General features: G+C 36.4%; 1 protein-coding gene and 1 long non-coding RNA gene across 2 annotated transcripts; one reads left to right on the top strand and one right to left on the bottom strand.

Annotated features, from left to right (window-relative positions):
• Nucleotides 1-6583: 6583 nt before the first annotated feature.
• Nucleotides 6584-11673, bottom strand: LOC132372975 (uncharacterized). The gene is made up of 3 exons (XR_009505302.1): nucleotides 11509-11673; nucleotides 10948-11077; nucleotides 6584-8863 (listed from the first exon to the last, which is right to left on the bottom strand). It is a non-coding gene; the product is annotated as an uncharacterized LOC132372975 (long non-coding RNA).
• A 198-nt stretch (nucleotides 11674-11871) lies between these two features.
• Nucleotides 11872-42652, top strand: NUF2 (NUF2 component of NDC80 kinetochore complex). Its single transcript, XM_059903141.1, has 15 exons — nucleotides 11872-11968; nucleotides 14636-14753; nucleotides 15404-15546; nucleotides 16744-16818; nucleotides 17804-17880; nucleotides 18393-18454; nucleotides 24979-25076; nucleotides 26281-26354; nucleotides 27703-27799; nucleotides 28689-28751; nucleotides 31522-31659; nucleotides 33982-34122; nucleotides 35123-35298; nucleotides 36261-36396; nucleotides 42347-42652. Exons 3-15 carry the CDS (start codon nucleotides 15424-15426, stop codon nucleotides 42479-42481), a joined length of 1395 nt encoding a protein of 464 aa, XP_059759124.1. The 5' UTR covers nucleotides 11872-11968; nucleotides 14636-14753; nucleotides 15404-15423; the 3' UTR covers nucleotides 42482-42652.
• Nucleotides 42653-72089: the final 29437 nt, after the last annotated feature.

Raw genomic sequence — 72089 nt, forward strand, 5'->3', positions numbered from 1 at the left:
TGTATTTAATTTTTGATAGTTTGATTAGTATGTGTCTTGGCGTGTTTTTCCTTGGATTTATCCTGTATGGGATTCTCTGCACTTCCTGGACTTATTTCCTTTCCCATATTAGGGAAGTTTTCAACTATAATCTCTTCAAATATTTTCTCAGTCCCTTTCTTTTTCTCTTCTTCTTCTGGGACCCCTATAATTCGAATGTTGGTGAGTTTAATTTTGTCCCAGAGGTCTCTGAGACTGTCCTCAATTCTTTTTATTCTTTTTTCTTTATTCTGCTCTGCGGTAGTTATTTCCACTATTTTATCTTCCAGGTCACTTATCCGTTCTTCTGCCTCAGTTATTCTGCCATTGATTCCTTCTAGAGAATTTTTAATTTCATTTATTGTGTTGCTCATCGTTTGTTTGCTCGTTAATTCTTCTAGGTCCTTGTTAAACGTTTCTTGTATTTTCTCCATTCTATTTCCAAGATTTTGGATCATCTTTACTATCATTACTCTGAATTCTTTTTCAGGTGGACTGCCTATTTTCTCTTCATTTGTTTGGTCTGGGGGGTTTTTACTTTGCTCCTTCATCTGTTGTGTATTTGTCTGTCTTCTCATTTTGCTTAACTTACTTTGTTTGGGGTCTCCTTTTCGCAGGCTGCAGGTTCATAGTTCCCATTGTTTTTGGTGTCTGCCCCCAGTGGTTCAGGTTGGTTTATTGGATTGTGGAGGCTTCCTGGTGGAGGGGACTGGTGCATGTGTTCTGGTGGCTAAGGCTGGATCTTGTCTTTCTGGTGGGTAGGACCGCGTCCAGTGGCGTGTTTGGGGGTGTCTGTGAACTTATTATGATTTTAGGTCTCTGCTAATGGGTGGGGTTGTGTTCCTGTCTTGCTAGTTGTTTGGCATGGGGTGTTCAGCACTGGAGCTTGCTGGTCATTGAGTGGAGCTGTGTCTTAGCATTGAGATGGAGATCTCTGGGAGAGCTCTTGCTGATTGATATTACATGGGACAGGTAGGTCTCTGGTTGTCCAATGTCCTGAACTCGGCTCTCCTACCTCAGAGGCTCAGGCCTGACACCCGGCCGGAGCACCAAGACCCTCTCAGCCACACAGCTTACGTGTAAATGGGTTAAATTCTCCAATCCAAAGGCCCAGCATGGTCGGCCGTCTGTGCTCTGCTCAGTCCTCCAGCTGGGCATTGTCCTCTGGCCCGGTTGATATGGATAGCCTGCTTTGGATCCAGGTCCAGCTGCATACCCTGGCATCTAGAAGAAGCAGCCGATGCCCCCATCCTCCCCTATCCCTGCTGCAAGTCAATACAATCCTGGAGTGCCCAGAGGGCATGTTTTAAAAAGTAGTAGAAGACAGAAACAGACTCAGACAAACAGAACAGACTTGTGGTTGCCAAGGGGGAGGCGGGATGGAGGAGGGATGGACTGGGAGTTTCGGGTTAGTAGATGCAAACTATTACATATAGAGTGGATGGACAACAAGGTCCTACTGTACAGCATAGATAACTATATTTGAAGTCTTGGGATAAACCATAATGGACAATAATATAAAAAAGAAAGTGTATATATATATATATATATATATATATATATATATATATATATATACACACACACACATACATATATATACACATATACATATATACACACATATACATATATATAACTGAGTCACTTTCCTGTACAGCAGAAATTAACATAACATTGTAAATCAATTATACTTCAACAAAAAAAAATGTAGTGGAAGATTAAGTTGGATAAGAAAAGTGGATTGGATGATGTGAGAAATAGACTAGTACCAGAATAAGGAGTCTAAATTTGAGCAGATAAAAGGGCATTGCAGTTTCTCACTGTGATATTGTGATATAATAGGGAATATATATTTGGTCTTAGTCCCTGGCTCCTGGCTAGAGCTACTAAAAAACCTACTAAAAAACTGATAAAGGTGCTAGGAGCATCCTCTGTTCTAATAATTGGTCTTTGACCCTAGTTCCTAACACAGAGCTCCTAAATACCTTGGGTAATAGGAGCATCTTTTGTTCTGAGGCAACTTTTGGTGAGCTCCTGGATAACTTCAGGATGAGGGCTGATCACCAGAAAGACCAAGCCATGATTAGAAGCTTGGAACTTTCAGCCCTGACCCCCATTCTCTGGAGAGAGGAAAGGGGAGAGGGGAGAGGCGCTGGAGACTGAGTTAATAATCAATCATGTCTATGGGATGTAACCTCCATAAAAATCCCTAAATATGGGGTTGTGAACACATCAATGTGCCAGGAGTATGGGGCACCCCAACTCCATGGATACACAAGCTCCTGTGCTCAGGACCCTTCCACACCTCACCCTATGTATCTCACATCTGGCTGTTCCTCTTTATCCTTTATTATATAACTAACCGGTAGACATAAGTGTTTTCCTGAGTTCTGTGAGCCATTCTAGCAAATTATTGAACCTGAGGAGGGGGCTGTGGGAACTCTAATTTTTAGTCCATCAGTCAGAAGTACAGGTGACAACCTGGGACTTGCAATTGGCCTCTGAAGTGGTGGCAGTCTTGTGGGACTGAGCCCTTAACTTGTGGGCTCTGACACTAACTCCAGCTATCAACAGATAGTGTCAGAACTGATGCTGGTATCAGAGAATTGGCCATACGGGAAAAAACCCACACATTTGGCGACCACAAGTGAAACAGTGTTGAGAGTAGAAACAGAGTTTTTCCCTTTTCACTCACCTAGAGAAGAATACAAAGTTAAAACGTTATTTTGCACTTGTAGCAAATCTGTCCTAATCTGTTTTTGGTTCTGAAAGTATAGTGTCTGACACATACAAATATTCAATGAACTCCTGTTGACAGTATCATGGCCGTTATCTTTATAGTTTATACAAAATCTTTGCAATCTTGTCAATTCTGATTAACCTAGGGGTTAGAATCTTAGTTTAAATTTCTATTCCCTACTAAGCTACCACCCTATGTGGTTTGCCACTCTGCTTTCTGTCTCCAAGCCTAAAATGAAAACATAACACAATGAAATAAAATGTCCTCACCCCACCCCGAACAACTACACCCCCACTGTGGTTAGGGGAGAAATAAAGTGATTTTAAGATAATTCATTGTCACTCGAGTTGGGAATGATCTCCTAGCATAATATAGTCTGGTTTATTCCTAAGAAATAAGTCAAAATTATGTTAATACTGTGATTATGAATTTCTCATATAGAGCAAATAGTGGTTTTCCTAAGGAAATTAATCCTTGGGGTGGAGTAAATGCATTAAATGTGTTGTTTTAGTTAATATTAGCTCCATGAAAAAACTTTTGGTGGAGCCCGCATCAATGAGCAGAACCAGAAGCAAATGACAACCAACAAATGGCTATAGCTGTGAAATTTCCTGTTAAGACAAAGGCAGAAACAGCGAGCCTGGAACTTTACTCTTTTTCTTTGGAATGATCATAGGTCCCAGGGAAATAAGGGCTGGGAGAGACGCTGGAAGCTGCCAAATTGTGGGAAAAGAGGGTTAGGAAGGTGAGAATACCTACACAGGACATCTCTGAAGGCCTGGAATGCCCTTGTGAGGCAGGCTGCCAGTCTACCCAAAAGCCTACAAGGGGGCATAATCCCTAGAACACAAGGGAAAAGTAGATCAAAGAATCCAGTCAACTAAATTCTTCCCCAAAGAACTGCTCAAGGCTTCATAGGTATTTTGTGAGTATTGTAGGGGGTTGGTAAAGGGTGGAAGGTATCTAGGGATACAATCTTTCCTAGAAGGACCCAAGGATACAACCTGAGGAACATAAAAAGAAGGGGTCTACTGCTCAGGTTACAAAAATTAACACTGTCCCTACCAGTTATAGGGTTCAAGATTAGGTAGCACAGTACAGCAGATAAAGACAGAGTTTCCCCCATTAGATTACATGGGTTCAAATTTTGGCTCCGTTTTTCTAGATATATGACTATAAGCAAATTGTTTAAGTTTTTTAAGTGAGTTAAGTTTTGGTTTTTCATCTGAAAAATGGGAATGGAAACTACTTCATGCAGTTGTGAGAATTAATGAAATAATACATGAAGAGGACCTAGCACCTAGAATATCTTCTATGAATGTGAATTATTATTTAAGTACTGTATGCAAAAGGTATATAAATGGAAATTGTCATAATGGGTTATCTTAGGAGCAATATTCAGGTATCAATTTTGAATTTATATGGTCAACCTGTTTATCAGGTTGCCTGCTTAATAAATAGTCAGTGAAAACTGAAGGGTAATTTTTTCAAATACTAACGATGAAATTAGATACTCTTACTTGGTACTTAATGTAGAAATGTTTTGATAAAACACTCAGATACAGTCTCCTTTCTGAGAGAAAACAGGATTCGGGGCTATGAAAAGATGTTGAGAACTCAGAAGTTATTTCCTTCTAAGGGTTCATTAAATAAAGTCCATACTAGAAGAATTACTCTAGATAATAGAAATCACTAGTAAAAAAGAATCTATAGGAATGACAAAGTGACACTAACACTCTGACAAAAAAAAAAAAACTAGTTATCTCCAGAGTTTTCTGATTTGTGATACTGTCATTATTGGTTCTGTTTTTTTTTAACTTCCTTTTCCAAAATTTGTTATGATTAATTTTAACATAAGCGTTCATTAATATTAACATTTTCCCCCTTGAGAATCTTTTAAACTCCTTTGAAATAACTGGAAACACCACAGAATATTATGATACCAAAATTGGAAATACCCAGAGAATAAAAATTGCATTTAAAAAAGTCACATTGGACAAATATTTTTATCAATATCCAATTTTTTGGACTATTAATTCCTAAGGCTCTCTATACTGTGTTAAAATAATATAGGTTGATGTGAAAGCTGGGGATAGGATACTAGGACGTTAGAATATAACATACCAAATTTTTGCTTCCTTAAATCTGCTTTAGAGTTCATCGCAAATTAACAGAAGACACATTTTATGGTTTCAAACTGAAAATTTCATCTGAATCCAAAACAAAGATACTGTTTACAGTACCTCAAATGTATAGCTCAGTTTCCAAATCTACTAACAAAGATGAACACAGCTGAGGAATGAAGTAGATTAACAGGTCTGGAATGATTAAAAGGTAATAAAAAGCAGACAGCTACTTTGAATTCAATGCTGCTTGTCTTCTTAAGCCTGAACTCTAAACATGTATCTTAAAGCCAATAAATTCAGAATCTAATTTTTTCCACCTAGAACATTGTGTTCAATGTTTACATTCTAATTCTATTTACTTATGTAAAAGAAAATGAAACAGAACTTCCAAATTGTGTAAGGTTAACATTAATACAATAGCGCCACCCAGTGAATATGCTGTGCAAATAAAAATGTTACTAGAATTTACCACTTTAAATATTAGTGCATCTTCAGTATACCTATAACCCCAACCTTTTAAATAAAATTATACACTAAAATGTCAATTCACAAATATATAAAAGCATTTTTACCTATTCATTCATAATTAACTACAGTTAGGACGTGTAAAGGATATTCCAACAGTTGTAGATAAGGGTTTTGTATATTAGATACTACTTGTAATGTTGGCAAGCAATAAATGGTAGCTGCCAGGTCAAAGAGGCACACTGTTTCCTCTCACATGAACTGTTAGGCAGATGTAAAACTATGATACTCATTTGCTTTAGTAGGTTTTACCTATACCTCACGATACATTGTTTCAAAGATTTTTTGATGCCCTTAATATAAAGTATGTGTTCATAATTTCACTTTAGCCTGCTATTCATGGTTAGTCATTATTTTTAAGACATGAATAAATATTATTTGTGTAAGTGAATTGAACAATGGCATCAATGATAGTCATCAAATTTGTAAACCAACTGATAATGTGATGTGGTCAAAAAATGCTAGTATGGGGCTTCCCTGGTGGCGCAGTGGTTGAGAATCTCTGCCAAGGCAGGGGACACGGGCTCGAGGCCTGGTCTGGGAAGATCCCACATGCCGCGGAGCAACTAGGCCCGTAAGGCACAATTACTGAGCCTGCGCATCTGGAGTCTGTGCTCCGCAACGGGAGAGGCCGCGACAGTGAGAGGCCCATGCATTGCGATGAAGAGTGGCCCCCGCTTGCCGCAACTAGAGAAAGCCCTCGCACAGAAACGAAGACCCAACACAGCCAAAAATAAATAAATAAAAAATTTAAAAAAAAAGCTAGTATGACCTCAGATATCATTACTATTCTACTCTATACCAATCAGATCATAGTTGGAGTACTGTTTTCAGTTTAAAGTTCATACAAATAGAACACTTCTTTCTCATCTTTTTATTTTTCATAGGAAATATAAGCACATGGGGGAAAAGTATAAAGAACCAAAGTATATTCAATAAAAAGAAAATCTTTTCACTCTGAGCCCCAGTCTCCCTCCTCAGAGGCTACTACTATTACTAATTTCTCCTGTTAGATGGACCATGTTTAAAAAGGAGTAGTTCACAATTCAACAACAAACACTGACTGGGTACCCAGTTTGTGCTAGACACAAACGTTAGGTGCTAGGGAATCAAGTCATTTAGAATCAGCCCTGTGCAATAGTGGAGACAGACACAAAACTGATCATTTCAATAAAGTATAAACTTTTATTTTTTTCAGTATACAAAGAATACACGTGAGATCTCTCCCAATTGCATTGTATCTATCATTTTCATGTGTATCTTCCACAGGCATCTTGAGCTAGACATGTCCAAAACTCAATCACCAGTCACCTCCCAAAATGAGTTCACCTCTATATTTCCTAAATCAGAGAATGGCATCCCATTTATCTAGGGGCTCAAGCCAGAAAACTCTCACTCAGCAGATATTTATCAAGCATCTACAATGTCTAATGACGTCTAGACCATGAACATATGATAGCAAATAGGGTCCTCACTAAAACTTGTTTATGGAACTCATTCTTGACTTCTCTCACCTCTGCCAGCCCCATTCAGTCATCAAGTCCTGCCACTTCTACTTCCTGAATTCCAGTGGGATCTATTTCCATCCATGCTGGCAATACCCTAGTATAGGCTGCCATCTTCTTTCCCCTGGATTACTACAATGAGGTCGTAACTGGTTTTCCTTCCTTCAGTCTTGCCACTCTTCAATTCTATTTTCTCACAGCAGCTAGTCATCACCTAAATACAAACCTAATCTTGTTGAAACCCTTTAAACGTCTTATTACTTTTAAGAAGAAGTCCAAACGCCTTAACATGACTAGTAATACTCTTCATGATCTGGTGCCTCTTTACCTCCCAGCCCTGTGTCTAGAATCTCTGTTCCTAGGCTGTGCTCTCCTCTCATGTCTGGGCCTTCACGGTTGTTACCTCTCTTGCCCTCCACCCTTTAACTTGGCCAATTTCTAGCTAGTCTCCTGCATGGAGCCACTCAGACTAAACCACAATTTTTTTTTTTTTTTTAATTACTTGTCTCCCTTCCCTATGAGAGTATAAGCTCTGTTAGGTCAATTATTAGATTATTATCACATATGCTTGTTCATTATTATACTTCCAGTACCTAGCTTAGTGTCTGGCATAAAATAAGAGGCTCAATAAATATTTTTTGAATGAATAAATCTATACCTAGAAAGTCAGAAGGAAAGTCAACTAGTTCAGACTGTGGATTAGGGAAAGGCTTCTTAGAAGACATCTGAAAAGTAAGTAAAGAAAGTAGGGATCAGGCAAAGAAAATCAAGACAGTCCAGACGGAGTCAACAAGAATAAGAAAAGGTCTCAAAGTATAAAACAGCCTCATGAATGGGCAGTGGGTGTGATGGGAGATGACAGTGGAAACATAAACAGTGGCAAGATCATGGAGGTCCCAGGGTGCAGGTTATGGAGTTGGACTTTGTCTTGGAGGTGATGGTGGGAGGGGTTGTAGAAGTTTAACCAGACCAGTGAAATAGTCAGATTTACATTTAAGACTGATCATTACGGCTGCTACTTAGAAGACAAAGTGGGGGATGCAGGTGAGGGTTGTAAGGCCCGAAGCAACAGTGAGATAGATTGGGCAGTTGAAAAAAAAGAAAGGGATAAATTAGAATTTGAATGGCTCATGAGCCCTCCCAAATGCATCTATCTAGGAGGCAAGGAAATAAAAATCTGAATCTCAAGGAAGAAGTCAGGGATAGCAGTAGTTTTTGGATCCTTAAGCAAATAGATTAAAACAATGAGAATGGATGATACTCTGAAGGAGAAGATTTATGCAAAAAAAAAGAAAAATCAAGGTTGAAACTTACACTGTATAAAGGGCAGGCAGAGAAAGAGCCCCCTAAGAAGCACGAGATAGGCAGAAGACACAGGAGAGAAGCAAAGGGACTTAGGTTTCAAGAAGGGTCTGATTAATGGTGTAAAATGTAGCAGAGAGGTCTAGAAAGAGGCACTGATTAATAGCACAGGAGGAGTAGGCACTATTCATCTTCTGAGATCAATAAGAGAGAGGCAGATAAATGCGGTGGTAAGGGAAATGGGTGGGCAGGAAGTTAAGGAATGTGCTGCATGATGGCTTGAATTTTCTCAATTAACTGGGAACAAGGTTGCTGGAAATGTCTGTGGCCCCTGGGAAATCTCTATATTCAAATAAGTGGGTGCTTGATGGCAAGGAGGGTGTAGGACCCAGTCTGAGTATTTCATCTGTTCATCCTCACTGACCCACTTAAAACAAAGCAAAAACAACAATTTGGAATTCCTGTCACTTAAAAAAGAGATTTTAAAAATTTTAACCAAAAGCACTAGCTACCACAGGACCACCACCTGAATTAAAGATAAAGTCCTAGTTGCAGGCTGCCATGGTCTCACTGAGCATCCCATCTTGTCAGTCAAAGGTCTGCTCAGTCCTTACAGGTCTGTCATTCAGGATCTAAAGTGCAATCTAGAAAAGGAACATGGAATTAAAATTAGAAAAGAAACTGGCATAAAAGTCGCAGATGCATGTGAATGTGTGTTAAGTGCTTGAAAAATATCTTTTACACTACTCTAGTCACCTTCAAATAAAAAGAGAAGTTGAACCTGAGGATGGCAAGGTAGTTATGAGAAATCACTGCAAGTTATAAGACAGGGAACTGACAAATGATAAAGGAGTGTCAAGAATTGGGGGTGAGCTGAAGCTGCAGACCAAGAACCTGTTGTACATCACTTTGTGTGATTTTCTCCAGGGTGCTCAGCTGGGGATTTATGGGACAGATTCAGGGTTAGGATTTTGACAGGCACTGGGGTCAGAGGCAAGGGATGCTGGGAGTTTGGATGTTGATAAACCATGCAGTCTAGGCTGGGAAGGGAGGTAATGGGAGGAGAGCTGACAGGGAAAATGAAATATAAGAGCAGATACAGAGCATGTGAAGGTATATAGGTCCAGGGGAAAAAAGATGCTACAGCCATAAAGAGTACTGGAGTCTAATTTTCTGCTGTAGTTAATGTCTTTATGGATAATGACAAAACTCTAGAAAGTTTAGGTTGGGATTTCTGGATTTCTGCCCTCTACTTCACAATGACCAGTAACAGACAACTGAATTTTGAAAAATCAGATCTACCCTTATAATCGAGACAATCTGAATAAATACCCATTCGTTTTTTTCTTAATTTTACTTCTAATATAACTATCAATTTGCCATATCTACAGTAAAATTATCCACCAAATAAACAATTATTTTATTGTAAATAGAGTCATCCTGCTCTTCCTTCACCTCATTTTTCTCTCTCCATATGGTCCATTCTATTCTTCATTTACATATAGGTCACTCTTTCCTTGTCTGGACTCTTAACAATGGTTCAGGCATTTGTCAAGCACTTACCATTTGCAAGATATTTTACTAGGACAATGTATAAATAATAATAGTCAAAATAACAGGTAATACTTATCGAGTGCTTACAATTCTGCCAGACACTTTACCTGAATGAATCCATTTAATCTTCATGACACCCTATAAAATATTATCGTTACTTTAAAGATGCATAAACCAGTTTACTTAGGTTGAACAACTTGCCTGAGTCCATACAGATTGTAAGCAGTGTGATGAGGGATTTTTTTTTTTTTTTTTTTTTTTTGGCTGCATTGGGTCTTCGTTGCTGCGTGCGGGCTTTCTCTAGTTGCAGTGAACAGGGGCTACTCTTCGTTGTGGTGCGCAGGCTTCTCATTGTGGTGGCTTCTCTTGTTGGGGAGCACAGGCTCTAAGTGCGCGGGCTTCAGTAGCTGTGGCACGCGGGCTCAGTAGTCATGGCTCGCGGGCTCTAGAGCGCAGGCTCAGTAGCTGTGGCGCACAGTCTTAGCTGCTCTGCGGCATGTGGGATCTTCCTGGACCAGGGCTCGAACCAGTGTCCCCTGGGTTGGCAGGCGGATTCTTAACCACTGCGCCACCAGGGAAGCCCCGTGATGAGGGATTTAAAACCAGCTCTTTCTGACTCAAGAGCTGAGCTCTCAGCCATTATGCTAACTATGGTCCTTTACCCTGCCTCTAAGAAGATACCGCCTAGTGGAGTATGTGCATGCACAAGTAATCAGTTTGATTTGGTAAGTGCCAATGAGAAAGGTCTTTTTTCTCTCCTCTCCTCACTCCAAGTATTTTTTAAAAAATCTATTTTCTAACTCACTTTTGAATTTTACTAGATTCTGACTCTTGAGAATTACATCAGTAAGTGGACATAGAAAAGGGAAAAGGAAGCCCTAAACTACTGAATATGAAATGTATTTTTATTTCAAATCGGTATAAATTTCTATATCAATAGGTATAGCCTCCACCACCCCCCTACAACAAAGCACCAGAATTTGTGTACTTTCAATACAGTCTTTCCAGTATTATTTTTCACTTGATTCAGTGCAGACTTCCCACCCAATACACCACCCTCACTAGATAATACTGTACGCTGCAGTCAGAAGCAAGTCCTATTACGGCTTCTAGAGCTCCAAGCCATAATAAAACTAAATGGTCCCCCCACCCCCGACAATTAGGCCAGTCGTACCTTCTGCTGCAAGACCCAGACTTGTGATCATGTATGAAGTGCCACGCATCATCTGAAGAATCCAACTCACTCCGGGACGTGCAAATTTGGGGAACAGTTCAATGTTGTTAGCACCGGGAGTGCCTGGCTCCTGTAGAGGGATGAATGAAGGGAGGGAGAACAAAGGACACGGGTTCTACACTAGATAGTGCCACTTACTATACAAGTGGAAACAAATCACTTCTGAGCCCCAGGTTTCTTGCCTGTAAATGTGAAAGGATTTGACCAGATGAACTGTTAAGACTGCTCCCACCTTTTGAAGTTAGGCTCACCAACGCAGAATCAGATGATCTGTGTCCAAATCCTGGTTATGCTACTTGTGAACTACTGCGCACAGCTTTGGGCTAGTTGCACAATATCCCTGATTTAATCCCTCATTTGATGATAGTATCTATTAGCCCCCTTTCCCTTTTTAATGAAGCCTAAATGAGATAATGCCTATAAGCATCCAACACAGAACCTGGCGTCTCAATCAACGCTCAAAAAATATCGGTGTTATTACTCTGAGACTCTATGACTTACCCTGCCCCACTGAGAGCCCCACGTCCTCCTTCCCTTGGCCCCTTGAGTTTAGCTCGTTTTCAGAAACCCTCTATTCACTTTCGCTCTTCACCTCGGACGCCAAAACTGTTCAAAGGTCTCGCGGAACTTCGTACCAGCCCCGGACTCCTCCCCCAAACCGCGGCGCTCCCATTTCCTGCGGAATTTAGGTCCGACTAGACGCCAACTCCGCGAAAAATAGTTCCGCTCGGAGCCCGACATCCTCTCTCGCAACTCCAGCACCAGCCGTCTCGTGTCTTTTGAGCCCAACCGGCACCCGGCGCGGCGGAGCGCAGGAAGTGGGCGGGGCGGAATGGGGCGGGACTTCCAGTAGGAGGCGGCAGGTTTGAAAAGAGACAACGGTCGGTGTTTGCTGATTTTTGAGTTCGCCTGTAGCTGCTCCGCGGACTCGCAGCCTTCCTGTGGGCGGCTGGTGCGGTAGGTGAGTGCAGACACTCTCGGACAGAGGACGCGAGACTGAGTGCGCCCTCTCGCTCCGGAGCAGCCAGCCGGAGCCTGGCAGTGTTTTCGTTACGCATAGAGCTGGGGAGGAGGCTGGAGAAGCCAGCCCCTGGGAGGTAGGGGAAAGCTCATAGGTCGTTTTTATTGGATTTTAGTCCCCCAAACAACCTGAGCCCAGTTCCTACGAAACGAATGGGTGTTTGCTAGTACAGCATAGACTACGGGAAAAGAAAATTGAGGTGCAGCTGGTCCGTTAAATCTTGTATTTGTATATTTTTAACCCAGTTATTTAGAAGGTTATGGGGTTGCAGATGCTGGTCCACTGTCTTTGTAGACAAGTCTCCGTTGCTCAAACATCGCTTAACCAAAGTCAAACCCAAAAATCAAAAGGCAAAAATATCATGCTTAATCCAAAAGTCAGAGGAAGAGAGCGGTGTATGCGTGGCGCTTTGCATGCGTGGCACGATCATTCTCCCTGAATGAGTTCAGGAAACTTTTTACTTAATTTTTTGAGGTTGGGAGTCTTTTCTCTTTGCTTTTGTTTAGCCTCTGCTTCCTGGGAGTTTGATTTCCACGATCTAGTTTATTTTAGAAAAATGAAGTGTCTGAAATTTAATCGGTATTCTTTCAATACCTACTGTGCACAGGATCGTGGTGTTGCAAATAAATGAGGAACGGAGGGGTAATTAGTAGTAAATGCCTGCTACTTGGTAGGCGATCTGAGGGTCACTTTACATATACTAGGTCATTTATATACTTTATCCCACCAGAGCTCAAACTGTATTGGAAGGCCTCTCTCCCCCTCTCTCCCCTCTGTCCTTTTCTCTCCCTCTCCTCTGTCCGGCTCTCCCTCCCTCTCTACACACACACATGAATGAATTGGAACTGAAGTTGTACTATCAAAGAAAGATAGAAATTGGATATGGGAGGTGGTTCCAAAAGGAAACATTGGAAATTTGGGAAACGTCTTGAAGGAGACTAACTTGTAACAGAAAATTCATGAGGTTATTTGATGTGGTGGGTAGGATGAGTAATTAAAGTATTTTTGTAAAGATGTTACATGATGCATTTGGTGTTCTATACAGATTCATCTGATAGCACAGTGTGCAAGACTTTAGAAGAGAGGGATGTGCGATAATAATTAATGAAGCTATTTTACACCTCTTTCTCTATTGAGACCATCTCTGATCCAGATATAGTTTGTTTTGGAAAGTTGACTTTTTCTGCAGTCTTTGGGCAATTGATGATTTTTAAATCTATGACTTAGGTGAAAATATAGAATGCATATTTATGTTGAAAAGGACATATAATATATGAGGTGTCAGAATCTGGATCCAAAAAGATTCTGGCTCTAGAAGGAAAGCTTGGAATTATGAAATTCAATAATAGGAAATAGGAATAATAGGACATTCAATAATAGGAAATGCAAATTACAAAGTTCAATAATAGGAAATAGGAATAATGGGAAATTCAATAATAGGAAATGCAAATCCTTGCTTAAGGTTCAAATAATCAATTATGTAAACAGAACATGGGGAAGTCCTGGCTTGTTGGCTACGAAGTCACGTAAGAAGTCATGGAGAAGCGGGCTATGTTGAAGAAGTTCTGGGAGTTTCAGTCAATCACACACACACACATATATATATTTGTCAATAGGTGTTATAGTAGCACAAGATCAGCAGTGACCATCATCAACTGTGTTGATATTCTGCTCTAAGCAGACCATATCTGGAGTATTGTGTTCAATTTGAGCATTACACTTTAAGAAGACATTGACAAAACAGTTTTAGAGGAAAGTGAGTAGAATGGTAAACTTTTAAAAACAAAGTCGTAAAAGGAGTGGCTATTCTTAAAGTATACTTACCTTAGACAAGACAGGGCTAAGCAGAGATATGATAGCTTTCTTCACGTTTTTGAAAGTGGAGTCATAAAAACAAGGATTAATATATTCTAAGTAGTTGCAATGACTAGAAGTAGGACCAGAAGGTAAGAGTTACAACAAACATATTTCTACACAGTATGAGAGAGAGTTATCTGATTATTAGAGACAGACTAAGGTAGAAAGTTTCCCTGAGACAGTGAATTCTGTGATGTTTGCAAGTGTTTAAGCAGAACTGAGAAGTTATTTGTTAATCATCTTTTAGAATGGCTTCCTGCATTTGTCAGTGGTTAAAGTTGCCAAAGCTGCCTTTTAACCCTAACATTCAGAGAAACATTAGTAGCCTAAAGAAATAGATTTCCAGAATTGTGGGTCATTTCAGTTTGTTTGCAAAAGTGAGTGTATTCACTTTGGATCTCTGGGCTCACACTGCTTCTCTAGAGAGTAGGAGATCCATAAGTAATGAACCAAGTATTGTTAACCGAGTGGCGGAGAAAGTGGCTTCTGTTGCTGCTGCTTCTACGACTACTGTTACTATTGCTATTCTGTTAGGCATAGCTAGAGATATGGAGAAAATGAAAGTGTCTTAGCTTACTGTTGCCTCACAATGCAGTGCCAGAGTTCTATAAACATTATCACAATACACTGTGGCAAGTATTATAACAGAGTTCAGTGCTAGCTGTAGGGTAGGGTTTCTTAACCTCAGCATTATTGACATTTTGAACTGAATAATTCTTTTCTGTTGATTGGCCCCCTTTTGCATTGCAGGATGTTTAGCAACATGCTGGGCCTGCTACCCACCAGATTCCAGTAGCGTCCGCACTCTAGTCCTGACAACCAAAAGTGTGTCCAAAGTTGTGAGAACTACTGCTCTAGGAGAACACAGGTGGGAATATTTTACTATCTAAGGACATTAGGGGAAGTGGTTTTTTGTTTTATTTTATTTTATTTTTCAAGTTCTCACTCTAGTGATTGGAATTCCTGCCAATTACAGTTGTTGTTTTTTTTTCTCTCTCTTCCTACTTACATCTCAAACCTTATTAATTAATCATCTCACTGTGTGTACATTGAATAGAATGTTAAATCAGAGTACAGTTTTATTATTTATGCTGTTTTGCTGTTGTTTGTGTATAGATTCTGTTGATAGTGTTGCCTATATATCTTGCTTTGAGGATTAATTCTCAGGATAGATCTTATTAAACTCTGTGCCCCCCAGATTTAAAGAAGTTTCTCATCTGTCTGTTCAACCTGTCTTCTTTCCCATATGAAAGAAAACAGCATTAGGAAAACTAGAAAATGACTGTGTTGCTTTAGAATAAAAGTTATTTTAGGAGATATATACATATATATATATATATATATATATTGTCTTTCATGTTATCTTACTAGGATGTTTGATGATTTGATGGTAGTTAACACTACTATCAATATAGTTCAACCTTGGGTTGTTAATTTTGTCCTTATATTTATCAGCTTCTACATAATGAAAACTGCCTGTTGTGCCATGTTTCTGATTTTTGTTTTCAATTCCTTCAGACTAACAGGAGACTCCCAAGATGGAAACTTTGTCTTTCCCCAGATATAATGTAGCTGAAATTGTGGTTCATATTCGAAACAAAATCTTAACAGGAGCTGATGGTAAAAACCTCTCCAAGAATGATCTTTCTCCAAATCCCAAGGTAAAATGTGATTGTGTTTGCATGTGGTTAATGTTATTTGAAAAGAAATTAAACTACTAGGTCTATAGAATGTGGAAAGGCATGTATATTACTGTTTGATATAGGCTAGTCATTTTAATCCAGAGAAACTCTCTCACCTAGTGTAATTTTAAAATAACATTAAGTTTATATGTGGGGCAACTTCTACATTCCCATTAGGAATTCAAATCTTTAATATGGTTGTTTTCTCCCCCGACCCTGAAAAAAAAGCTTCTAAACCATAGGCATATTAAAGTATATTAAACTTTTTATTATCGGAGTAGTGGTCTGAGGGTATCATTTATTGGTAAAGCTTGAAGGAACTTAACTCCAAGTGGTTTCCAATCAGAAAAAGTGCTTAGAAACAGTCTTCTTTGGAAGCTTACAGATTAATTTTCTTGCATTATGCCCCAAGGGGGAATTGACTTGTTTTGACAGACACTGTTCTTTATATCTTTAGTTATTAAATGCAAAAAAGAACTATTCATGTGTCACAGAAAATCCCAAAGTCTCCTTCCAGTTTCCTGTGTTCATCTTGAAGTGATAACATAATAAAACCTGGTTTAATGATGTAGAACTTAAACTTCTTGATATTGATGCCTCTTTAATTCTTTAAAATAGAACAAATAATCTCAGAATAAATGAACTTGTATATGGATGAGAACAGGTTCTATAGGCCAGCATTTGGGAACCACTGATTTAGAAGATAAAAGTTAAAAATCCCATACTATCCTATTAAATTTATACCTCCTCAATCATAGTAGTCACTTTAACAGCTAAGGCATCTTAACCTTAACATCTGAGGCACCAAACAAGGTTTCCCATGTTCTTTTTAAAAAAATACACCCTCATTATTTTTGTCATATGTCTGACAACCTGTTTTGAAAGACTAACCCATCTTCCATTCCCTAATGTGGATAGATTGCCTGGATTGGATTTGAATATACTTGCTGACATTCTGTATATAAGCTTAAACAACTGATCTTATTGACACTTATCACATGTGAGCAAACTGATAAGTATATAAGGTGTTTTAAAATTTGGAAAAATTAAGAAATATTTCAAGAGGATTGGAGTAATGTTATCACTCTTTTCTTCTTTGTATCCATTTACTGTAATATTGGACAGCAATGGGGATAGTGGTGCAACAGAGTATTAAAAGTTATTTTTCTATTGTAGCCTGAAGTCTTGCATATGATCTACATGAGAGCTTTACAGATAGTATATGGAATTCGACTGGAGCATTTTTACATGGTGGGTTTAAGATGAGGCAAAATTATGTTTTTTGCTGCATTTCTCATGTTTACATTGAGTACTGGTTTTCAGGATGGGAAGTTCTTGACTTTATTTTTAACAGAATCAAGGCTTATTTAAAATTAATGTCACTTACACGGGAATCTTAGGCATAATAATGGCCTATACTGATAGCTTTAGTAAGATGAAAACTATTACTAAAGACCTAAATGACACAAGTTATTGATGCTATGCAGTTATTGACAGATTTACAGTTTGTCTTCAGAGACTATAGTAAGCAACAACAAAGTCTTTACAGATACTGTTCTCTTCTCATGAAGGACTCCCAAATTAGAGTAGGAGATACGCACTAAGATTGAAAACAATTGAAATAAGGCAATTGAGCTTTTAGCAAATTAGGTATTTCTAGTAGGAAGATTATTTTTCTTAATCTTTTTTTGCTGTTGTTGTTAAATCATCAGGGCATCATCTGAAGATGTACAAAAATGTTATATCTGTAGAGTCTCACCAATATTATATATTATTTAAAAATCAAAGGGTTTGTCACTTATTTGCTACGAAACCTTGCTAAAGCTTAGTTTCTTTGTCTATAAAATAGGGTTAGTACTCTGTCCTACTGTGGTTATAAAAATTAAGAAAGAATATATTGAAAATACTTAGCATAGTACCTGATATTTTGTAAATGCTAACCATTACCCCTTTATTTATTTTTTTTTGACATCTTTATTTGAGTATAACCCCTTTATTTTTTAATTCATTTAAAAAGTCTTTATTGAGCACTGACTGTGAACCTAGCATTATTAATATTAATGACAACTCTAGTTTTGTGGCAGGATCTGTATTGTTTGCTTGTTTGTTTTAAATTAATGATAATAAGTTAATATATTTTGATTGTAATCTCTGATTAAGATTTCTTGAGGTTGAAGATTTTTCTCATTTTGTCTAATCAATGTGTAACTTAGATTTTCTGGTTTATTTCATTTAGATGCCAGTGAACTCTGAAGTCATGTATCCACATATAATGGAAGGCTTCTTACCAGTCAGCAATCTGTTTATTCATTTGTGAGTAAAGAGTCATTATTTTCTTAGTCCACATTCGTATGTACATTACATTCAGCTTTCTTAAAGACATTATTTTCTTTGGGAGGGAATTTCTACTATTTTTCTTTCCACTCCATCCCATAAATATCCAAAATTGTACACTTTCAGCAAACACAGCTAACTGCCTCCACCTGTGGCACCTTCAGTTCATTCAATTGATGTATTAAGATATTGTGAGTCTAAAATTGTTGGAGGGTTTTGCATTCTTGGAGAGTCCTAGTACCTCAAAGAGTGTGGGTTGTTTATTAGAATCTGTAACGATACCTTGGTATTACATGAATATTTGTGTAATATGCAGAAAAAGTAGATTTCAGTGCTGTAGGATTATATATTGTAGTAGACTTCTGACTTGGTCCTTTGACATTGAGAAATATATCCAGAAATCTTTTTGAAAATAAGATGTTTATGCCCTTTGGCTTAGTATGTAATTCACAGTACACTTTTCAATATGCTTGCTCCACTTTATCTTCAAGGGACTCATTTCTGCCCATCTGTCGGGTGAATGACTTCGAGATTGCTGATATTCTATATCCAAGTAAGTGAGAATTTAAAACAATTTTTAACGGTTGGCTTCAATCTAACATTTTACCTTTCCATCAATAAATGTGAAAAAAAAAAGAGAAAAGACTTCAGGGAACTTGGATTTAGAAAGTATATCTGATTCTCAAGGATGAATTTTTTCATATCCTATTATTGGAAATTTTTCCTTTGTAAAGCCACAGAAAAGCTGTTTTTCTGATTAGTTTTTCTTAACTCCTTACATTTGAAAAATGTCCTGTAAATTTGAGAATATGAATACAAATAATACGCAAGCTATGATGTTGCATAGTGGGTTAATTATACCAGTTTTATCAACTGTAGTAATTACTTTTTACCATGAAGAAAGTACCTTTTAACACTGATAATAGTCATGATATTATATTAAAATGTAAAATTCTCCTAACTTTGTGTCCGTTTATTCATTTGACCCTTTTGTATTTATATATCAGGTTATCTTATGTTGAAAGATATTTGGTGTGCTATTTAAAAATTTGTTTTTATCCTCTTTTGGATCTCCTCCTTTTTTTGTTGTTGTTTATTGACATATAATTTACACAAAAGTTCACCAATTTTAAATGCATAATTGAGTAAATCTTAACAAATATATACAGTTATATAACCAGTGCCACAATCATGACCCCCTCAAAGGTCCCTCACATTCCTCTGAAGTCAGTTTCCTTTGGTCACCCCCTTTTACCTGCAATCACTGATCTGCTTTTTATCACTATAATTTTTTGACTTTTCAGAACTTCATGTAAATGAAAGCATATAGTCTGTAGTCTTTTGTGTCTGGCTTCTTTAACTTAGCATAATGCTTTTGAGATTTGTCCATGTTATTGCATTTACTAGTACTTTGTTTCTTTTATTTTGGAATAGTAGTGTATCATAAGTATATACCACAATTTGTTTATCCATTGTCCAGTTGATAGACATTTGAATTGTTTCCAGCTTTTGGCCATTGTGAATAAAGTTGCTGTGAACATTAGTGTACAAATCTTTGTATGCACATGTTTTCATTTCTCTGGGTAAATACTAGAAGTAGAAATTCTGGTTCACGTCGTAAGTATATGCTATAGCTTTTTAAGAAACTGCCAAACTGTTCTTCAAAGTGGCTGTATCATGAAGCTAGTGCATTACCACTAGCAATATGTGATAGTTTCAATTGCTCCACATACTCCCTGGACTTGATATTGTAGGTTTTTAATTTGACATGCTAGAGGCTGTCTAGTTGTATCTCATGGTTTTAATTCACATCTCCCTGATGACTAGATAATAATGAGCATATTTTCATATGCTTATTTGCTATCCATATGTCTTTGGTGAAGTGTCTATTTGAATCATTTACCTACTTTTTAAAAATTAAATTGAGTTGGAAGGCTTCTTCAGGTATTTTGGAAACAAGTAGTTTATCAGGTATGTGTTATGAAAATATCTTCTCTTGGTCTGTTGCTTGCCTTTTTAATTTCATAACTGTGTCTTTTCAAAGCAAAATATATTTCAATTTAGGATATTCTAATTGATCATTGTTTTTCTTTTGTCATTCATAAAACTATTTTTTGTGTTCTACCAAGAAATCTTGGCCTTAAGGATTTATTTGGCTAAATTTTATCCTATATTTTGCTGTAAGCGTATTGTAGTTTCAGCTATTATTGTTTAATGCCTGAATTTTTGTATATCATCTGAGGCATAGGTCAAGGTTCATTTTTTTTCCTTTATGCATATGGTTATAAAATTATTCTAGCACCATTCATTGAAAAGATTATCCGTTCCCCATTGAATTACCCTGGCACTTTGGTCAAAAGTAATTGATTAACCACTGTACATCTGTTAGAATGGCAAAAATCTAAAACACTGACAATACCAAATGCTTATGAGGATATGGAGCAACAGGAACTCTCATTCACTGCTTGTGGGAATGCAAAATGGTATAGTGACCTTGGAAGACACTTTTCAGTTTCTTACAAGACTAAATGTATTCTTACTGTTTGATCCAGTAGTCATGCTCCTTGGTATTTACCCAAACGTGTTGAAAGCTCATGTCCACACAAAAACCTGCAAACAGATATTTGTTGCAGCTTTATTCATAATTGCCAAAATTTAGAAGCATCCAAGATGTCCTTCAGTAGATGAATGGATGAACTAGTACATCCAGACAGGGGAATATATTCAGTGCTATAAAGAAATGAGTTATCAAGCAATGAAAAGACATGCAGGAATCTTAAATGCATATTACTAAGTGTAAGAAATCAATCTACAAAGGCTGTTTACAGTACCATTCCAATTTTGACAATCTGGAAAAGGCAAAACTTATAAAGATAGTAAAAAGATCATTGTTTGCCAGGGACTAGAGGGAGGGAAGAATGGATAACCAGGGCACAGAGGATTTTTAGGGCAGTGAAACTATTGTGTATGATACTGTAATGGTGGATACGTGTCATTATACATTTGTCAAAACCCATAGAATGTGCAACTCCAAGAGTGAACTCTAATATGAACTATGGTCTTTGGCTGATAATGATGTGTCAGTGTAGGATCATCTTTTGTAACATATATACCACTCAGGTGTGGGATGTTGATAGTGGAGTAGGCTGTGCGTGTACAGGGACATAGCGTATATGGAAACTACTTTCTGCTCAATTTTTCTGTGAACTAAAGTGCTCTAAGAATTCTGTTTTAAAAAGTCAATGATCATATATATATATGAGTATATTTCTGGCTTCACTCTTTGCTCCATTGATCTATATGTCTGTCCTTACACCAACCATACTACCTTGATTACTTTAGCTCTATAGTAAGTCTTGAAATCAGGGAGTGGAAGTCGTGTAACTTTGTTCACTTTTTCAAAATTGTTTTAGTTATTCTGGTCTTTTGTGTTTCCATATAAATTTTAGAATCAGCCTGTCACTTTCAACCCCCCCTCCACTCCCCATAGCCTACTGGAATTTTGACTGAGATTACTTTGAATGTATAGTTCATTTGGGGGATAATTGACAACTTGATAATATTGGGTCTTCTAATCCATGTGTATATCCCTCCATTTATTTAGGTTGTCTTTAATTTTTCACAACAGTGTTTTATAATTTTCAGAGTACAGGTCATATACTTTTTGATAAATTTATCCCTAAGTACTTCAATTTTAAGTGATATTGTAAACTTCTTTTAGTTTAAATTTCTGATTGATTGGTTATTGCTAGTGTAGAGAAACAATTGATTTTTATATATTGACCTTATTTCTAGTAGATTCTTTAAAATAGATTCCTTAGGGTTTTCTACACGGACAATCATATTGTTTGAGAACAAAGACAGTTTTACTTCTTTTCCAGTCTAGATGTATTTTACTTATTTGTCTTTCCTTCTGCAGTGGCTAGGACTTCTAGCGTAATGTTGAATTAAAATGGTGAGAGCAGGCATCATTGTCTTGTTCCTGATCTTAAGGGGAAAGCATTTAGGCTTTCACCAGTAAGTATAACGTTAGTTTTAGGATTTTCTTAGATTGCCTTTATCAGGGTAAGCAACTTCTATTCCTAGTTTGTTTCGTGAATGGGTGTTGACTTGTTTTAAATTGCTTTTCTGCATCTAGTGAGAAAATCAAATGGTTTCTCTTTTTCAGTCTAGTGGATTACATTGTTTGATTTTTGAATGTTAAACCAACTTTGTATTCAGGATGAACCCCATTTGATTATGATACATTATGTTTTTTAATATATTGTTGGATTTGATTTGCTAATATTTTGTTGTGTTTTTGTGATGATGTTCATGAGGGCTATTGGTGTGTAATTTTTTTGTAATTTTACTGCAGTGACAGACTTTGGATATCAGGGTATTTCTGGCCTCTTAGGATAAGTTTAGAAAGATTCCCTCTTTCATTTCCAGGAATAGTTTTGTAAAATTTGTGTTATTTCTTCCTTAAATGTTTGGTAGAATTCACCAGTAAATCCATCTGGGACTGGAGTTTTCTCTGTGAGAAGGTTTTAAATTAATTAATAATTCAATTTTTTTTTTTTTTAATAAATAAAGGGCTACGCTGCTTGTTTATTCCCAAAGCTACTGAATGAGATTTTGTAGGCTACCTTTTTCAGCAAGTTTATCCATTTCATTTAAATGGGCAAATTTATTAACATAAAGTTGCTCCTAATTTTCCCGTATCATTTTACTAGTCTTTGGGGTTAGTAGTGATGTCCCGTCTCTCATTCTGACATTAGTAATCTGTTTTTGCACTCTTTTATTTTTCCCTGATCAGTCTGGCTAGAGGTTTATCAATTTTTTTGAGCTTTTAAAAGAACTAGATTTTTATCTCACTGATTTTTATGTATTTTATTTCTATTTTCTGTTTTATTGGTTTTTGTGCTATTGTTATTCCTTCTTTTTTCATGCTTGCTTTGGGTTTGCTCTTCTTTTTTTTTTTTTCTCCTAGTTTTTTAAAGGTTAGAAGCTGAGGCCATCAGTTTGAGATCTTTCTTCTTTCCTAATATAGGTGTTTAGTGCTAATAAATTTCCCTTTAGCCCTGCTTTAGCTGTGTCCCACAGACTGATTATAGATGGTTTCGTGTGTGTGTGCGCACGCACGTGTGTACACGTGCACATGCATTTTGGATTATAAATTTAAGCTCATCTTCAGCAGGATAGTCCTGTGCTTCTTTGGCTTCTGGGGTTGAGGCCATATCCCTCCTGAGATATCTTTTGCTTTTGGAAGTTATTCCAGGATTATCATAGGCTAAAGACCACTTTTTATCTTAATTCCTAATTTCGATAGTTCTTGGATCAAATATATAGTTTAATTTAAACCAAAAACCCATATGGCAATGGGCCCAAGGTTTAGAATTCTCAGAGGAGGCTATTTCCTTACTAGAGACAAGGCTGAGCCACTAGTAACTTTGTCATTTCCCTGCACTGTTATGAGAAATTTTTCTTTCCTGAATCTACCTTTTCTCTAAGGATGTAGCCTTTCTAGAGTCCCACATCTACTAGGGATCTCAGTTCCAGTTCCCTGTGTCATGTGAGTCCAAGGCATCATCAACTGTTTCTATATGAAAGTTAATAATCTAAACCACTTGCTTACTCAACCTGGAGTTATTCTCTCTTGGTTCTCCTCATTTCTGGCTGTTTTTTTTTTTAATAAATTTATTTATTTATTTAATTTTTGGCTGCATTGGGTCTTCGTTGCTGTGCGTGGGCTTTCTCAAGTTGCGGCGAGCGGGGGCTACTCTTCGTTGTGGTGCGTGGGATTCTCATTGTGGTGGCTTCTCTTGTTGTGGAGCACAGGCTCTAGGTGCTTGGGCTTCAGTAGTTGCAGCACACAGGCTCAGTAGTTGTGGCTCGCGGGCTCTAGAGCGCAGGCTCAGTAGTTGTGGCGCACAGGCTTAGTTGCTCCACGGCATGTGGGATCTTGCCGGACTAGGGCTCGAACCCGTGTCCCCAGCATTGGCAGGCGGATTATTAACCACTGCGCCACCAGGGAAGTCCCTGTCTGTCTGTTTTTAATAAGACTTTCTCTTTATCACACATTTTCAGCAATTTGATTATAATGTGCCTTTGGGGATTTTATTTTATTTTATTTTTTTACCCCCACTTAGATTTGCTCACTTCCTTGGATATGTTTATAGTTTCTATCAAATTTGGAAAATATTTAGCTATTTTATAAAAGATTTTTCTGCCGTTCCTTTTTGTAGGACTCCAATCACACATTTGTTATGCTGCTTGATATTGTCCCTCAGTTCATAAGTTCTCTATTCTTTTTTTTCTCTCTGGCCTTCATTTTAGATAGCTTTTATTGCTATGTCTTCAGTTTCACTAATCCTTTCATCTGTAGGTCTAATCCTATCTAGTGCATTTTTCATTTCAGGTATTTTATTTTTCAATTGTAAAATTTGATTCAGGTTTTCCCTTTCTCTCATAATGCTAATGCTTTTCTCTACCTTCCTGAACAAATGGAATATATTTATAGAATATATTCATAGGCTGAATGAATTCAAAGGCTGAATCAAGAAGATAGAGTTTTTATAAATTTTAGTTGCCTTGGCCTCTTCAGACTCTAAAAATTATAGTTGCTTTGTTCTCTCCAAACTCTAAACTCTATCTTCATGACTCAGCAAAACCATGAGTTCTGTTTATATTCTACCTCCCTGGGTTACAGCCTGAAAATTCCCTTCAGTGGTGGGCTAGTGCATTCATTAATAGGGTTCACCTCATTTTACTTCTCTTGTGGATTGCTGTCCTATAGTGCTCGTTGTTCAGTGTCTAAAATTTGTTGTTTTATATATTTTGTCTGGTTTTCTCGTTGTTTAAGATGGGATAGTAAATCTGGTCTCTGTTGTTCTTTCATGGTCAAAGTGCTTTTTTTTGGTTAAGATAATTCTGATCATCAAGTTAGAGCAGAAGTTCCTCACTTTGGTTAATTAGCATACACACATTTTTGTTCTGTAACTATGAGAGGAATATATGGTGGAAAAAGGATAAATTTTCACTTTTATATGATATTGTTTCAAAGATTTGTTTAAGGAGTCTTTCCTTCTGTTTTAGAGGCAAAACGGACAAGTCGGTTTTTAAGTGGCATTATCAACTTTATTCACTTCAGAGAAGCATGCCGTGAGACATACATGGAGTTTCTTTGGCAATATGTAAGATTTAAGTGTATTTTTTGGGTCACATACCAGATCAATAACATCATTTATGCACCACTAATCTGTTTTGAAATGGTTGTCACAGATACCTAATTGTTTTATGGCCATCAGAATTAAATTTACATATCAATATTATATTCATATGAAATTGCAGATTTTAGTAAGCTGATCTCAGAATGAGACTTTCTTCTATATTTGGTATCATTAGGGAGAAGCTGGGGTTTTTGTTTTAATTTTGTAGCTGAGACTCCTTTTCTCCTTTATTAGGAAATGTAAGGGAAGAGAATAGTGATAACCCATTCCTTTTCTTTGAAGTTTAATAGATAATGTAGTGTTCTTTAAATAACTGAGATATTTGACGTTTATATTTGCTTTCTAAATAATGGCCTAATTAGGTGTTTTGTTCTATTTATCATGCTTACTCAGCATTGCATTGTAAGATTCAGTTCAAGTAAATCACTTTAACTGATAGAAACTCATTTCATCAACAATTTAGGGAATTTGGAAAGATTATGGGTTATCTGTGTGATTTGTTCCCATCTGTCCTCAGTTTGAGGGTACCATACTTTTAGAAAAGCACCGGAGTAACACCAGAGAATTAGGCCTCTAGTGACTGAGCTACATTGATAAACATTCCCTTGTACAAATCATGTTCAGCTTATACCACCTAAACATCACATACTCTCCAAAGTGTACAGGTGTATGTGCCGACACATACAAACACACAACTTTGTTTGGCTAATTTCGCTTCATTTTTTTAAGACATGGCTCAGACAGCTATCATTTCTGTGAACCCTCTGCGATACACCTTCCCAGCCATTGCCCAAGTCGGATTGGATGTCATTATATTCAGTTCTGTGACAAGTTGTTTTGTAGTTTTATATTCGTTTTTCTGACTTGTCAAGGAGACTGAACTACTTACGTCAAGGAACTACAAGTTAGTCTTCTTGGAAATTATTCCTGGTACCTAGCACAGGGCCTGACTGTAGTAAGAACTCAGCATTTGTGTGTTGAATAAGTAAAGGAATTCCTAAGTCACTTGTCGTAAATGCCAAATTCTTTCTTAAATTTCTTAGTTCTCATGGTGAAAGTTGTGGAGTGAGGAAGCATTTTGTAGCCAGTACCGGTAGATACTTTTTTAAACATGTCTCTGATTTTGTTGAAAAACACTAATATGAAATTGTTAAAATTGCTTTAATAGAAATCTTCTGTGGACAAAATGCAGCAGTTAAATACTGCACACCAGGAGGCAATAATGAAATTGGAGAGACTTGAGTAAGTAGGAGATTTACAAATAAAATAAATGCAATTTCAAAATGCAAAATGAATGTAAGTAGTATTTTACAGTCTACAGTCTACTTCATCTCTTTTATCTTCCTTATTAAATAGCAGAGTGTTTAAGTTTACCTTTTTTGAAAAAGAAAAACTAGCTTTTCTTCTTTCTAACTTTTAGTGCATAATTTACTCTTTTACTTCTTTTTTGTTGTTAGTGCATCAGCCAGACATGTTTAAAGCCATTAACTTACTCTCCTAAATTATATCTAGTGGTATTTATCTTACATAGGTGAGCAGTTACTGACAGGATTCTCTTTTTTCCTTCAGATCAGTTAATTCTGTTAAAATTTTTATTCCTTCCACAGAGGTTTGCTGTTTTGTTTTTTGACTCAAAGGTCAGATAGGAGAAGGAATCATTCAAGGGTTATGATTTCTTGGCTTTATATATATTGATTTTGAACAAAAGGATTTTTTTATCCCTTCTAATATGTTGATGTCTTTGGATTTTTCTGTTTCAGGTGAGAGCTCTTTTTTAGCCTACCCTGGCATAAATTGCCTTTAGAGACAGCAGTAAGCTGAAAAGACTGGGAGTAGGAGGCAGATATTAAAATTTAACATGGTAAATTCACCATAAACCACGTCAAAAGAGAAATGACAAACTGGAAGAGAATATTTGCAACATATGCAGCAAAGCCTTACTATCTCTAATAACAAAGGCCATGTAATATTCTTAATCTACAAAGAACTCCTACAAACTGATAGGAAAAAAGATAATGGAAAAATGGGCAAAGGCTATAAACAGGGAATTTACAGAGGATTAAGTACAAATAGCTAATTAAAAATATGTAAAGATTGTTAAACTCAGTAGCAGTCAAGGAAATGAAAATTAAAGTAACAATTCTACACCATCTTTTAAAAACTAAAGTTGAGAACATTCATATGGAAGAGACTGAAACATGTGTAAGTGCTGTTAAGAAGGATTAGTAGAGCAAAAGAAATGGGTGATACAGGAGAGAGATGTGAGAAAATGAGAGCCAGAGCAGAGGTGGAGGAATCAACACTAAAATTAGGAGTGGAGTTAGAAAGGGTAGGTATGTATGCAGATGAGTCCACACAGAGATTTGGTGGCAGGAAGTTGAAGGAGCTCATCTAATTTTTATTTTCTCTTTGTAGTAGAGGCCAACCAGGTCATGGATTTTAAATTACTGTCATTTGGAAGAATGAGAACTCAAAAACATGAAAGCAGATAGTTTTTTTCATTTAAGTTATTGGAGGGCAGAGACTGTTCTTGGCCTTTCAAGGTTAAGAACTTGATATATGTTATTTTAATTTATTTTGCTGTGTTCAGTTCTGTTCCAGTTGAAGAGCAAGCAGAGTTCAAGCAGCTTTCAGATGATATTCAGGAGCTGCAGCAATCGCTGAATCAAGAGTTTCGTCAAAAAACGGTATCTGTTGTTGGACGCCTTAAACTTTTTTAAAGTTTTTTTGTAGATGTGAAGGAGCTAAGATCACATTGCTTTCAATTACTAAAGAAATGGGGTATATCGCTGTGTCCATTTGTGCACCTTATAACAGATAAATACTAATGTTGTCCAGGTCAAACCATGATTATTTATTGATGTTGTCAAAGGTATATGCTATCTTGTTGACTAGAATTTTTTAAGATTTTTCTGTGTCTAAACCTGATGTTTCCAAACTCTGTACTGAGGCATCCTGGATAGTGCAGCATACCCTCAAGGGTGCTTCAGGATATTTTAAATTTTAAAGGGAAACAACATTCAGCATCTGTCATACACTGCTTGAACTTTTCTAGCTCAAGGTAGTTCACAGTTTCAACATGAACTCACGTTACCTTCCTTTCGTATCTTTGTGAGCATGGGTTTTTGGCTTTTGCCATGATAAAAAGCAAGTGCTATGTGAAAATCATCATGCAACAGGAAATAAGAATTGTCTGTGTCCAATGATTATAAGATGTGTGAATTTGTGCAGTGCCCAATTTTTGCAGTACACACATCCAATTTGGAAGTAGTTGTGGCTGTTTAAGAATAAAATAAAAACAGTATTTTTCTTTCAATTTGTATGTATTACTTTTTCAAAGGGCTACTAAGTTATTAGGACATAAATACTTATTCAGTTATTAGGATTTAACTACTTAATAAAGGAACTGTTAGGTGTTTCATTTGTCCTTAAGGTCATAATGAACAGAAAGTTTGAGATTATCTGGTCTAATCCATTTAATTCTCTCCTTTCTTACTTTTATTTTATTAAAAAGCATTGACTAAATTTAAATCTGTTTTGAATCATTATAAAACAGTTGTTTGCTTCTTTCCCTAGTTAGTGCTGCAAGAGGGAAATTCACAAAAGAAATCAGATATTTCAGAGAAAACCAAGCGTTTGGTAAGCATCTTTTCATTTAACTAGCATTTAAGGTTTGAATCTTTTGTTTGGAGGAGTATTTTAACTGTGTGTTATTATTGTTAAATGTTTCTCTCTTTTTCCCTTAAAGTGAAACTAATTGAACTTCTTCCAATTTAAATATAATAGTTGACTATTGTTTTAAAAAATATGGAAACACAAAAATGTATGACAGAAGCGAAAATCACCTGAAAGCTCACCACGCAGATACATGTCATAGGTTACATTTCTCTGTGCAAATATACACATATATGTGTAATTCTACATAAACGGTATTACATTCGACATGTCTCAAACCTGCTTTTTTTTCATTTTACAGTACAGTGTGAGTAGTTATCACGTCAGTATACAGCCTCATTATTTTAATAACTGCATATAGTTGTGCATTCTATGTGTATACCTTAATGTAGATTGTTTTAGTGTCTTACTGATAGACATTCACATTGCTTCTAACTTTTTTGCTATTGAACAATAGCACATGTGTGTTACACACCTACCCATGTACCTGTATATTTGTGCACCAGGCTGCTTTTTATCATACAGTAGATTCCTAAATTTGGACTTCTGGGTTAAAGGGAATCACACTTAAATTTGGCCCACATTGCCAAACTGACTTCTAAAAAGATATCAATTTGCACTTCTACCAGTAGAATATGAGAGTATTCTTTTCCCTACATTGTTGTCAAAAGTGGATGTTTTTACTTTTCTTTTCTTTTTATCTTTGTCATTCTCATAGGGGAAAAAAAACACTTCATTTGAATTTTGATTTTTTTTTTTTTTTTTTTTTTAGTGATTTAGACCACCTTATTCAGTGATTTGTTGTTATTTCTTACTTTGTGAACTACCTGTTTATGTTCCTTGTTTATTTCATTTTTTTTTTTTTAAGTCCATGAATTAGGGGTATTAACTCTATTTGTCTTTCAAATTCATCATTTTTTCCTATTGACAGGTTTATGTATTTTTGTAGTAAAATTGATAGATACAGTGTTCTACATTTGGGTTTAACTCTATACAGAGAAAGGCCTATCTCATTCCTCATTTTTTTTAATCCCATATTTTCTCTTGTACTTTTATTATTTCCCTATTTTTTTTTGTTTTTTTAAATAAATTTATTTATTTTTGGCTGCATTGGGTCTTCGTTGCTGCATGTGGGCTTTTCTCTAGTGGCAGCGAGCGGGAGGCTACTCTTCGTTGCGGTGTGCAGACTTCTCATTGCAGTGGCTTCTCTTGTTGCAGAGCATGGGCTCTAGGCGTGCAGGCTTCAGTAGTTGTGGCTCGCGGGCTCTAGAGCACAGGCTCAGTAATTGTGGCTCACGGGCCCAGTTGCTCCACGGCATGTGGGATCTTCCCGGACCAGGGCTCGAACCCGTGTCCCCTGCGTTGGTAGGCAGATTCTTAACCACTGCGCCACCAGGGAAGCCCCCCTATTATTTTAATGTTTATACTTTATAGCTATCTGAAATTTACTTTGGTATAATATATTCCTTATTTTTCTGTCACTTTTTATTGGCAGATGTTTTCATCAGAGTAGTATTGACTATGGTTCAATTTTATTACTCATTTCTCTCTGTCCCATTTAAATCTATATTAAAACAAAATCACTTTGTAGTTAAAATAGCAAATTTAGGCTTTTTGTAAAGGGAAGAAAATTGATGAACGTCAATGCTAATGTAAGGAAAATGATCTCTAATTTTGTAGGGTGTTAAAAGAGTAGATAATGTGGTGCTGTGCTAAATTCTAAGAATAAAGTAAATAATATTGTTTCAAACATTCAGTTTTGGCCTCTGAGTTAGTTGATGAAAAGGTAAGAACTTTAAAAAATTTTTCAGTTAGAAATAATTTAGGCAAATTATATAAGCTGTATAGTAATACATTCCTATTGTAAAATACTCAGATAACACACATATGCATATATAAAGAGAGAGAGAGGGGAGAGAGAGAGAGACATGAAAGACCCTCTTCTCTCTGCCAACTGTACCTAGAGGTTACACTTTTCCAGTCCTTTTTCTGTGCCGTTACATGCACAGATGTAGGTGCATATAGTCATTTGTTGCTGTTTTGTTGTTCTGTTTTCATAGGAATGCATTTGTGTTATATAAGAGAATTCTCAGATACCCTTCATCTTAATTCCCCAAATGATTTGAAATTCAGGAGAAGGAAATTTGTTTTAGTTTAGTAACTGTGTACTGAGTACCTTCTCAGTGCTATTACTTTCACTGGGTTCTGGGAAAGCAAAGATAACTGTTCACAATCCCAGGTTGCTCAGTTAATTCAGAAACACATATTAAATACATAGTTATAGTATCACATGTACAATAACTGTTTATAGAAGGAATACAGAGGAAGTAGGAACAGGATTTTCAAGGATTAATAGAAACTCACTTGCAGTACAGGAATGGGATGATGGTACTCAGGAGGACTATACTATCAGAGAGAGATCACTTATAATTGTCCAGACATAAGACTGACTATATTACCAGATTGTAGAGTATAGTAGGAAGCTGGTGGAAGATGACACTGGAAAGGAGAGTAAGAGCTACATAATGAAAGATCTTGAATGGTGTGTTAAGGAGCCTGATCTTACCCTGCAGACAAATGTGAGCAATCAAGCAGGGGAGTGATGTGGTCAAAATTTAATTTAACCCCCACTACAACAAACACAGACCCATTTCTTTGTTCTTTTCCATTACTGTAGTGGCTAATCACCAGTTTTATTATTATATCTAACAATATAAAAATGTTTTCTCAACAGAATGAACTAAAATTGTCAGTGGTTTCTTTGAAAGAAGTACAAGAGAGTTTGAAAACAAAAATTGTGGATTCTCCAGAGAAGCTTAAGAATTATAAAGAAAAAATGAAAGATACAGTCCAGAAGCTTAAGAATTCCAGAGTGAGTTTCCTTTTAATTTTAATGCTTTTCTCTTTTTCTTTTTAGCAACTCTTGTTTAATTGTGTGTTAATTTTCTAATTTCCAGATTATCTATACATCTCTTCTTCTTAGGCTTTTTGCCCTTGTCTTTAATTTTTAGCTCTTCTCTAAAATGGATGTAGAAAAAGAAGTATAATTTCAAGATATTTGTTTAATTATGCAACAAATTTTTGAGGCTTTTGCCCTGGGTGATCAAAACAGAAATGACCTGTCCTCATGAGACTTAGTTACTTTATCTTAAGTGAGAAAGGTGTTAAACAATTTTAAAATTAGTTATATAATTATAAATTATAATATGTATTATGAAAAAGTATAGGGTGTGCATGTGTAGAGGCAGGAAGTATATGGGAACTCTCTGTACCTTCTGCTTAATTTTGCTGTGTACCTAAAACTGCTCTAAAAATAAAGTCTATTTTTAAAAAAGCACCAAAAAGAGAAACAAACAAATAAAAAATAGGATAGGGTACTCAAAATAACATAATGAGAGTAGCCTAGTTTAGTATTTTGGAAATCAAGAGGTGGAGGTGGGAAGGAATGGAACTTTATGTTGAGATCTGAAGGATGAACAGAGGTTATATTAATAAATTGATATTGGAAGAGCATTCAAGGCAGAGGGAACAGCATATGCAAATTCTATGAGTTAGTAGTAGAGAGTAAGTTATATTCAAGGAAGAAAGCATGATGTATAAGAAGGAGAATGGCATGAGATGATGATGGAAAAATGGGCAATGGGCAGATTATTCAGGGTGCTGGATTTTACCTTAAGAGCAAGGGCATACCACTGGCTAGTTTAAAAGGGGAGTGTTGGAACATGGTATGATTTAAGTTTAAAAAGATTATGGGTTACTCTGGGAGATGGATTGAGGTATGTGGGACAAAAGTAGAAGTGGGTAGACAATTTAGCATCCTTTATGAGGAAAGGTTTTTAACTATTAATTAAAAAGAACATTTCTGGGGCTTCCCTGGTGGTGCAGTGGTTGAGAATCTGCCTGCTGATGCAGGGGTGTCACGGGTTCGCGCCCTGGTCTGGGAAGATCCCACATGCCGCGGAGCGGCTGGGCCCGTGAGCCACAACTACTGAGCCTGCGCGTCTGGAGCCTGTGCTCCGCAACGGGAGAGGCCACGATAGTGAGAGTCCCGCGCACCGCGATGAGGAGTGGCCCCCGCTTGCCGCAACTAGAGAAAGTCCTAGCACAGAAACGAAGACCCAATATAGCAATCAATCAATCAGTAAAAAATCTTTAAAAAAAAAAAAAAAAAACATTTCTGGTTTATCTCTGAATTTGTTATTCAAGTCATTCCTGATAATTGAGAATTATCACACGGGAATAGACAAAAATTACTAGAACAGAAATGAGAGCTCAGAAATAGATCTGAGTATTTATGAGATCTATTTATTTAATAAGCAATTCTGATTCAATTGGCAGTTCATCTAGACGAAAAGCAAGTTGGATCTATACCTTGCACTATTTACAAAAATAATTTTTAATTGGATTGAAAGTTTAACAAGTTTACAGATTTTAGGAGAACACTTGTATTATCTTGCACTGGGATAGAATTTTTAAATTAAGATTGGAAACTCAAAAGCTATAGAGAAAAGTAGACGTGTGGAACATATATATAGTGCATATGACAGGTAAAGGGATTGTATCCATGATATGCAAAGACACAAGAGTATTTACAAATTAGTAGGAAAAAGACAACTTAATGGAAAAATGAGCTGAAATATGATTAAGCATTTCACTGAAGACAAAATGCAACTGGTTAATAAGGCGGGAGGAGGGAGAGACTAGTGGGGAAAGGAAAGAAGCCTTTGTATTGTTGCAGTGCTTGTGGTAAACATATGCTCATTTCCTAATTTTAGAAGATTAATCTTTTTGAAAGAATTAGCTGTAGTAATAGTTATTACACAAATGAATAGGAAGATTATAATTGGTAATATAATTGCCCAGGAATAATCAGGAGTAGTTTGAGTATTAGCAGAAATGAACTCTTTTAAAATCATTATGAATAACCTTTGGAAGGTACTTCAATGAGTGATTTAGTAAAATTATGGTAGTTTTTCTTTGTTCAAGGATATTTGGCAATTAGGAAGCATAATTATGTGTGCTTAGACACATGTCAGTAATAGTGCTTTGTTACTGACCTAGAAACTTAATTGTTCTCTGCTCTTAAGCTTTCAGTATTAAGTACAGAAATTATTTAAGAGCAAACAAATTGACATTACTGCAGTTTCATAAAGGAGAGTGTCAACCTGGTTTCTGTGTTTTTTTTCTTTCAAAGCAAGAAGTGATGGAAAAGTATGAAATCTATCGAGACTCTGTTGACTGCCTGCCTTCATGTCAGCTGGAGGTGCAGCTATATCAAAAGAAAATACAGGACCTTGCAGATAATAGGGAAAAATTAACCACTTTCTTAAAGGAGGTTTGTATTGTATGGAGTTTTTATGTCTTTATTATGTACTAGTTTACTGTAGTCCCTTGGATTTGCTTTTACTTTCTGTTGCTATTTTCCTACGGAAAAGCTGGGTCATTCTACATTATAATAGATGTGGCAATATGTGCTCAAGGATAAAACACTGTTGTTTTTAAACATAGCAATAGTAGACCCATTTTAACCTTCAGATGAAATGAATAATAAATTAATTAACATAGCATATTACCATGTATATTTTGGAAAAAAGTAATGGAATTTTAAACTTGTTCTGACAGTTGGAAATGATCTTCTAATCAGTAAGCATAAAGTCCCAACTTACTGCCTAACACTGTAGCTAGGATCTATAAATAGAATTAAAGTTTAAGACACGGACCCTGCCCTGAGTGAAGATGGACAGCTAAGGCCAACGTTTTTAAGTTTCTTAGGCTAGAAACTTGAAAATCCTTTTCACTTCATTGTCCTAATCCAGACTGTCCCCAGGATCACTGACATAGCGTTTGATGAAAGATTTCTTTCTTGAGGGAAAAAGGGGTTGAAGGGTGCGTAGCCTGAGATATTCTTTCCCAGCTACACACTTCCCTTATCTCCCATCAAGAGTCAGCACAAAAAAAGATTGAGATCCACTGCTTTTGTTTCTAGGGTCTACTCTTTCCTCTTTATTCCTACTACCTTAGTTCAGATGCTCACCCCCTCAACTTAGCTTGTTGGCTGATCTTATTAACGTGTTCCTCTATTCCAATCCTTGCTGATAAAATGACATGATAAATAACACCTCTCTAGGTGTCAGGTTCTTTCTCAGTATCCCTAGTGCCTTCCTGTTGTCTGTTTTGTTCAGTCTGTGTTCTTGTGCTGGGCTTTCAGTGTTTAAACAGTTTTATCACATTTAAAAATTGTATTTTATTACAGCTCATCCTAGAAAATAGTCCTTCATTTTATTTGTAAATCCTAATTGGTTGTATTGACTTTAAATACATCTCATAAAATACAGAGCCTGAACTTGGAGGACAAAATTGAGAGTGATGAGTCAGAACTGAAGAAATTGAAGGCTGAAGAAAATTCCTTTAAAAGACTGATGATTGTGAAGAAGGAAAAACTTGCCACAGCACAGTTCAGAATAAATAAGAAGCATGAGGATGTCAAGCAGTACAAACGCACCGTGATTGAGTATGAACTTATTTTAAATTTAATGCATTAGAAAGTAATTAGAAAAACCTAATTCACTTTTTCCCTAAGATTCCAAATCTCCTATAATTTCAAAAAGGTATTCCACCGTTAGGTGACTAAAACAGATGAGTTAATTATGAATCTCATAATGTTGCTATATCTAGATTTAGAGATGTTTTAGGTACTAGTTTTTTTTTTCTTTTCCTGATATCACAATTCCAAATCCTTTGCATAATTCTTCAAAAGGGTTCTGGTGCTACTGCTTATTTCAGTGTACTTTAGAGACAGTGGTCTAGAGTTGTATTAGAGTGAATCAACTGGTTCATTTTATTGTGCAGCTGGTCTGTAACATAGCATATTTTGAGAAAAAGTCTTATTTTTTTATTCATATACGAAGTAGTACTTTGCTAAGCATTTTGTCATGGCCGTCATCATCGTTGTTGTTGGCCAGTATGTTTGGGTGTTTCATTGGTAGAGTCTTCTTCCCATCCGTTCCAAAAATGTGTTTTTAGAATAAATGCCCCAGATATGTCTATGAGATGACACTATTTCAGCCTCTAAAAGGTGTATTAGGATGGTCTGAAGATTTCCTTTGCTCTTCCTCATGCAGATGAAGAAAAAGGGCAGAACCTGAAGGTTTTAATTTGTTGCCACATGCCTTGCAGGAAAGTTGTGCTGATTCGCACTCCTAACAACAGTACATGAGTGAGCACAACTGGGGAGATGTGACTTAAGATCTCCATGTTAAATAACAGCTTTGTGTGGAAGAGCTTCCTGTATGCCATGCCCTGAATATAGCGCCACCCTGCGATTCTCATCTGTTTGCTTTTGTATCTTGAGAAGAGTTTTAGGTGTGTCAGTCAAATACAGACAGTCTCTTTGGAATCAAAATTAGAGTTAAATGCTTGACTGTTTAGATTCTTAAGAAGAATTATAATTTAGCTGTCTCTATTTTCCTTTAGAGACTGCAATAAAGTTCAAGAAAAAAGAGGTGCTGTCTATGAGCGAGTAACCACAATTAATCAAGAAATCCAAAAAATTAAATTTGGAATTCAACAACTAAAAGATGCTGCTGAAAGGGAGAAACTGAAGTCTCAGGTGAGTATGTGTTCATAAGAAATTAATTTTAGATAATCTCACAAGTTTAAAATGTAAATTGTGTCTTCCTCATTTTGAAGATTTTGTCAGTTCTCCAGAGTAGAAATTGACCCCTCAGGTCTGTTGCTTTTATTTCCATTTATAGCACCTTTTCCATTACCCTGGGATAGTTTGCATGTATGTCTCCTCATACCTTTTTTTTCCTTGCCTTTTTTCCCTGTTAGCACCTAGAATCGTGCTTTGCAATATGAGTAGGTGCTCCATAAAGGTTCTGAATTTTTTTGATACATGAATTTAGATGGTGATTTAAAGTAATGTCTTCTAAAAAATTTTTGCAATTTTTCCTGATAAAAGGATCTCAAAAGTATTTCTTATCATCAGTGTTAAATGTATTTGAGTTTACCAGTATTTTGAGATTTTTTTTTTAATGATAACTTTATCATAATTACCTAAAGTTACTCTGCTTGTTTCAAGTGTATTTATTTTATTGTTTCATAAACAGTCTCAAGTTTAATGAGGACAGGCATCTTGTCTTCTACATTTTTATCTTCCAAAATGTCAGTATAATGCCAAACATGATATGTTTATTATGTTTATTTCTCTTTTTTTTGTTGACTGCCAAAGACCCAAAGAAGTAGTCTATTCCTGCTGCCTTTATCATATCTCATTCTATCCTTAGCCTTTAAAGTTTGTCCAGTGTCCTCAAGATTGTCCCAAACTGCTCTACCAGAAGTCACTAAAAACAGCCCTTTATCATGTAAAATCCCTTAGCCTCTTTTTTTTCTCATTCTTCATCTTGCCTACATTGATATCTTATCCTAAACCTCTGAAACCTGAAAGATATTTAAACATGCGTCATTACCTTTCACCATTCACATTTAATTTGCAAGGATTCTTAATACTAAAAGAACCACAGTAGGCAACCCCCTCTCTTGTTCTCAGGAACTTTTATCCTCTGAAATATTAGATTGTTAGCACGTGCACATGTAAGTGTATATATACGTAGTGAGGATTGTCTCACGGCTACTTTAAAAGGAAGGAAAAAAAGAAAGGAATGGAAGAAAGAAAAAGAAAATGGCTGGGTTTCCCCTCCCATGGTCTGCCCAGTACACTGTCCTGATTTTTTCTATTCTTCCTTTTCTTTCTACATTCAACTACTTTTTTTTTTTTTCTGCCCTTAACTGGATATCTACCAAGCCTTTGGCCCTTTGTTTCTCTCTAGAATGGGGGTTAGAAGGACCTTAGGAGATATTTAATCCTACTTCTTAACCAAATCAAATGAGCAGATATTTATTTGTTATCACATGGTCAGATACAATTAATGAACCAGTTACTAATGTAAGTACCTTTTGTCTACAGGTCATAAAAGGTGCCGTGCCTGCCTTAAATTCCTTTTAGTTTTGTGCATATATGTCTTGCCAATAACATTTTAAGTTTCTCAACAATAGCAATCTTATTTTTTACCTTAGTATGTCATGTCAAACCATGCCTAGAATGCTGCCTTATATGTAGTATGCCCTCCATAAATATTTGTAAAATTGGAAATCCATCTAGCATGCTGTTTCTTAAAATTAGCCATGTGGTAGAACTCAATGAGGAATTTAAAGATGAGCAACCCCCCACCAAAATATATTGAATTAGAATTACCAGCAGTGGGGCCCATGAGCCTAAATTTTTTAGCATGGCTCTTGAGAACCACTGATGTGTCCTGCTTCATTGTTTTCAATATTATAGAGCTCATCACTACCCAAGCTGTTCTACTAGGACAGCTATAGTTATTAAAATGTTACTTCTTATTTTGAGTTTAAAAATTTTCATTTCTGTACCCTAGCAAACCAAGATCACCTCTCTGGAACAAATCTGTGTCCTCTTCTACTGAATAAAACTGCACTTAAGACATTTGAGGGTAAAGATCATGGGTTCTTTCAGCCTTCTCATCCAGGTTAATTAGCCCTAGTTTTCCAGCCATTCTTTATATAGTTTAATTTTCAGATTCGTTATTCTGTTTACTGTCCTCTCTACTCTGTTTCCTGCTTTTTTTATTCCGTTTAAAATGTAGAACCCAGTGCTAAACATAGTCTTCCAAGTAATGGTGTGACCAGCCCCAGAGCACAAGGCTACTGTTAATGAAGCATAATATTGGGTTGGATTTTTAGCAGCAGCATCTTGCCCTTGGCTCATATTGTGCTTGTGATCAATTAAAGGACCTCTGTCTCTTTCATATGAGGTTCTGCCAACTTAAAATTTTTTCACCACACTTTAATGCAACTATTTCTTTGAAATTTTAATTCTGGATTTTACTGTTATTTATTTTAGGTTTCATGTTATTTATTTCCACCTAGGTTTCCAAAATTTCAAGGTCAGTTTAAATCTATGTATCATTCACATTAACTATTTCTCATGGCTTAGCATCACCTACAGATTTGACCAGCATGCCTTTTGCTCCAGGGGAGATAAATGTTGAGTAGAACTGGGCCCTTTGCTGTGTTGTATTTCTTCCTTCAGAATGGCATAGAACTATTGATCAAAACTTTGGATACAGCTGTTCAACTTGCTAAGTTGTTCTAACCGTACCTCTACCCAGACAACACTGTGATATCCACTTGTTCCAAAATAGCTTGGGAGAGTCTCTAAGTCCCCTGGTGAAATCAAGATATATTTTGTCAAAGAACCCTCTTTAGCTTACTTCATAATCATCTTTCATGAAAAGGAAAGAAGGATATGTTAAGATTGCCAGACTGTTCTTTGTGTAATTCTGTTGGATCCTAATGATCATCATATCCTTTTTTTTCACTAAATATTCTTTTCCATAGATATTTCATCTCTTCTAGTTTCAATCATCATCTTTATTTAGATAGCTTTCAAAAATCTGTTTCCTGTTCTGTCCACCTCAACTCTACTTCTTATTTTAGCTGCCTGATGGATGTTTTCAATGGATTAGCTTATCACAACAAAAATAAACAATTATTAAATTACATTCAACATCTTTAGTGTCTTTCCTCTTCCTCACTTTCTCCTTCCCCCTCTCTCTCTCTTTCCCCTTCCCTTTCCTTCTCTCTTTCACTTAGTTTCTTCATATTCTTCAGTGGCATCATCATTTTCAAAATATCACAAAGAATTGCAATTTTGGATTTTCTTTAGATAATCCTGATATCCAATCACCAAGATAATGTCATTGATACTGTTCATAACAAATCCTTTCTAATCATACTTCTATCACATAATTTTCTAATACTCATGAATTCCAGCAAACACTGGCTAAATTTCTTCTTTGACTTAAGATTCTCCTGCATCAAATCTGCCCTGAATCCTAAGTATTGCCAAATTTAACCTGCTAAAATATCACTCTTATTACTACATTTTCTCGTTTAAAACAGGAACTCCCTGTTTTCCTGTAGTTATTCATGCATTTAGTCAGTCATTCAACAAATGGTCTATGCACCTACTAGGTGCCAGCCTTTATATTTGATTCAGGGAGTAAGTATGAACAAGGAAGGCATGATCCCTACCTTCTAGGATTTTTAAAGTTTTGTATCTAAGTTAATCATTTTCATTGTTTAAGGTTTAATGGAAAGTGTATTCTCAATACAACTTTCTCTGGCTCCTTTCAGATATCTTTGATTTCTCTCCTTCTCAAATACTGTAGCATTTTTAGTCTATTCTGATCTGTGCTGTCCAATGGGGTAGCTACTAGCAACATGTGGCTATTTACATTTACTTTTAAATTAATTAAAATGAAATAAAATTTAAAGTTTAGTTCCTTGTTTATACTAGCTATATTTTAAGTGCTCAGTATCCAGTCTGGTCTGGATTGTATGTTTTTTTAGGGTAGAAAGCATAATTGCATGTTCCATTGTACTGTTGTACTATTTACAGTGCTACTTGTAGAAGGTACTCAGTAATATATTGGTTGATGAATGAATACATACTTGGTGGGTAAATGGCTACACTGGCCATAAAATTCCTTGGCTGTTATGTCATCTTGAATTTCTCTGATTTGAAAAGTGAGATAATTACCTAGACCAATGCTGTCCAAAGAACTTACTGCTAGGAATGTTCTGTACTGCTCAGTACGGTAGCCATTAGGTACATGTAGCTACTGAGCACTTGAAGTGTGGCCAGTGCAACTGAGGAACATGTAGCTGTTAAAATGTAAATTTAAATAATCACGTGTCCCTAGTGGTTGTCATGTTAGGCACTGTAGAACTAGAGTTTGAGTTTAAAAATATTTAACTTCAGCCAAGCTATCACAGTAAGACTTACTTATTATGTGAATGAATATGATAAAGTTCCACTTGGATACAGAACTTAATTGGAAATTGAAATATGTAGCTTTTGTGAGGGCTGTGATATATTGCTCTTAATATCCTGTGAGGGTTGGCTTAGAACTTCAATTGTTTGTTTGCTTCTGTGGATGTGCCAGTGGAATTGGGCTTTAATGTTTCATTCATTTATTGTGGCTCTACCTGTAGGATTTGGTTCCTCCTTGAGAATATAGTTGTTCTCAGGAGAAAATTGTTCCTCTGAGTGTGTTGAAATGGTTGGTTCAGATATTTACAGATTGTATATCTTTATTTAACCACACTTCATTTTAATAGTTTCTCATGAGTAATGTCTTTCTACCAAATTTATTCAGCTTTCTCTTTGGAATGAATAAATACATATCTCTGTAGAGCCAGGAAATTAAATTGATCTGTAGCTGCTGAATGTGCTGATTTTTTTTAAAAAATGGTGTTTACATAAGATAGCAATTCACCTTATTTTTCCTACAAGATTTAAGAAATAAAGGTATCAAAAACTTTTGATTTATTTTCCTAATGATTAGTATTCCATCATAGTTGTAGTAATTTGATGCCTGATTTAGATCTTGGGAATCTAATTACCCTCTTCTATTTTTGTATTAGGATTTAATAATGATCTATGTTTAGATTTTGGGGAAATGTTTAGCCTTAAGCATCTATTTATATTCGCTTAATCTAGAGCAGTAGTTCTCAAACTTGCATAGGTGGCAGTCTCTGGAAATAGTGTCGTCCTTTTTTGGAACATTTTGAATCCATACTATATTAAATTATAATCTATTTAATTTGCTCAAAATCAGACAGTATCTACACTAGAATTTAAACTAAGACAAATAGTAGCCAAACTATGGGTTTAAGAAAAGTTTAATGGGAGCAGCACTTAAAATTGAGAACATTTATACCCATTATACCCATTTATTGCTTTTTCCTTCCATTGGAAAAGGCCTGCTGTTTTATTTCAGTGGTGAAACACCTTTTATAATCTTCCAGAATACTACTTTTTCTTGTATCAAGGTTTGAGAATTGTTTTGTTTAAGAAAAATCAGTAATAAACGGATCAAAATTGGCATTTGATGAGTATGAGATAGAATAAAATGTATGCAAAGTGGTTCATTCATTATTTTATTCAGTCTATAGAAATTGTTTTGTAATTTTTGTCTTAATTCCTAACACATCCATATAGGTTTATATGAAAACTCAGTATTGCTTATAGTAGGACTGCCTGATCAGTTTGTTAAAACAATTCTAAAAGGTATTCCTATATTTCTCAGTCCTGTAGATTACTTATTAAATCTGTTTACATATCATTTAAATAATGATCAGGGTCAAGTGCAGAGTACAGTAATCTAGGTATTTGCCAAGTAAACATGAAAAGCTCCAAAGTAAAAATTTTTATCTGATGATTAAAAATATGTTCTTAATGTCTTAGAATTCAAGCCATTGTTAATGTTTCTGCTTTGTTCTTTCTAAGTAGCTGACTTTCTGATGCATCTGCACAGCTTAATAAGAGTAGGCATACGAGTGTGTACATGTGCATAAGGTACTTCAGGCTTTAAAATATTAATAAATATGAACGAGACGGTTGGAATTCTTGTAACTCAGTTTAGGTCGTTGCATGGAATCATTCTTATTATATTTCATTTTCTACTTAGGAAATATTTCTCAGCTTGAAAGCTGCTTTGGAGAAATACCATGAAGGCATTGAAAAGGCAACAGAGGACTGTCATACTAAAATAGATGAGAAAACAGCTGAACTGAAGAAAAAGATGTTCAGAATGTCAACCTGATTAACAAAATTACACATCTTTTTGTAAATAGCTTGCCAATTTTTAGTTTTATATTCGGAAAGGGAATAGTTAAGTTGAAGTTAATGGAAGTATCAAAAGTACCAAATAATGTTGGCTCAGTTATTTTTTATATACTCTCATAGGTTATTATTTTGTAAGATAATGCATTTAATGTAGACTTTTATGAACTTAAAATTAAAATGGCTTGTGCAGCCATTCATGTCTCTACTCTGCTCCTTGTTGTAAGTGGTGGTTGGAGTAAAACAGAAATAATTGCATTTGAAATATATAATTTTTCTCTGTTATTATCATGGCTGTTGCTGCTTTGTTTGTCGACATACAGAGGTATAGTATTATTGAGCCCTGACTTTGCACTAAGCATTGTGGGATCTCATTTGATCTTCACTCAAGCAACTCTAGGAAGACATTTTTATAACTACTTTATAGTTGGAGTAGCTATGAAGGTCCTGAGCCAAAATTTGAACTGTGCTCTGTATGAGACTGAGGTCTGGAATGTTTCTACTGTCCCACACTTTCTAATGTAATTATTTAAAAGAGAAAGTTTGAGTGTGGTAGTCTAATTCTTCACTGATGCCGTGGCATTTTTATGAGGAAAATAAGTTAAAATGTGCAAACTGCTTAGAACAGTGCCATGGTAGACATGTATATGTTTGGTAGACATATGTATATATTAAGTATTGGTATTTGGAGTTCCAGGTACTTTTCTCTTTGTCAGAAATACTAAAATACTACGGTAAGTAGAGAGTAGGCTTTCAGTGAGAGGAAAAGCCCTGGAATAGGAGGAGTGGAAAGAGCTAGGTGTCCAGGGAGGAAGAGTTGGGACACAAAATTGAGCTATTGCTCTATCCCTTTCTTGCTTTTTTAAAATAGAATTTTAATCCATAGAAAGGTCTGTTTAGGAGGCTAGGTAACGGGTGTAAACATGACCATGTCTCTCATTTTATATTTACAAAATTTTAACTCCCCTGGACCCATCTCCACCTTCAGCTCTTGCTCTTTTTTTTTTTTTCCACAACCAAATTTCTAGAAAACCTAATCTATACATGTGCTTCTACTTCATTCCCTGCCCATCATGGCATTGTTACTTCTCTCCATACTAATTCACTGAACTTTCTAAGATCACATTAATAGTTATCAAAATTCCCTGGACGTGTTTTAATCTTTATCGTCCTTACATTCTACCCGTCCAGTACCTTTTTCCCTTCGTCTCAGTAACACTGCTCTCTTGGTTCTCTTAATTCTCTGTCTGTTCCTTTTAAATGTTTTTCCACGAGGGCCTCATTCTCTGTTCTTCTCTGATGTGTTTGTGTTCTCTAGACTTCTGCCCTTGACCCTCCTTCTCTTCTCAACCTCTGTACCCCTCCTTGAAGACTTTTATCAACACCCACCACTTCAATCACGAATTAAACATCCATGCAACTTTTACTGCATTATATACACTTAGTTACACTTGTCCTATTTTTCCGGAATTTCAGACTTGGGTATCCAATAGCCAGTACAGTTTACCCTTGACAACCCTGCTTTGAACTGCAAGGGTCTACTTTTACGTGTATTTGTTTCAGTAGAACTACATGATCCACCGTTGGTTGAATCCGTGGATGCAGAGCCACAGATACAGAGGACCAGAGCATAAGTTGACAAAATCTGAGGTGGGTCCTGGGACCAGTCTCCAGCAGATACTGAGGGATGACTGTAAATGGTTTTAACCTTTTGGCATTCTGGTGAGGCCTAAATGGACCTTTTCAGAGTAATGTTTTTCATGCATGAAATAAAACACAGGATTGCAAGCGATTAGATTCAAATATGATTATCAAAATACTTAAAAACATGTTATGGAAAAGGAACTCACCCACTTTCCCTCTTATGCCACTACCCCTCACTCCTTTATATCCATTTAGTTAGCAAGAACTCCATTGATGTACCCAAGTCTCCTTCTCTCACATCTTTGCCCATGTTGCAGTTTACATCATCATCATTTCTCAGCTAGTGTGCTTGCAATAATCTTTTTTACCAGGCTTCCAGTCTCTAACCCACCTCTACAAAGGTATTAGGTTATTCTAAACATGCAAATTAGATTATGTCAGTAATTTTTACAAAGTTTTTTAGATTTTCAAATTGTGCTGCTCGGGTGCCATAGTGAACTCACAGAGAAACCATGCAATATTTAAATTTGCAAAGAAAGCAGAGTGATAGTTGCTATCTATTGGACACCAATGCAAACTACTAGCTCAAGGAAGTTCACAGTTTCAATGTTAGATCACACTACATTCCTTTCAATGATATATCTTTATGAAGCTGGGTTTCTGGCATTTGCTGTGATACAAATCACATATCACATGAAAATCATTATGGAATAAGAAATGAGGGTGGCAACATCCAATCTGATTTCAGGATCTGAGAATTTGTACAGTGCCGGATAGGCATGCACATTCAATTAATAATTGGCTATCTAAGAGTAGAATACAAATATTCTTTCAGTTTGTGTGTTTTTCTTTCTTAAATACACGTTGCTAGGGCATAAATACCTATTAAGTTGTTTGAACTTAGGTTCAACTTGATACTTGAAACTGCTTGATAATGGAACTGTTAAGTTTCTTGTGTTTTGATTTTTTTGGCCAAGGGGCACAGTAAAAGAATTTCTGATATACTAAGGGCTTCATGAACTGAGGAAGTCTTGGGACCTGTCACTTACAGGAGAAATTTGCATGAGTTTCAAGACCCTTCATACTCTAGACTCTCATGTCTTTTCTCTTGCCAGTTCTCATTTGAACTTTATCCTCAAGTAATACTGAACTGTTTTAGCTTCCTTAGCACCTCACACTTCTCTGTGTTTTCACATTTCTTCTCACAGTTTTTCTTTTGTATGTCCAAAATACGCATTTTTCAAGTCTCCACCCGAACTACAGCTGTAATACCTTTTTAAATGTCAGGTTTTCCTTTTCTTCTGTTATTATTTTCACTATAACTTGTATCATTATACTGTAATTTTTTACACATCCTCCACTGTGCTAGGCTTCATGTTTTTTGAGGCCAGTGACGTCTCTTTTTTTAGTACTAATAGTATAGCATAGTGCCAGGCACCTGATTGGCCACTTTGTTTACTTAAGGAATAGCCATTTTTCTCTCCTATGACCAGATAATATAGCCATTGAGGCCAAGTTATCTTAATCCAAGAAGAGATACTTATCTTTCATGCATTTTTTTTCACATCAAACATCAACAGACGTTCTAGTAGTTCAGTGTCTTCACTCTCATCTTTTTTTTGGCCCCAAACAGATAAAAGCCTTAATTAAGCAGCCCTCAGTATAATCCACATTAAAACCTATATTTGGCTGTTTTGATTGGAGAACAAATGACAAAATTTAGAACTTTTTTCTAACACCTTCTTGGAAATGACTATTTGGGCTATGTAACCTTTAAAAGTTTATTAATATAGGGAAATGAATGCTCTGAAAGAAGGCAGTGGCATCATGTATATGTGACATATGCTGAGGCCTGATCTTGAAGGAAATTCTGTGTCTATATAGACTTTAGTTATCTTTTATGAGTCCAGCTACTTATTAGCTTTATGTAGAGCAAATATTTAATTTCAGGTTCAACTGACATATTTCAAGGAGCTAATCCATTTTATGACAAAGCAAGGGAAATTGAAATATGCACCTTCATAAGGCTGAAGTTAATACATCTGATTTTAGTTTAACGGGGTGTTTCCTATTTTTAGTAAGACCAGAAAAGTTTTATATGAAATTCCATTTCAAGTTCAGGGCCTGCCACCTATTTCAATTAAGTTGGCCCTCTTTTGATTGAAATATGCTTCTCATCTTCCTATCCATATTGCCACCAGGGGGCATAACACAACTTGTATAACCAATGCTAGAATAACTCGAGTTTAATATTTGAAGCAGCAAAGCTGAAAAATTTTAAAGTGATAGTAACGCAAAAAATTGTCAAAAGGAACTTAAAGACAATCTATTGGATTGTTGAAATCTACAGAATTGAAATAAATTCTAAACAGTATCTTAAAATTATTTTAAAAGTTTGCTAAAAGGGTGATCCTTAGGCCAAAGCTCCAATCCTGACCCTATTTTATTATCTTTTTTAGATTATCTTGTCTAAGTTATCTTCCTAGTACTTGTTCAGGATTTCTAGCTCAGATTGCATGCAACTCTTAAAACTGAACTTTCCTGAGACAAGAATTTGAGATACTCATAAAACGATGAGCAAGTCACTTAGGGAATGAACCCTAGACCACCACCTGGCATTGATGTCTCAGTGTGACATGCTTTTTTTCTGATAAGATGATAAAGTCAGTCTCTACTACCACCATCCTCCTCTAATCCATTCATAACTGCCACTACATAGATCTCCCTAAAATACAAATTTAATCATCTCTTTGCCACCGCTTTACAAATCTTTGATGCTAACCTATTTCAGGGTAAGATCCATAATACTTTGAAGGCCAGTACTTTGATGGAGGCAGTGTGGTGTGGTATAGTAGTTCCCAAACTGTAGTGTGTGTAATATTTGCCTGGGGTACTTGTTAAACATGCCTTGATTTGGTGGGTCTCTGGGAATCTACACTTGAAACAAGTGCACTAAGTTCTTGTAACAATGATCTTTGGAGATCACTTTAAGAAGCTCTGCTCTGTGATTAAAAGCATACACTTCAGAATCAGTATTTACATTTCTTTTCTTATAAAATGAGGATAATAAATACATCTATAGTTCATAAGGATTGAGTGAGTTTTATAAAACAGCACACCGCCTGCTACGCAGCGAATACTCACATGGTAGCTGGTGCTGTTATAAACATAACTGGTAGTAGATTGCTCCAGGGACCAATCTGATATGTTTTCTATTTTCTGCACAACCTCTATCGGCAGTCCTTTACACCTACTTGGTGATGAATGAATAAATGTTTGCTGAATTAAAAACCCTAGTCTGCTTGACCAAAATGAATGCTGGATCCTAAAGCAAATAGTTTACAGGGAAAGAAATCAGCTTTATATTTTCAGTGCAAAAAACATAGATCATGACGGTTTTATCTTACCAGGGGAAAATAGCAGGTACACTCAGAAAACGTGCAAGCTTCCCTTGGTTCCACAGGGTGTCACTGCTGACTCCTCTTTCCAGGTTGAGCATAAGTGTGAGGACAGTACGGCGTTTGGAGGAGGGATCTCAAAGCTCAGGTTTCATCAGAATCACATGGAGGGCTAAGACAGATTGCTGCCCCAGAGCTTCTCATTCAAAAGGTCTGGGGTGGGATTCTAGAATGTTCATTTCAATCAAGTGCCCAGGTGAAGCGGACACTCCTGGTTCGGGGATCCCACTTAGAGAACCACTGCAGTAAAGAAATCCACCCACAGCTGGGGATAGGTTTTTTTTAATAGGTCTTCCACAGCAGTAGGGGCACATTGGTGTGCTTACAAGTCCCCTAGAGATCTTGTTAAAATACACATTCTCATTCAGCTGGTCTGGGTGGGACCCGAGATCCTGCATTTCTGAAAAGCTCCTGGGTGATACCGATGCTGCTGAACCACAGACCACACTTGGAATACGGAAGTCAATAGCCCTCCCTGTCTCTCCTCATTGATTCCACATTCATATCACCAAGTTCTTTGCCCTTCAAAAGAGATGGTATATGTAAAATGCTTGACACAGCACCCAGTGCATAGCCCAGCACTTTATATTGTGTTAGCAATTATTAAGATGAGGTATTTAGTGCAGTGGTGAAGAATGTGCGTTTTGGAGAGACTTTCAAATTCCATGTTTGCAACTTACCAGCTGTGTAAACTGGGTCATGTTACAGAATGGCATTGAGCCTTGGGTTCCTCATCTGTAAATTAGGGATTATAGTAGTCTTTATTTCACAAAGTTCTTGTAAGAATTAAATCAGAAAATAATTGTGAGCTACTTAGCACTCTTTGTAAATGGCTATTATTACTAGTGAAATCCAAGAAATAGATGAGACAAAAATGGCTGCAGCAGATGCTAGGTGAGATTTTACGATTTGAAAGAAATATAATCTAAACAGAAAAAAACACCAGATACTCATGATTATGACCTACCCACTAGTAATGTTTATTTATTGCTCTCGGGTATGTCACCAGGCATACCTCAGAAAGGATTCAGAAAACACTGAGATGCTTAAAACCATCTTTTAGACTAGACTTGAAGAAGAAAATGTTATAGAAATATTAATATCTTTTTAAAAGTTCTCAGAAATCAATTGCATTTTATCTCAGAGGCAAATTTGTCCTCATGTAATCAAGGCAATTTTATATCAGCGCTCTTTCAAGCCAGAGACTGTAATTTATCTTTTAATCTACAGAATTTAGCATACAATGGAAGCAAAATAATATTTGGTGAAGAAACGAATGAAGAAACCCCACTGTATTCAAAGGTGCTAAGGCTGTCCCTTGTTAAGTTCTCCTATTTATTTTCCATTTTTCTTAGAAGGGTTCCTTTAGTTCTCTCACTGTCCCAGTTTTAGCTCTGAATGCCCCACATTCCGGGAAACCGGCTTCTGAGCGAACCCAGATGGTTGGTCTCCTTAGACATATATATTACATGAAGCCCTATTTGCTCCCTTACTCGTATCCATGGTTGGGCTCCCTTTACTTTCACAGAATTTAGGTCTCATCTTCAATCAATATCTCAGTGGTCATTTACTAAGAGTCCGCTTTATACCAGATGCCATATGAGTATATACACTGGAAGAAGTCAAGTGAAAAAGATAATTCCTGCTCTCAAGAAGTGTCCGTGGACCTTGTCATCTCTTAAGGACCTTCTCTCCACCCAAATGTTGTTAGTCTTTTTTTGTCCAAATCCTTTATTAATTATCCATTGCTGTGTAACAAATTATGTTACCAGGCCCCAGACACTTCTGGAGAAATCTCTCCCATCCTCTACCAGTACAGAGAAGTCTGACTATTTTTTTTCTTTTTTTGCTTACCTTTTATGTTCAGGGTGAAGGAAACTACCAAACTTTCTGTAAGCGAAGATTATTTTTCCAACTGCTCAGAAAGGCAGGTGGGGAACAAAAGCCAGAGCTCCACATGCCGTACCCACCAGAGGTATGCCTCTGCAGGGCATCTGCCCAGAGGTATGCTTCCTTCCCTCACTCCCCAGCCATCTGCAGAAGCAAGGGGAAAAGCCCTTCTCCTTTCTACATACTTAGCCCCAAAGTCACACTTAGCCCTCCCCTTTTGTAGGTATATGAAAAGGAAAAACAAAGCAAACCATGGGGTTTGGGCTTGAGTTCCCCCAGTTGTGATGTAACAATGTATCAAGGAAATAGTTGATGTTCTAAGACCCTCTGTGACTGTACATTCTCTATATTTGCACTTAGAAATATTAAAGATTTATTTAGTTATTTAAGAAATTTGCTTCCAAATAGGATCTGATCTTCTTTGAACTTTTAATAAAAGCAAACTCATATTAGCCATATTTCTAGAATTTAGGAACCCATAGCCTGAACTCTACAAACCAGGTGAAATTCCAGAAATTTAGATCTGAAAACTTTGGGAAGCTCTGTTTGGCTCTTTAGCTGGGGTGCCTATATAAGAAACACAAATATGGTTTTGGGATGCCCAGTTTGATGCCTTCATAAGATACAAATATGGATCTTTTCCCACCCTTGTTTCTATTGTGGCAGTCTGGGATTACCATGTCCCATATATGTCTTGGTTGTCTGCATTTTTTCCTTGAGGACTCCAAACCAGCGTACCCTACACTAGTCCCAATGATTTGATAGCTACATAGCATGCCCCAAAGAGTGACTCCTCCCAAAGGTGATTGCAGAGTAAACTAGTTCCTCCAATGTAGTCCTGCTTTCATCAACCCCAGGAGACGTGTCCCTTCAAAGTCTTTAAAATAGGTCATCGCCATGCGAGGTTAGGTGGCACTGCTCTAGTGGAAGAAGACTAGTAATCATAGTCACTTTTGTAAGTATCCACTGAGAAGTTTTCCCTAACTCTTCCAGATAAAATTAGTTTTAATTTTCTATTTTCCCTAAGGTCAGCATCTTTTTTTTTTCCTGGTTAAAAGTGAATTTCTACTAAGAAATTATAATCATCTTACATGGGGCCCTAGCCCAGAAACACTGACACAACATCAATGAAGGCTCTGTTTTAATTCATACTCAACCAAATCACAGTCACCAGCACTATTCTCAATGTAATGAAAAATCTCTAATGTGCTTAATTTGTCATCAGCTAGCAGAATCTATTCTGGATATTCAGAATGTCAGGCAGACTCTTTAGTTTGTTTTTTTTTTAATTTGATTGTAACATTTAATAATCAAACTCTTTACGTAACGACTGAGCATAAAGATGTTTCTGTTTTCCTTTAAGAAAGGTATTATATTTCAGAAACATACAAGGCTACTACATTGTGAATAATAATGAACATCCATGGACCATCGCTCAACTTAAAAATGAAGATACTAGCAATACAATCGAAGCCCTTTCCATAGCCCTCCATGATGACAAACCCCAGTCACTGCTCTCAGGTAACTATTATCCTGAAATTGATATTTATTATTTCCATGAATTTCTTTATACTTTCACTGCCTAGATGAAGCATCCCTAACAATATGTAGGCATATTGTTGAATGGCATACTATATATTCTCCTGTAACTCACTCTTCACTTAATGGGAACAACTTGAGAGTGATGACTTTTTTTTCAATGCTGTTCATATTCATAGCACCTAGAACAGTGCCTGACACATAGGAAGCCTGCAAATATTCTTTGAATGAATAAGCATTCTATTTTTGAGCTATGTTCGTATTTATATGTATAGCTATTTTTGTTTCATTTTTCACTTCTGTATAATATTTCATTGCATGGCTATATCACATGCTCCTGTTGAGGGACAGGAGTTTGATAACTTCCTACCTTTTTTTTTTTTTTTTGGCTGTTGTAAATATGCTAAGCACTAAGAAAATCTGTCTACATATTTCTTTATGCACTCATGGTGAAATTTCTCTGGGATATATACCAAAGAGTAGAATTCCAGGGTCTCCAAAGTGGTTTGCCATTTTTCATGAGTACTAGCAGCATTTGCGTGTGCCAGAGATTTCATATCTTCATCACCACTTGGTATAATCAGACTTCTTAATGTTTGCCAATGAGATGAATGTGAAATGGCATTTCACTTTAGCATTCATTTTCCATTTTCCTGTTTACTAGTGAGGATAAACATCCTTTCATATATTTATTGGCCATTCAAGTTTCCTCTTTGGTGAACTACCTGTACATGTATTTTGGTCATTTTTCTATTTGGTTACTTATTTTTTTCCTTATTGCTTTCAAGGATACATATTCTTACATTCTGGATACTACATTTTGTCTGTTGTATGCTTTGCAAATGTCTTCCATTTGTGGCTGGTCTTTCATGTTCTTCTCCCCACAGCACTTTTTAAAAACTTTCACTGTTGTACTTGTTCCACTGAATTGTAATGTTTTAATCCACTACATCTATTAAATCCATTAAAAGTTTACTCCACTAGACTGTGAGATCCTTGAAGGCCAACTATTCATCATTTATGATTGAGGGCCTCGCACCATGCCTTGTACTTACTGGGACACAATCAATGCTTTTTGATTTTGAGTTTTGATTTTTGAAATGAATAAGGCTCTTTTTCCTCAGACAAGGTGAAAAGCAGCTGGTAGGGGTAGTGCTGGGTTTGGTAAACCAGAGCCCATGGGCCAAACCAGCCTGCTCCCTGCTTTTGTAAAGAAAGGTTTATTAGAACACAGCCAGGCTCATCGCTCACATATTGTCTATGGCTGCGATCATGTCAAGATAGCAGAGTGCAGTAGTTGTGACAGACACCATATGACCCACAGTTCCAAAAATATTTACTATTTGGCCCTTCACAGAGGAAGGCTGTGAGCTCGGTCTAGTAGATAAAGGTGGATGCACTGGGAAGCCTGCTTACATCACATATTTATGGCTTCCAAAGAAAAAGTACACCTCATCTCTTTGCTGTCACTTTCTTTACATTGCCAGACTATGTATGTTGCAACTTCTTACCTCACCCTACCTTAAAAGAATGAATAACAAATGATATAGAATAGTTTAAAATAATCTGAATTAATGTAGGTCCCAAATAATGCCATCAGCCCCCAAATAATGTCATCATTCTATCTCTAATCCATCAATACAGAAATGGATCTTATTTCATAAGAATGTTTACCAAAAATTGCCTCCTGGATCATCAACTACTCAAGGACAGAGGGAATGTCTTTGGATTCCTTTATAATCCACCTTCCCCCTGCCCTCCTCTCCTGGCACCTCATTCAGTGTTCTGGTCACTGAGGTCAATCCATAAATGTTGACTTGGGGCTGGTGATGTTACAGTGGGTTATTTACCTTGCTGTGCTTTGTAAGAAATAACTGTGGCAGACAGACAAGGTGTAGGATGGGTGTGGGGCAGGCAAAGCGACAGAGGGAAGCAATGGAGAAAGTTAGTCCTAAAAGCATTTGCTAATTTACAACTCCTGGGGCTGCTGAAACCACTTTCATATTTTGCAGCCTTTGACATTTTTGCAATTTTTCCATGTCTTTGCTGCTGTTCTAGTACCACAGATGAGAAACCCTCAAACCTTGCTCTGTTCTTGAATAATGAGATTGGAGAGAAAAGATCTTTTTCATCTTTTTAACATTAAAAAAAAAAACTAGTCAAAGCCCAGCAGTTCAACAAATATTACTCATGTCACGGCAAGAAGAAAAGGGGACTTTTGAATAAAAAAAAAAAATGGAAAAGACGAACACAAGAGGCATTGTTTGCATATCAGAAAAATTAATCTACATAGGAAAGTGTAAGAGCCTGCAATTCAGAAAGCAAAGAATTAGGACAGCCCAGCTGAGAATAATTTTCTAGCCAGTTAATTTAATTGCATAAATCATTCCTTTGTTAGCAATAAAGAGATATAATTAAAATGAGATTGCCTCTAGTTTCTATTCTCTAGAAACTAAAGGAATTGATTTTGGGCAAAGCATTCTTCCAAATACCAGATCGGCAAATTACATTTACCTTTTTAGAAAAGCTAAATTATTTTGCCGTAATATCATGGTGGGTTTAATTAATTATAGATCTGCCATATGATCTTAAAGAAATAATTTATTTAATGTCCTTATAACAGAAGTTTGCAATCATGTGTGTATCCCTTTGGTAGATGGTGTGCAGATTTTTACAAACAGGTCAGAAGTTTAACAGGCAGCTGTCAGGAGGAATTTGAGGCAGTATAACGATTGTTTGGGGTTTTGCTTTGCTGTCCTTGTTTAAAATAAAAAATGCCACTGCTTAGTATTGCATAATTTAACTGAACTCATTTAGATTGGCTTTATTCTAAAATTGCTACTGGTAATTATTTGCTGTCTCTGAACCTTTGGGATTTAAAGAGCCTATAATTGTCTATTAAATAGGGGGAAATCAGATCAAAGAGGATTGCAAAAAGTCTCCTACTATAAAGCCCAGGTCTGCTGATCAGTCAATTGAATGTCAGAGAGAATTGCAAGCTGTGACAGAGAAGAGGCTCATTTTTATGGTAATGAATTTGAATTTTTAAAAATGTACTAAACTACAGTTGCTTGCTCCAGATTTTTGAAATTCATTGGCATTACTTAGCAACAGGGATTTACACAGAGGTGGGAGGGGATCCCACCAGCCTTCAGAGGGCCTGGGCTCAGGGAAAACTATGCCCCTGCACTATGGCTGCTGTCAAGTTTTCATACCACATCCTACCCCCGCAGAGACCGGTGACCCTCTTTGCTGTTTCAAACTTTAATTTCATAGTAACGTTTACCTGAGAGCAATGGGGGACCTTGTCATCTTGGAGGGTTACAGAAAGGGTTTCAATTGTATTGCTAATGTTTTCTTTTAAGTTAGGCGTGGAACATGGGTGGTCATTATTATTCACTCCATAGGACGGTACAGATGAATCTGAACTCCCTCTGCTTTAAAAGTTGCAGAAGATTCCTGTCTCTGCTGGGCAATCTCTGTGTATGGACATCTTCTAGGTAGGTACTGCTAGAGCAGGTCCAGAACTTAGGTCCCAGATGCTTTGTAGACTTTTTACCTAATGCCACAACTTTCAGTCTCACGTTTCTTCTCTTGGCTCATTGCCTGACACCATGAAGATTGGCTGGTCCCTCATCAACCCTTTCAATGTGCTCAAAGCCGGCAATATCTCCTTGTCTTTGTGACTAAGACCATTGACTTGAGCAGGCTATTAGTGCAACTAATAACTAAAATGTAATGTTGAGGTTAATCAACAAATATCCTGATTTATTTGGAAAGTCTGGACTGGAAAATTCATCTGGAGGCACATTTAGTGTTGAAATGATGGCATCAGCCAGAATGGTTATGGAATTTAAATAATATTACAGTGTTAGCATTAGAAACAGCTCTTTACCCTCCAGTAGTTTCCAATTTATCACCTGATTCTGGATAATCTCTGTTAATTAATTTCAATTTTAGTCCTCCTTCTACATATTGTTTGTCTTAATCCACATCAATCAGATGAGGATTCTGACTTGCTCCACCAATAATGTGATTTTGGTTTTACTTTCTATTCAGTAAGTTCATTCATGGGTGGTTCAGATAATGTTGCTAATTAATTGGGTATATCAAGGGACATGCCAAGATGCAAAGCCTAGCCCCATGTACTTCAAATGTAATGCCTGTCCTGAAGATACATCTAAAAGACATATTAGTGTCACCAGGTGTAACAAGAATACTTAGGATATCTTGGGCCATCCCCTGAGTGCTTGGTCTGCTTCTGAGACATCATGACATTCATCCTCAAAACATTCAGAGTGTCACATGCCGTTAACTAGATTACTGACTGGGGACATTAGGGTCAGAGCAGCTTAATATCACACAGTTTAGCCCAGGTACAAGGAGCAAATTATCAGCAGTTCCTAGTAGCAGTCTCTGGCTTTCCTACATTAAAACTTAGACCCCATTCAGTCAGCTGTCCTGCACCAAGTAATGGTGAGCTGATATTTAACCAAATTATTTTGCATCAGTACCATATATGGCCCTCATTACTGTAGTGTTTGAGAATAGGTTCAAAATACCCTCCAGTACACAAGTGCTTTTTGAACTGTTAGGAGTTTTAAGGGCTTTATCTTTGCAAGTACTGATAAGGGTTAGTAAGATTGCTTGATATAACCTGTCCTAGGGTTAGGCATTTGGGCTGCAACCTAGGACCAAACTCACCACCTCCTCTCCATGGTGTTCCAGACCATTACTACCACTTCTCTCTTCTGTGTCCCACAATTCCTTTACCTACCTCTTCATGTCTCACAGTAGCTTATTATCATTTCCCTGTATGAATAACTTCACCACCATCTATGAGCTCTTGCACTTATTCACTGTTTAATCTCCAACATCCAGCACAGTGCCTGGCATAGAGACACTCGATTACTGTTTACTGTCATTATTAACCAATAGGGAATGGGGGGGGGGGTTCCACATCCTTGGCCTCCGTGGCATCCTATTCACGTCCTTGTCTTCCTATACACAGTTCTCACCAAGAGGTATGTTGAATGCATTATACCTATACCATGCCTAGCACAGGACCTTTCTCATGCTGGGTATTTAATAAATTTTGCAGAATGAAAGTCATCCTGCACCATGACAGGCCTTTTAACATCCACCAGGAGATATGTTTAGAGGTTGTCTAGAGTACGTAACATTGGACATGAAAAACCGTCATGCTCCTGAGTGGCCGCAGGCTGGCACTCCTCAGGGCTGCATCTGAGGCCCTCTTTTCATGCCCTGCACTTTCCCTAGGCTTTGTCTGCTCTTCTGATAACTCCCAATTCCACATGTCCAACCCAGACCTTTCTTCTGAGCCCCAGGCCCATGTATGCCAGTTCCTGCTGGGCACTTGGATGTCCTAGGGACCTCAATCCAACACATCTGAAATATAACTCATCATTTCCATCTCCCCTTCTTAGCAAGCAGTACCACCAGCAACCCAGTTGCACAAGACAAGGGAGAAAAAAGCCTTCCCTCATTCCTTTCTCTCCCTCATGCCCCACAACAAACCAATCAACAAACCAACCAACTCTCTTTTCCAACCCGATATTTTTTTCCCATCCCTTGGGCCCATCTGCCACATTCTGTCTTGCTCTTCTCCATTTCACATGCTACAGCAAAGCCAAAATAATCATTGTTTTTAAAAAAGTACTCATCTCCTTAAAACGCTCCAATGTTTTCCCATTGCCTTTGGGATAAAGCCTAAACTCCCAAACATGGCTTTCAGAGCCCTTGGTGATCTTCTTTGTCTCATGATCTTCTTGCCTTCCCCAAGCTTTAAACAGTGGTCGTTTCCTCTCAATGTGCAGATCTCAACGCAAATGTCATCTCCTCAAAGATATACTCCCTGACCACCCTGGCTAAAGCAGCCCTGCCCCTAACCCACTCAAACTCTGTCTCATTATTGTATTTTTTTTCCTTTGATGAACTTATCAGTACATGAGGTTATCTTATTAATGTTTCCCTGTTTGTTTTTTGTCTTCTACTAGGATTTAAGCTCCTCTTCAATGCCTATCATACTCAAAGCTGCACCTCTAGATTCTAGAACAGTGCCGGCACATAGTAGACACTTTATAAATATTTGTAGATTCTCTGAAGCCGGCTTTATGTTCTGGTTATTTTCATGACACATCATACTCTGTCTCTCTCATTAGGGGCCTTTACACATGCTATTTCGCCCCCCTACCCCATGCCTAACACCCATTTTTCTTTTAAGCTTGCTAACTGCATTATTTACAGTAAACAAGATATGGAAGTAACTTAAGAGAAGGTGTGGTATGTATATACAATGCGATATCACTCAGCCATAAAAAGAATGAAATCTTGCCATTTGCAACAACATGGATGGACCTAGAGGACATTATGGTAAGTGAAATAAGTCAGGAAGAGAAAGACAAATACTGTATGATGTCACTTATATGTGGAATCTAATGAACAAAACATGACAAAACAGAAATAGAGTTATAGATACAAACAGGAGGTTGCAGGGGGTAGAGGGAAAGGGGGAGATTAAGAGGTACAAACTTGTAGCTGCAAAATAAATGAGTCATGGGTATGAAATGTACAATGTGGGGAATAGAGTTAATCACTAAGTAATATCTTCGTATGGTGACCTATCATAAGTAGACTTATTGTGGTGATCATTTTGAAATGTACAGAAATACCAAATCACTATGTCATGTAACAGGAACTAACAGTGTTGTAGGTCAATTATATGTCAAAAACAAACAAACAAACAAACTCATAGAAGAAGAGATCAGATTTGTGGTTACCAGAGGCGGGGGCTGGGTGGAGGTGGAATTAGATAAAGGCAGTCAAAAGGTACAAACTTCCAGTTATATAAATAAGTACTAGGGATGTAATGTACAATATGATAAACATAGTGAACACTGCTGTATGTTATATATGAAAGTTATTCAGAGAGTAAATCCTAAGAGTTCTCATCACAAGGAAAATTCTTTTTCTGTTTATTTTTGTATCTATATGAGATGATGGATGTTCACTAAATGTGTTGTAATCATTGCATGATGTGTGTAAGTCAACTCACTATACTGTACACCTTAAGCTTATACAGTGCTGTATGGCAATTACATCTCAATAAAAGTGGAAGAAAAAATAAAGTAAAAACATTATTTCCTCTAGGAAGACTTTCCAAACCTAGGTAAGGCCCCCTGTGGCATCCTCACACATACTATACTTTTCCTATTGAAGACATTCAACACTATTGAAATAATTGAAGAATTAACTGCCTTCCACACTAGACTATAAGGGGCATATTTATGTTGTTCACAGTCATATTCCTAGAGCCTAGTATAGTACCTGGCACATAATAGGCGCTCAGTAATAACGAGAGTGGAAGAATACATGAATGAAATCTATGTTTCTACTCCGTGTTTTCAGATCAGATCCCAAAGAGAAAGCACTGCTTCCTTCCTCCCAGGAGGGTGGATAAATATTCTCCTGTCATCCCAGCATGCAGACAATCCAGTGGGCAGGATGCTGATTGCACAGGCAACTCAGATTAGAAAGCTGCAGCACCAAGCAGACAGCTAGAGAAGCTATTCCTAGGGTGGTGAGTAATTAGCATACACTTGGCAGGGTGTATTGGAAGGAGCAAACATCCTTAGCAGTACTCTTGGAAAACGCTCAGAACTTAAAGCTGCACGCAAACAATGACCAATTGCAGACAGATACTAAGAAAAATCTTCACATAGTAATAAGAGCCTTATTGTTTGGAGGCAGCATTCCAGAAAGACTAATAGGACAAGAACAGAGTATAATATAATATATGGCGGAATCTCCAAAATTAGAACTAGGCAGAAGAGGAGGAATCTGGCTGTCACTAGAACAGAGCTATTTTTCTTCTCTTGGCCACACCAAGCTAAATAATTTTTTTTTCTAATTCCTTAATGAGGAACAAATTGAAGAGGAGTGTTCCAATCCTATTTTATGATTGCTCTGGTTGATGTATAGAGAGTTCTTCCTAAATTGGTCATATTCCTTAAAGTGAATATTTTCATTTGCAGTTCATACTTTTTTTAAAAAATAACATCTTCATATTTTTTAAAAACTCCAATACCATTGTACATTTAGACCAGGTAGCTGCTACTGTGACACTACCAGTCAAAATGCTGGCTCTCAAGTGAGCAAATTAGGTAATTTGTAGTTTTGCTTAAACAAGCTTATTTCTCTCTGGGTAAGCTACATAAAATTCAGTGGAATCATTTGGTAGATAATGAAATTCATCAAATGACTTGCCCAACCAAAGCGTTCTAAGGTGTACTGATGAAAGAAAATGCAGCTGGGGCTGGAGAACAGGAATTCTGCCCTAACGGCATAATTCAGATACAACCTCTCACCTCCGTGTTCTCCTATGCCTATTAATAGTCCTGTATTTTCTCTAAAGAAGAGCCTTTGCCATCCCAGCAAAACCTTAAAATTAGGGTTGGCAGATAAAATATAGGGTGCCCAGTTAAATTTGAATTTCAGGTAAACAAGGAGTACTTTTTTAATATAGGTATGTTCCATATTTATATTTATTGTTTATCTGAAATTCAAATTTAACTGGGCATCCTCTCATTTTTATTTGCTAAATCTAGGAATCCTAATTAAAATTCATTCAACATTAAAAGGAAAATACCGTTCCTCTCAGTTCTTTCTACCCATAATCACATGAGACCACAGAAAGTTAGAGAAGGAAGTGAATAAAGGTTCTTTGAGCTCTTACTAAGTGCCTACTGCTGTCACATGAAGCACAAATGTTACATTACGTGGACTTCTTAGGAAGGGAGAAGAGTTAAGAATCTACTGAGGGAGGTGGCATTTGTGAAGCTGGTGACTGGATTTCCACACGTGGTTTTTCGTTGTTCGTATCTCTGTTGGCAAAGCAGGTTGGTGTGTTTTGTAGCATTTATCTCCTTTGATAAAAGCCACGTACTGATGAAGCTGTGAGCTCAATTTTCAAGAGTATAGGGTGACTCATTCTCTTAGTTTAGGGACCTCAGTTACATTACACTGGGAAAAAGAGGGGCCCTTTGATAAATTGTAAACAACCAGCTGATTGATTGGTCCCAGGAATTTAAATATCTAGGCATTCATTATAATTAAGCACTTCATTGGAAAACACATAACATAGACTATAGGCTCTAGAATTGTGACAGCTATATTGCAGTTTTATAACCCCAAATTTAATCAGCAGGTGCTGATTAATCCTGCTGTAAAACTCTTCCATAGCAAGGCAGTTGCCCAGATTCTCTGTGCTTCAAAAGGGGAAGCGGGGGTGGGTGGATGTGGGGTGCTCAGTGCTAAAAACATAGATGGTCATCCTTTTATTTTTGCTCCCTCGTTCTCTGGAAGTTTTGATCTCAGCTGAAGGCAAACTACCCTCTTTAGCACATGTGTTCATATAACCACCATTTAATATTTTTAAAGACTTAAAAAAGAGTCCCCTTTTAAAATTATCCAGCTTGGAGTTTATAAAGACTGGGTTCAAATTTTCATAGCTCACTTTCAATCAGTTAAATATAAGACCCTTCCTGGCACCACCTTCCCAGACTGATGTCCCTCTTAATTTCGGTGCTCTCTTCCCCCAAACTGCACAGGGCTTCTCCCCTTGACCCGTTCTCCTGCCTAGAATGCCCTCACTTTCCTTTGTTTAGCCAAGTGGTCTTTATACTTCTGTCAACCTCCAGCTCAGAGGCCACCCCCTCCTGAAGCCAGCACTACCTTCCCCCTCAGACTGTACCAAGTGCTCTTCCTCTGTGACCCCACAATTGCTTTGATGTGTCTGTATCACTAGATGCATGTACACTAGATTCACATTTTAAAATATTTATTTTTATCTGCTTCTAAAAGTAAAGTTTGCTTGTGGAAAATGGAAAAGTATAAAAAACTAAGAATCACCAGTAATTCTGCCATTCAGAAATAACAGCATTAGTATTTAGATGTATTACCTTTTGGACTCCTCTCCACGTACATTGTGATAGGTTAATTACAAACATTTCCCCAATTCTCCCCCCCGCATGCATTCTTGTCATTTGCAATGTGACTTTGAGGGTCCTTCTGTCAAGAGGTGAGGTCTATTTTCCCTCAGTTCTGTTTGGGTTGATCTCTTGACTTTATTTGGAAAATAGAATATGACAGAAGTGACGGTGTGCCAGTTCTGAGCCTTGTACACTTCCACTCTCTCTCGGAACCCTGATTCACCATGAGAACAACCCCAGGCTAGCCTGATGAAGGCTAAAAGAACATTTGGAGAGTAGATGAGTCATTCCAGCTGAGGCCATCCTACATCAGCCAGCTCCCAACTGACCAGCTAATCAAAGATGCCCAAACAAGCTTAGTTGAGATAAACCTAGATGAAAATCACCTAGGTGAGCCCAGCCTAAAAGTGGCTGCAGAATTATGAACTAAATAAATGGTTATTTTAAGCCACTAAGCTTGGAGAGTAGTTTGTTATGCAGCAATAGCTTACTAATGCATATATATGGACAGGGACCTATATATGCAACAGTAGTTTACTGATACATACATACATATGTATACATATATACATTTACATAGTAGAGAGTACAGCAATTACAACAAATTTGTATCCTGCTCTCCCTGAACATTTGAATTAAAACCATACCATTAAAAAAATCTTGCCAAGGATTATATTTATCACTGTATGATAGTCTATTTTTTGAATGCAGCATATAAAACCTTACATTTTTCTATTATTCTGTATTTATATATATATTTTTTTATAATAGAGAGCAGTTTAATGGACATCTTTAAGATAAAAGTAGAATTACTGGGCTAAAAGCCATATGAACATTTGGAAAGCCCTTGATACACATTGAGTAATTTTTTTCCAGAAAGATTACAACTATCTACACAGTCACTGGTGCTGCCAGAGATAGCTCATCTTACCATGATCTTGCCACAGTTAAATATTACTTTTAAATAAATTGTAAATTTGATGGCCAAGAAATGCATTAAATTATATTTAAAATAATTTTTTATACGTGAAGTTGGATTGATGTTCTTTTTTTTTAATTAGCTATTTGTATTTATTCTTTTGTGAGTGGTCTCTTCATGCACATTGTTCATTTTTCTTTTTTTTTTGTGGTTTTGTATTGATTTGTATGCTCCATATATTAATAGCATATATTACCAATAGCTACTATTTATTTCATGACTACAAAGAAGCAAACACCTCATATAAAGTATCTCATCTAAATTCTCACAAAAATCTTTTCAAGGTAAATTCTAGTATTTTCCTTTTTTACAGACGGGAAAAGTGAGACTGGAGAAATTTAGTATCTTGCCCAATATTATACATAGAAGATCCAGGTTCCAGAGTCTGGCTTTTACCTTTAGACACTGCTACTTCACTTTGTTCATCACAATTTTTTTTTTTTAATTTACTTATTTATTTACTTATTTTTGGCTGTGTTGGGTCTTCGTTTCTGTGTGAGGGCTTTCTCTAGTTGTGGCAAGCGGGGGTGTCACTCTTCATCGCGGTGCACGGGCCTCTCAATGTCGCGGCCTCTCTTGTTGCGGAGCACAGGCTCCAGACGCGCAGGCTCAGTAGTTGTGGCTCACGGGCCCAGCCGCTCCGCGGCATGTGGGATCTTCCCAGACCAGGGCTCAAACCCGTGTTCCCTGCATTAGCAGGCAGATTCTCAACCACTGCGCCACCAGGGAAGCCCTGTTCATCACAATTTTGCAAGAATTTTTTTTTTTTTTTGGTCCTAACTTGTCAGTTATGATATTACATAGAGATTATCTCTTTAGAAGTTCATCTGTCTTTCCCACTATACTGTAAACTTCTTGTGGTTGGAATCATATCTTTAAAGCCGCTGCACCTAACATGGTCCCTAGACATAATATACATTCCATAAATATTTGTTAAACTAAATGGTTTGCTCTCACATTGGCACTGATACTTGATGGCCAGAGTCTTTGTCTAATAGGCTATTAAATATATTAGAATTCCCTCTTCCACAACCAGATATTATAAAATTAGCAGGCTAATTACATTAGATCATTTTACTTAGTCAATTTATTTTTCCCAGAATCAGATAGCAAATGATGCCAGATCCACAGTCTATAATCATGATTGAAAGCAAATAACATTGGGTTTTAGCATTCCCCTAATGGCTACGATCCTGAATCACCTGAGGTAGAAAATCATTCACAATACTCCTCAATCCTCTTCCATATGACTGGAATTTGGTCAAAAGTACATTGGTGGTAACTTTACCCCTTCTCCTTAAAAATCGTTAGTGGCCAATCCGACTACTCCTTGAAAAATAGTTCTGGAAAAAACAAAACTTAGTTACTGCATACAAGATCTGTGCACAACTTTTATGGTCTTTTTCATATATCGGTCACTTTGAAAATAAGATCCAAAACTATGTTTAAGAAGATATTAAGCTAACATAATGATACACTGAACTGATGATTTGTTTTACAGTACCAACTTAAAAACTGTGCATGATTCCCCTGCTTTTAAATTTTAAATTCACCCTAAATTGGCCCAATTTTGGACTTTGTAACTTTTCTGAATGCCAGATTATAGCTGTTATTTCTGTGAAAGTTCTTCAAAATCCTTGGTCAAAATAGAAAAATTTCTGATCAGATTCATAAAAGAGAGCCTTTCCAATCTGCACGCATATTGTCTGTGGGTACAGTGAAATCTCCTTGGAAACAGGAAGGATGATGCCATATATATTTATACAATGAAATAGTTACTAGGTTAACAAATGAGTTCTCATAGGTGCTTACAAAAATTTGTGTGTATATGCTTTCTAAAGCAAATCAAAATTAAATAAGCAACACTCTTTTCTTTCCTGGTGGGACATTTAGCAACCTTGGGGATAGATTGACAGAACTGCTAGCTTCAGCCTAGGGAGGGGTTGGAATAGCCTGGAAATGCTGAGCTGTGCCTTTGTAGAAATGTTCAGCACCTGGCACTAGTATTTTAAAACCCCCTGGAGAGAGTCACCAGTTTTTTAAAAGCTGAGCAACAACTTGCTGGGCTCCAAACTAGGTCAGGGAACGTAGAAGATGGGAACTTTCTGTTAAGATCAACTTCTCATTATATTTAATAAGAGTTTCAAAAACAAGGTGGGGAGGGCATGCACATAGGATTTCTCAAATGGAAAAGACCACCTGGCTCCAAAATTCTGAAGTCTATTTAATGATACTCCAATCATTTTTTTTTTCTATGTTTTACAGCAGGGTTATTAACCAGTAGATTGGAATCCTTTAGCAAATACCTTTTTCTCTTAAAAATGAATATAATATCAGCTCAGAAATATGCAACTAGATCAGCTCAGTGGTATAGTATAAATAAATAGCTTAGAAGAGATATTGAAATACATATGAATTTATTAGATAATCAGTGTGATATTTCAAAATGATGGGCAATGGCTGGTGTAGATACCAGAGACTACTTATCTATTTTGAGGACACAAAAGCCAAATTCCTGTTTTGTACCTTGCATAAAAGTAAATGTCAAAAGAACAAAGCATTAAAAGTCAGAATTTAGAAAAAATTACAAATCTCGTGCTGTGTTCTTCATTAATCCTGCACATTGCCTTACATATTTATTTCTGGATACTTTATCCTTTTTCTGCTGATGGGATACCCTTTTCAATTATACTTTCCATCTGATTTTTAAAGATTTTTTTGATGTGGACCATTTTTAAAGTCTTTATTGAATTTGTTACAATATTGCTTCCTCTTTATGTTTTGGTTTTGGCGGTGAGTCACGTGGGATCTTAGCTCCACCACCAGGGATCGAACCCACACCCTCTGCATTGGAAGGTGAGTCTTAACCACTGGGCCACTGGAGAAGTCCCACCACCTGATTTGTTAATATCAAGGACAGCTGTTTAATGTTAATCTTATACCCAGCCACTTTCTAAATTCTCTTAGTTCTAATAGTTGTTTTTATTTTGGATGAATATATACATATGTCTTTTTATTTTGTTTATTTCATTAGCTATTAACTCCAAAATACTGTTTAACTGGTGAAGACAGTAGGCATTTCTCTCATTTTCGGCTTTAAGGAAATATATCCACAGTTTCACTATGTAATTTTACATTTGTTATTGATTTCTATTTCATGCTCTTTGTTGTTTTTAAAAATTTTCATTCTATTACTATTTTGCTTATGATTTTTTTATGAATTGATGTTTATTTTTATTAAATACATTTTTAACAGTCATTGTTCAATGGCTTTTTCTGTTAAATAACAAACATATTTAAAGTGAAAAACCACTGAACACTAAGATTTTTTAAAGCATTTAATAAAAATAACACAAGTAATATCATTTATTGCTACCTTTTGCTCTTACTGAAACTTCTCAGAATAAGTTCAACTTGGTCATGAATAATTTTTTAATGCATTGCAAGACTCATTGCTAATGTTTTATTTGGAATTTTTTGTATCTAAATTCATAAATGTTATTGGTCTATAATTTCTATTTTGTGTTTGCTTCCATCTTTTCTAATCTTTGATAATGTATACAATATCCTCTCTTATTACTGGTCTATTCAAATTTCTGTCTCACCTGAAATAAGTTTCGGGTAATTTATTTTCTTAGAAATATGTCTATGTCATATAGAGTTTTCAAATTAATTATTATACTTTATATTTTTAAATAATTATTTTATATTTAACTGTATTTGTAATTGTAACAACTTTGTTTTCTGAATTTGTATATTTTTGTTCCCCTCCTTTTTTTGTCTTTTATTTCCTCTTTGAAATGTGTTTATATATATTTTTCAAGTTGTTACAGCTTTGTCATTGTCTTTTTGTTATTTTCTAGTTTTATTGCATCATTCTTAAGAGAGTTTTGGAGTCTACTTTCTTTGTGTGCACAAATGTGTATTCTCCTTCAGTTAGATACAAATTTCTATATATCCATTAAAACAATGCATTATTTGTGTTAATCAAGTTATTTCCTTATTTATTGAGCATCTACCAAGTGTTGGGCACTGTATGAAGTTCCAGGTTCATAGTGGAAACCAAAATAGACATCCTCCCTGTTTCAGATTTTAATAATTTTAATGAGGTAAATTTTACATAAAATAAACTGTTCCCACTCAAAGCACACAATTACATGAGTTTTGTCAGGTGTGTATACTCGTGAAACCAAAACCACAGTCATCATACATGACATTTTCATCCTTCTCTAAGTTTTCTTGTGCCTCTTTGCAATCCATCTCATCCTCCTGGTCCCAGGCAACCAGTGATCGCTATTCTGTCACTATAGGTTATTTTGCATCTTTTAGAATTTTCTATAAATGGGCTCATACAGTATACACTGTTTTGTGTTGGGCTCCTTTCAAGCTGCATAATGATTTTTGAGATTTATCTAAGTTTCTGTATATGTCAATAGTTCATTCCTATTTAATGCTATATGATATTCTATTGTAAGGATATACCACAATTAGCTTATTGATTCACCTGTTAGTGGACATTTGGATTATTTACAGTTTTTTCTATGATAGATAAAGTTGCTATGAACTTCTGTGTACAAGTGTTTGTGTGGACATATGTTTTATTTCCTTTTGGGTAAATAATTAAGAGTGAAAGCCTGAATCCTAGGGTAGCTATATTAGATTAATCTTTATAGACAGCACAAACTTAGATTTTGGCTTTGGAACAATGTGTACGTTTTTCTTTATAACAATAGAATTTAATCCATATATATTTATGGGCCCAACTGAACTATATAGTCTCACTTATGTTATTTTGTTTTTATATGCTTTCTTTTCATTTTTCTAGTTAAATGTTTTCCCTGATAATTTTTTTCTTTCTGGTGTAACATTTCCCAAAAATGTACTGTAGAATAAATAGTCCTATTGAGAAGCTTTACAAAAAGTAGTTTTCATAATCAAATAAACTGAGGAAATGCTTCTTCTTAAATATTTACAATTCATATTAGTATTTTTTTAACTTATTATTTATTTATTTATTTTTGGCTGCATTGGGTCTTTGTTGTTGCGCATGGGCTTTCTCAAGTTGCGGCGAGCGGGGGCTACTCTTCGTTGCGGTGTGTGGGCTTCTCATTGTGGTGGCTTCTCTTGTCACGGAGCATGCGCTCTAGGCACGAAGGCATCAGTAGTTGTGGCACGTGGGCTTCAGTAGTTGCGGCCTGTGGGCTCAGTAGTTGTGGCTCATGGGCTCTAGAGCACAGGCTCAGTAGTTGTGGCGCACGGGCTTAGTTGCTCCGTGGCATGTGGGATCTTCCTGGAACAGGGATTATAAGCACTGAGGATTCAGCAAAGTTTCTGTGCCCATGTCGTTTACCTTTTGGTGGGGGCAGCCAGCCAATAAATGTCTAAAAGTAAACAATATGTCAAGTGGTAATGAGTGTGTGAAGAAAAAGAATGGAGCAGGATAAGAGGATAAGGTATGGTACTTTGATTTATAAAGGTGGGCAGAGAAGACATCTTCCATAAGGTGACATTTGAATGAAGACCCAAGATGAGTAAGCAGTGCTGCTATCTGGGGAAGAGAATTCCTGAGAGCAAACAGCAAGGGCTAAGTCCCTGGGGTGAGAACTCATTTGGCAAAGAATTGAGTATAGTGATAGCAAGAGGACTGCCAGGGAAAATGGTGGGTGATGAGGTCAGAGAAGGTGGGAGGAGGGGTGTGATGTTGTGCAGGACCTTGAAGGTTCTGCTGAGAGCTTTGAATTTAACTCTGAGGGAGATGTGAAGTTATTGAGCAGAGCAGGGATACGATGTGATTTATTTTAGAAAGGTCACTGGTTCTTGTGTGGAGAATATCATAGGAGGAAGGAAGATTGTTAGAAGTCTTTTGTAAAAATATAGATGCAAGACATAACTAGGTAATGGCAAAAATAGTGGGAAATGGCAGGATTCTAGATATATTCAATATAGAGACACCAGGATTTGCTAATGGATTAGGTTTGGGGTGTCAGAGAAATACAAGAGTCAGCCATCACTTGTGGGGTTTTTGGCTTAAGCAACAGTTCAAATGGTGTTGTCACTTATTGAGAATGTAGATAGTGAATAAGGAGACCTGAGTTTGGTTTGATCTTGCTATGTTTGAGATGCCTACTAGAAATCCAAGTGGAGATGTAGATTAGGTAATGGCATATATGAGTCTAAAGTCAGGGAAGAGATCAGGGCTAGAGATATAAATTTGGAAGTCAGCAATACATTGATATTTTTTAAAAACTACTGGACTGGATAAGATCACCAAAGAAATAAGAATAGATCAAAAAGAAAAGGAGTCCAAAGACTAAACCTTTGGTTCTTTAATGTTATATCACTCATGGTAGTTAAAATTGACAACCTCGCTATCTAAGAAAATAAAATTGCCATAAAAAGCTTTTCTCCTTGTTGCCAAAAAAAAATTTTTTTTTATTGTATGAGAAAAATTTCTCTTCTCCTTTCTTTTTGAAAACATATTTTTAATAACCATTTAGATCAGTATATGCTCACAGCTTTCTTGTCTTTTTTCATTTTATGTTGATTCATTCCTCAATTAATAGCACATATATATGTATATGTATAACTTATTCACTTTGCTGTACAGCAGAAACTAATACAACATTGTAAATCAACTGTACTCCAATAAAAATTAATTTAAAAAATAGCAAATGACTTACACATTTTCAGGATCGGTACATAAATGATATCTTTTCTTAGTCCTCATATATTTGAGAGCAACTTTTTCTTAACACAGGTATTACAACTTCACTGAATATGGAATCCTTGAATTATAGCTATTTCCTTTGTACGCAGCAGTTGCTGATCTCTTGTCTTCTAGTCTTCTGGCATTTACTCTCAGAAGGAGAGATCCTGTGTTTGTTGGCTTTTCTTTACTTTTATTGTTGTGGTTATAGGTGTTTGCCTTTTTTTCCCCTGACTGGATATTCATGGGGTTATTTCTTCATTAAATTCAAAAAGTTACCACAATATATTGAGGTCTTGATTTCTGTAATTTTTTTTCAGATTTTAGTATTAAAGTTATACTTTCTCCATAATATAAATTACAGAACTTCCCCAATTTTTTTATGGTTTAAAACAGTTTAAACAATACCAAATATAAATGATAGAATTTTAATTATTTTCCAAATTCTTCTATGGTATCTGGGCCTTTTCAAATTTTCTATTTCTTCACAGGTCATTTTTATTCATTTATATTTTATTAGTAAATTATACATTTTCTCTAGGTTTTCAAACATGGCTCCACAGAGGTGCATGCTATATTCTATTCCAAGTTTCAAAATTTTTTCCTCATTTCTTTTTCTTTTTTTAAGTTTTATATTTTTACTCATTTTTTCTTTTCCCCTTAAACAAGATTGTGTGGAGTTTTTAAAAAAATTGTTCGTTCAAACAGCTTTTGGAGTTATTAATATTCTTTAACATTTTGGGGTTTAATTGTGGCATTTATCTTTACTAATTCTCTACTACTACTTTCTTTTGAACCCATTTGTTTCTTTATAAAGTTCTTAAATTGTGTACTAAGCTCCTTTGTGACTATTACCTATTTAAAAATGAACATTTTATTTTTAATAAATTTTAAATAAATATTTAAGTAACATTTACTGAAATTTTCCTTTGAGTAGTAATTTAGCTATTTCTCATAAGTTACAATATGGCACTCTTTCTTTCTAGAGATTGTAATTTCAATTTTTACTTCCTTTTGGATCAATGGCTTTGTATCAATAGAACTACTTTTATTAATTTCTAATGAGTTAAAATTTTTATGCCATCTTTATTTCTATTTGTATTGAAATAGATTATAAAAATCTGTTCTCTGAGAATTGTTAAAGTTTGTTTTATGGTAGTTACATAGAGTGATATTTATGTCAGGCTGGGGAAGACAGGAGGGTAGGATAGGGAAGGGATGATATGGTTAGATGTATATTCTGGTTGCTTTCTTACCAGTTATTTTAGGTAGGGTTTCTCAGGTGTTTGTAACATAATTAAAAATAATGAACAAACCATTCAACTAACTAAATAAAAGTAAGCTATGAATGGACCAATGGTGATGAGAATATATCATGAACTAGGAATTATGAATAATCCACTTTTGTGAGCCCAAGTTCCAATAAAAATAATAAACTGGGCTTTTAAAACATCAACATACAGCTTCCCTCTTTGATTTGTTAATTAACTTTAAACAGTACCCCACCTGATATTAATCTTGATACTAACTTGTTTTGTTTGTTTGCATTTTTCTGGTACCTCTTTGCCTAACTCTCTATTTTCAATGTCCTTTTATAAAATTGTTTTAAACATGTGTCTTGTAACATAATATTTCTCAAACTTTAATGTGCATGTGAATTACATGGAGATTCTTTTTGAACTACAGCTTTTGTTCAGTGGGTCTGGGGTGGGACCTGGGATTTTGCATTTTTAGTCCAGGCGATGTTGATGTTGCTGGTTTTACACACTTGGGGTAACAAGGTTGTTACAACTGAGCTTTGTTTTTTTGTTGTTGTATTTTTCCTTTGAGCTTCTTTTTTTTAACCAAGAAAACCTCAGTCTCTGTATTTTAACAAGGGACGTCAGCATATTCACATTTAACAAAAACAAGGAATATATTTGGTTTTAACCTTTCCATTCTACTTTATTTAGTGTAATTTAGCATTTTATTTTTTATGTTAGTTGAATCAAGTTACTATTTATTCACTTATTCTCTTGTTTGGAAGTTCTAAAATAATTTTCTGTTCAACTCATGGTGTTTTTCTCTTTCTCAACACCTGCAATTTATTATTTCATCAAATATTAATAAATGCCTACAATTAGTTGTTGAGTGTATTTCTTTACTATTCTTTGAAAATAAAATGCCAACTCTTTCCTCCTTCCATACAGGATTCATCCACTGATTCTCCCACCCCAATAAAATTAGACCTTCAGACTATTTTCTTCCTCTCTTTCCCAACGAGGGAATATCTTTATAATTCATTCAACCCATCCCCCTAGTCTATAACCCACAGGTATTGCTGAAGTAGTGTTATACCTTTAAGTTCAAGCTATATTTAGGTTTTTCCTTTCAGCATGTACCTTTTATTCTAAGAATTTTAGCTTCACAGTGATGCTGCTCATTATCATCACTCTGTCATTATTCTTTTAGATTCAATTATACACATTGCAAGTTTCATCCCTCACTTCTTTTTCCTCTCCTTTTTGTCTTCCCCCGACTTAACTTCTTTCTTGGGATTCATTCATTGTTTAAAGTCCCTTTCATCTATGTTTCTCTCAGGGAGGGTATGTGAGTGGTCTATTTTCTAAATTCTTATATATCTTTCTCTTATTCTGATAGATAGATGATTGCTATCTTGGCTGGATATAGAATTCTTGGGTTGCATCTACTAACTTTTAAAATTCAGAACTTACATTTCAAGTTCTAGGAAGTGTCTGCTTTAATTTACTTTCCTTAAGTGTTCATAGTATTATTATTACCATTATTTTCAAATTATGTTCAAATTGCCATCTCTCACCTCCAAGAGTTCTTCTTCACTAGGAAGGAGTTTGTGTGGGTGCTTGGCTTGTTATTCTTCTCTTTGAATATTTGTTTTTATCCCTTTTCCTTTTATGTCATTGCTCTTTTAGATCTTGGGGCTCAGGTTCAGCCACTATGCACTCTCCACGGGGTCAGTGTTGGTCATGAAGTTAAAATAGTGATGCCTATCCCTATGGACCAGGACCAGGAGTACAATGGCCAGCAAGTCACCTCTCCATCTCTCAACTCCAAAGGCTAGTGCTCTTTAAATTTAGATGTCAGATACTTCTGCAGTTTTTCAGGAGCTGGGGAGACCAGATGGTCCCAACACCACTTGTTCATGTTCACTCTGTTCTTTCCCTTGCGGGTTCATTCTACAGGAAGACTAAGCTCCCTAAAGACAGAGTAATCTGGCAGTTCTTCTCCTATGATCATTCACCTCCACATTATCATCAACACCAGGATCCCTACTACAATGATTTTCAATCCAGAGATTGTTTCCAAGATCCAGATGGCATGAGTAATTGTCTAATCGGACCGGG

The sequence above is a fragment of the Balaenoptera ricei genome, chromosome 1, assembly GCF_028023285.1.
Source record: "Balaenoptera ricei isolate mBalRic1 chromosome 1, mBalRic1.hap2, whole genome shotgun sequence".
NCBI lineage: Eukaryota > Metazoa > Chordata > Mammalia > Artiodactyla > Balaenopteridae > Balaenoptera > Balaenoptera ricei.

Bases quoted from the DNA above. Each gene is read 5' to 3' on its own strand.
- NUF2 (XM_059903141.1), top strand. From the start codon at position 15,424: ATGGAAACTTTGTCTTTCCCCAGATATAATGTAGCTGAAATTGTGGTT. The intron at 17,881-18,392 runs GTGAGTAAAGAG...TTTATCTTCAAG, and splicing joins AGCAATCTGTTTATTCATTT to GGACTCATTTCTGCCCATCT. The intron at 28,752-31,521 runs GTAAGCATCTTT...TTTTCTCAACAG, and splicing joins CAGAGAAAACCAAGCGTTTG to AATGAACTAAAATTGTCAGT.